Below are 67,851 nucleotides of genomic sequence, written 5' to 3'. Positions count from 1 at the left end.
TATTTCGGTATTGTGTTCATAGTTTACGTTGTCAATAAATGATTTTTATCATGGCCGCACGTGTTCAACAACGTTTGTCACTTACAATGCTTGGTCTGAGCCGAGAAAAAGTGAAACAAAATTTTATACCGATTTTTAATCGAAAATTAGGGGTGCGCGTTATACACGTGTGCGCGTTATACTCGAATAAATACGGTATCTATAATAGGAATGAGAAGGGATGGATAGTAAATATCAATAAATGACCCAAGCACTCCCAAATATTTGACTCCTCCCACAAAGGAAGCTTTTTTAATATAATAAACTACTTCTAGATCATGCTTGTTCTCCAGCAAGTGGAGGAATGTAGAATCCACGGATGGGTTTTAGAAGTCCTCTAGCCCAATCAGACCAACAATCAAAGTCGCCACGCCCCTTCAGGGTCTGACCATGCCCCAGTTTCTTTTGGTCTCAGCCCTGAAGAGACGTGGAATTTTGGCTCCCGATTTAGCTTTCAGAGTACAGGTAGTAAATTTCCATCCGTGGGATTCTTCACCTTCCTTGTGGGGGGGGGGACTAGTTCAGCTCTGCTCAGCGCTGCACTGGTTCTTCTTTTTCAATTCCCCTTTCTTTCCCAGGCAAGCCCTTGCCGATAGCTGATCGTCACGATCGCTGCCCCTTGCGCAGTGCGGCGATCGCAACCCCCCCCCCATTGGCACAGCCTCCCCAACCTTCATTTTTCCCTAATGCATTGTTTCCTACAAAAGAATAGGATTTGAGAATATCACCAGTTAGAAAATTGTTCACAGAAGTATTATAGTACTTGCCAATCTACCTTGAGTACATCATGTTTAATCTCTAAACTACCGTCAGATTATTGTAGTTCTTTAAATGTATAAATAGGGGCAAGAAGAATACATTTGGTTATGAATAAAATAAAGAATTAAAAGAGTTGTTTTAATATCTCTGGTTTTTCCTCAATATGTAACTTTTTTTAATCATTAAAAACAGTAAAATAAACCAATTGTATTTTTAAAGTTATGTCTTTTATTTTTTTAAAGTATGTATTTTATGGAACACGGGGAGTTGCTTTTGCAAATAGCATCACCGTGATTATTTTTTCCCCTCATTCTTAGAACTGTCTACTCCATGATCCAAAGTCATCAACTTATTGCTTCTCTCATTCCCACTTATTGGTTATCGCTGGTCAGAGAAGAAAGTCAGAGAAACCTCTAGCCTAACGATACTTTTATCATGGCGTGTAATTTATTGGGGGAGAGAAGGAATATTAGTTATGGAAATACCATGTAATGGAAACATTGTGCCTTCATTATTTCTCATTTTAATCTTACTTTTTAAAAAAACCAGAAGTTTATTGTATGCCTGCACAATTGCTTTCCCTAGTAGAGCCAAAAGAAAACTTTATTTTCATTGACTGCTACCTAAAATATGCTGAAATATGGTCATATCCTATATAGCTTTGCTCATGATTAGCACTGATTCCTGGTATTGCTGTGACCACTATTTCTTTGTTGATCACTGCTAATAGAGAAGTTCTCTGGAGAGGTCTGAAACCAAACAGAAAAGCAACATTGAGAAACAAGCACGTAATAAACATCTGGAGCAGAAGCCCTTGGACTCCATTTCATCCGCTTCTTCATCAAAAGAATCTCCTCCAGTCCTTGAAGCTGAGCGTCCTCTGTCAGATGAGCCTGATGTCCATTCCAGGGAACCAAGATTAGAAATGCCAGTTTTGACGTTATCTTCACCAAATGTGTTGGAATCTGTTGCCTCTGCTGCTGATTCCCATTCACAGGGAGAAGAACCAATAATGAAACCAGGTATCAAGATACATTTTCTGTGTAACTCCATTTGAAAATCTAAGTTATTATTATTATTATTTATTGAATTTATATACCGCTCTATCTCCCTTACGGGACTCAGGGCGGTGAACAGGCGATAATAAAAACCACGATAAATATACACAAGTTTCTGTTCTAAAATCAAATTAAATAACAGGCCTGCTCTAAAAGTACCCCATACAAAACCCCCACTAAAACATAATCAAACTATGCCAGGCCGGCCGCATGGAATAGATGGGCCTTCAGGGCTCGGCGAAAAAGGCGCAGGTCCGCAACTGTACGTAGGTCGGGGGGTAGGTCATTCCAGAGGGCAGGAGCTGCCACAGAGAAGGCTCTCCCCCTGGGGGTCGCCAGCCGGCATTGTCTGGCCNGAGGCGGTCTTGCAAATACCTAGGTCCATTGCCATGGAGCGCTTTAAAGGTTGTTACTAACACCTTGAAGCGCACCCGGAAGGCCACAGGCAGCCAGTGCAGCTCGCGCAGGAGAGGTGTTACATGGGAGTATCTAGAGGCCCCCAGGATCCCCCGCGTGGCCGCATTCTGAACTAGCTGGAGCCTCCAGGTGCACCTCAAGGGGAGCCCCATGTAGAGAACGTTGCAATAGTCCAGGCGGGAAACAACGAGGGCTTGCGTGACCGTGCGTAGAGCGTCACGATCCAGAAAGGGGCGCAACTGGCGTATCAGGCGAACCTGATGAAAAGCCCCCCTGGCCACGGCCGTCACATGGTCGTCTAAAGACAGCCGAGTATCCAGGACGACACCCAGGTTGCGGGCCCTCTCCGCGGGGGCTAATGACTCGCCCCGATAGCCAGGGATGGAGCCAACTGGCTATGTTGTGACGCCGGAAACCACAGCCACTCGGTCTTGGACGGGTTGAGTCGAAGCCTGTTCCTCCCCATCCAGACTCACACGGCCTGTAGTATTTATTGGGTGGATTTCATTTATACCTTGCCTTTCTACCCAGGCAAATATTGAAGTAATATCATTTAAATAAAACAAACAAACAAACACATCTCATCCCACCCCAGGTTAAAATTAACATTAAAATAGGTACTAGAAATATTTAACAACTAAAGGTTTTGAGAAAGAGAAAGCCTTTATAAATTGTGTATTCTTTTGGAAGCATTCCACTTCACAATTTTACTTGTTTAAAAATATTACTTATGTATATAATTCTGTGTGCCTCGGTGTTTATAACTCTGACAAAATGCATAAGTACAATTTTCAGACTTCTAGCTTACAAAATGTCAGTTTATAACGGGTTTTTTTTGTAATGTTTTGAGAATTACATTAATTACTATGTAAATATTGAAAAACATTTTAGTGTGAATATGGAATGTATTCTACTTTATTGTTTCCAAGCATTTCTGTTCCACTAAGCATAAGAAAATCACTGTGGTACTCTTACATTTTCTAACTTGCTAGTTAGATTAATTATGGTAAAACAACCTGTTAAGAGGAATGAATCCAGCCAGATCTGGAATTTTTCATGTTTGACATGGCTTTAGTTTTTCTTACATCTCCCTTTCCCCGAGAGCCATCAATCCACAGGTAAAGATGCTTTAGGTCAGGGGTGTCAAACTCGCAACATCACGTGACGTATCGTGATGTATTGCGACTGTTTCCCCATTGCCGGCAATGGGGTGGGCACAGTTTTGGCATGATGCATCCGGCCCACGGGCTGGCAGTTTGACATCCCTGCTTTAGGTCCATAAAACCAGTGCTTTGCAGTATATTAAGAGTATAGAGCAGGAATAGGCAACCTTGGCTCTTTTATGACTCGTGGACTTCAACTCCCAGAATTCCTGAGCCAGCTATGCTAGTCCACGAGTCATAAAAGAGCCAAGGTTGCCTACCCCTGGTATAGAGGTTTACTACTGTATAGGAGGGGTCCCTAAACTTTTTGCCATTGCACATCCCTTTTAGCATAATCTTAATGTACACAACTCCCCTAAAAATCCAAACAATACAAATTAACAATGAAAACAATACAATGAAACTTTGGCAAAAGTGAATTTATTATTTGTTTTTCCCCCCTTCAATCCTGTCCAGTTCACAGAGGCTGCCTGAACCTGCAGTTTTCTTGGCAAGATTTTTCAGAATTGGTTTGCCATTGGCTTTTCCCAAAGGCTGAGAGGGAGTGACTCTCCAAGGTCATACATGGTGGAAGAGCATTTACATCCAGTTCTCTGCAGCCCAAGGGCATTAACTGATTCATTGCTGGAACTGGACCTTGCATAGTAGCACTTTTCTCTCAAGTGGATTGTACAAGTGGAAATACTGACATTTTAACTTGTTTTAGATTTTATAATAGAGAAACAGGAAAGTATGGTGATTGGGCTTCAAGGAGTTCATTCATCAGTAGTTACAAAAGTTGCAGCTGAATAATTTGGGATATTTTAATTTATTCTTGGTTTTTTTCCCTTCTGTTAGGAAAAATGCTTAATAAATTATACCATTATTCTAGTTGTTTGAGACTGTTTTTTTAATCCAGTGAAGTTACTGCTATGTATACATTTTTCTTTAGGAAGCTTTGAGAGTAAACGGCAGCGAAAGCCAACAAAAAAGCTCTTAGAATCCAATGATTTGGATACGACATTTATACCAAAGAGAGAGTGGACCTCTATAAAGAAGGTAAGTTGATCTTTCTTTCAGTTTAAAAATAACACTTAAAATTTACTCTGAAAGTCAGTTACTTTTAAGACCTGGACTTAGGGCTTCCACGGAACCAGAGACTTTTCTAGATGGCTCCATTGTTAAGGAGATGTTTTTTATTCTCCTTCACCTATGGTTTGTCTTTTGGGTTTTTATATTTATTATTATTGTTTTTATACCTGTACTTGCTGTTTGTATATGTTCTGTTGTAAGCTATTGTGCACCACCCAGAGTTGCCTTGTGCACCTGTATAGATTTGATCAATCAATAACACTCCTTTTTTACGACCCTGTAATCCCTTAATTAGGGATAGAGTTGACTGGATGGAGCTGAGCATTAGTGGCTGGATGCCCTTCCTGATGCCATACAGAGTTTGCAGCAGATATATTTTCTTTGTGCCCTAGGAGAGAAGCATCTGCCGCTACCTAGGATTGAACTCTCAACCTTCTGAGTGAGAGCCAAGAGTCTTCATCACTAGGCCACCACACTACTCAAAACATTAATCAATAACTAAATAAATTACAGAAGTATGAAATTTTAGACAGCATATGTTTGATTAGCACATAGGAGCTGATGGGAAAAATCCATGTAATATAATTCAGAAGATGATGTATGGTATTCCCATTGCATATTCTCTTAAACACATGTGCGTACATGGACAGGGATTTCACTACTACATGGTGATCTTGACTTGTGAACTATTTGGTAAAGAAACCTGGATTGGAACTGAACTTCCTTTGTGAATTGTGCCCATTCTTAGGAGTCAGATATCACTAATTGGGCATGCTCAATGAAATCTGAGTCCAAAGGGGAGGGGTGGGAGTGGAAAAGGTATCCTAGAAAAGACCATTCCTAGTTTTCGGGTGAGTAAAACTAAGGGAGGGGAGAGATACTTTTTGTATGAAGTTGTTACTGCTCTCTGAACCTGGATGCTTCCTTGCAGAAATTTCAGTGCTGGAAGAAAGTGGAGTTTGCTCTGTTATATGTATACTGCTAGACAGTAGCTTTCCCTGTCAGTGTTGGTGGGGGTGCTGTTTTCTTTTTAGTAGTTCCTTGATTAGGCTATTGTTTACTCCTTGTTTGTCTAAGTTGCTAGTTCCTTGATTAGGGCATTGTTTATTGCTTGATTATTTGTCTGGTGTTACTCCTGATATCAATCCCTGTTTATCTGGGTATTGATTGCTAGTGTGGAGATATTCTGGTATGACTTTTCTTTTTAGTTTTTTAATTGTTTCTTTTGAATGATGTTGTTTATTTCTATGTCCCTGTTGACTGAATACCAAGCTTCCAAGAATTCTGTCATGTTTTTGGATTTAGCTTGGTCTAGAATGCTGACAGTTTCCCTGTTGAAACCAGTGTTGAGTCTGTCTATATGTTGTGAGATTAAGGAACTTTCTTCTTAATGTGTCTTCTTACTGCTAGTTGATATTCATGGATGCACTCTGCTAGTCTTCTGCCTATCGCTCCTGCATAGTGACTGTTACAGTTCTTACTTTTAAAAAAAAAAATATTTCATTGATTTTTTTGCAATAACATTCTTTAGTGCTTAGTAAACAGCGTGGTGTTTAGTGCTTAGTAAACAGCGTGGTGTCATATATTTAAAAAACAATCAATAATACTTAATTTCTATAGTTCCATAATCAATATATTAATTAATGATATATTTCTTTGATCTTCTCTTCATCGAATAGTATTCTCCTTTTGTCAACATTAAACTAATATAATTCTTAAAATTTTCGATACATATAAAGTTGGATATAAACCTTTTTTCTTATATTTGTACAAATAACAGTAACATCAACATATAGCATCTTTTCTTATAAAAGTCATCTTATTAAGTCACTATATGTCCTGTTTTCAAGATTCTTATTTAAGCTTAATTTCCCCTCTGTATTCAAACCATTCTTATCAGTCATAATTTTCTCAAAGTTAATAACCTTGAAATGGCCAAACTTTTCATTCACATACACCATCCCAATATTTTTACATTTCATAATATTATAAAAAATACTATACTACTTGTATATCTTATCCCTCTTACTGTGGGGACCCCTTTATATATCCAAACTTTTCATTCACATACCCCATCCCAATATTTTTACATTTCATATATTATAAAAAATACTATACTACTTGTATATCTTATCCCTCTTACTGTGGGGACCCCTTTATATCCATAATTTATCTATTCTTTTAACCATATTCAAACAAGTGTTTAATCATATAGTACTCCATCTGGTAAGTTGAATGAAATCTCTTGAATCTAATTCTAGCCTTCTTTTTTTGCCAGGTAGCTTTCCAAGTCAGTGTGGTCAACTTGCAAGGGGATTCTTTCTGTATTTTTGTAAATGTTGTTGGGAATAGGAAAGACAAGTTAGATAGGACATGTGTTTGTTGTCTCCCCCACTTTAATGATTCTCCTGGCTGCTCTATAGTCCATTTGTTAGATATTTCCAATCTTCAAGTTTATTTTGAAGCCCTGAAAAATAAGATATCTTTTCCATTTCCATTGTGGCAAAATCTTGCAAGTTTTCTTTTATTTGTATTAAGCTGTAGTTCTCTTCATCTGTAGCTTCCCTCTTTGAGTCACTGTCCTCTGGTTTGTGTTCTGTTATCTGGTTTGTTTGTTCATTCTTTGTCATCGTTTTCTGAGAGATTTTTACTTGTAAGTTTAGGTTAGAAATGTGCTCATTTGTGTCGTCAAAGTTTTTTTTAATCTCATCATGATTTGAAACCATTGTCATTTGAATCTGTTGCAGTATTGCATACATTTCCTTCTGGAAAGTATTTGCCTTGTCTTGAAGTATTGCTCCTGCAGATCTCTGATGTTCCAGGCTGGGGCCTTGAGAAGGAGATGTTAGGTGTGGTTTCATGCCACTTTTAGATAGGTATGCAACATCCATTTTATCTTCCCCCTCCAGATATTCTTTCACCGGTACCATAGTCTCTATTTTTAGCCTTTTAAGCCAGCCAATGTTAAAGTCCAAACAACCAAACCTTATATAGTTCTTATTTTTATATATGGTTTTTATACTCCAATACGTTTCCAATTGTCAAAGCACCACTGAAAGCAGTATTTTATAACAGTTCTTCTATTCAGGGGTCTTACAGTTTATCAGCCAGCCAAAATTGCAGTCCAGAATGTTTAACCATCCAGTAAAATTCCCCCCTAGAAGATTAGCCAAGAGTCAAGGTTTTTCTTTTTCTGCAAACAATTCTTGAGCTTAAAGATCACAGCTCAGTAAATATTTATAATCCCAGAAGGTCAGCAGTTTTTAAAACAAAAATAGTTCTCAATCTGTAATAGGTGGCTGTTGCTCTATGCTCTAATCCTCCACTAGATGTCAGTAGCTATTCATTTTCCAACTTTTAAAACAAAGAGTTATTTTTTAGTAATTTCATCAATACTCTTTCAGATGTGAAATCTTAATGACTTTCTTAATTTTCCGATTTATCCAGACTGTAGTTTATTAACTTCATTTCAATATATTTCTGCCCCCCATAAAAATTAAATTGCCGCTTCCGTCTATGGAAGGGTGGGGGTGTGGTCCCTTCCTTCTCACTTTCGGAGGATTTTTTTGCTTCTTGGGGATCTTTTCCAGTAAGTCAGTTACAAAATAGAAAAAAGAAGATCGATATTCTCACCCAGTTCCAAGCACGCTGTTCACCGTTGTTCTGGTTAGTGCTTTTGGACTTTGGCTGCTGGTAGCTTGGGTTAGTCACTTGGGTAGCTTGGGTTAGTTACGCAGCTAGCCTTTCTCCTGTTGGGTTAGAGGGCTTCCCCTGGATTAAATGGATTGACCGCCATCTTTCCGTGATCCATGGGGGGGCCCCCTTCATCATCACCTCTCCAGGGCAACTTTAGACTCATTTAGGGTTCCCTGGCAAGGCAAAACCAGTTGTGGGGTGTGGAGCGCCGCAATCCCTTGACTGCGTTGCTACGGCGCAAAACCGGAAGTCGACTGTTACAGTTCTTTCACTGTTGTATGTTGTACAGGTAGTCCTTGACTTATGACACCAACTGGGACTGGAATCTTAGTCATTGAGTATAGTGATCATTAAGCTAGATGCCCATTTGACTGAATTACTCTGACAGGCTGCACGAATAGAGCTAGGATTTTCAGGGTCTGACCTTTCAATATTTAGGAAATTAATAATACATTATGTATTATATATCCATGTCATCCCACTGTCCAGCCCCACTTCTGCATCTTTCTTATTTAAAATAATTTGTAACATATCAAATGGAACTACATTTTTAGACAAAGTAAAAAAATATATCCTTGTAGAACAATATGTTTTCATGTTCTAAATTATCAATGGTGCTTATCCACAGTGTTCTGAGGCTGGTCCTTTGGATACTGAAATGCCTGAGTTTTATTCCACATCTCGGCTTTCAAATGCTGTCGAAGGTAAGAAGTACATGCATGAGTAAATAATGCTAAACTGAGCCAGGATTTGGAATTGCATCTCAGAATCCATCAGCTATGGTGTACGTATGACCCAAGTGTAAACTGAGCTCAATAAAAAGAACTGTATTTTTATCTCATTAGACTGAACTGATTTAAAATGAAATCTTGGCTCTACCTGGAATTCCTCAGGAACATTCTGAGGAATAATTCAGGAACATTCAAAAACATGAACATATGAAGAGAAGGAGGTTGTGTGAGAATCAGAAGTCTTCTTTGACTTAACTTTTGAGAGGTTCAGCTCCAACCAGACTTTTTTTGGTTATGTTCTAAAGGATGAGACATCCACAGCCAATTGAGGTGATTCCTTAATTTTGATATGTAGTTTTCAAAGAGATTCTTAAACCACTGCATTTATCTAGAAGTAAATTGTCTGCATTAAAGATGAAATGCCCTACAAAGGAAGAATAGGTAGGAAAAATATAATTCCACATTTGCTTGATTGTTTGTTTTCATATACAGAAATGGTCAGGTATTCTCATCTTTTGCTCTCTCCTTCCAGCAAAAACAGTAAGAAGGAGGAGAAAGATGATGGAAGGGCAGTTGCATTAAGAATGGAAGCAGAGAAAAGAGACATAAAACACTATAGAGATTATGGAGGGGAAAGGTTACTAGACAGAGAAGAGAGGCCTGTTAAAAGAGTTAAATTTTCCAAGCAAATAGTGTGCACCAAGCAATGGTTGGTCTTTCAAAGTCACTTACAACTTTTCAACAACATCATTTGTAACTTCTGACTACAAGCTTATTTAAAACACTGTCCCACTATTGTTCTCTGTTTGAATGCAGTTTTTAGGTAATTACTTGGACTCTGCTAATTCACAGATAAAGTATTTATTCCACAGTGGTCCTACAGAATTGGTATGGTGTACTGTTTGTAAATTGACAGACACATTTTTCGAACTGTTAGAACCAAAATATGGAATACATATACATTGTCATTACCACTTTCTATATAGCCACCGAAGAGGAATCAAAATTTGCTGAAGTCCTTTTTGCTCAATTAAAAGAAGGTGCCCTAAATTGAATTATGGTATTCAGTTCTGAGGACCAGGGATGCCGGAATTGTCTTGTGGGGACCGGGGATGCTGGAATTGTCTTGTGGGGACCGGGGATGCTGGAATTGTCTTGTGGGGACTGGGGATGCCAAAATTGTCTAGTGGGGACTGGGGATGCCAGAATTGTCTTGTAATTCCATACAGCTCCAAATGTGTGGTCTTCCTTGCTGCAGCTCCTGAAAAAGTTCCTGGGAAACCGAGGAAGAGAAAGCGGCAGCGACGCAGTTTGGCAGCAACTCCCTGTAAAAAAGAAAAGAGTGACAGTACCCAGGAGGAAACTCCAAACACTGAGGTACTGCTAAGCTTTGTATGATGTGACTTTGCAGTTTTGATTGCTTTTCCATTGAATAAACTTTTGCTATATTTATAACAACAACATATAAGAAGGGACATTTTAATAAATACTGTTTTGCCAACAAATATTTTCCTGCTAAACTAGGCACTTGTTTTTAAAAATCCTAATTGTGTTCATTTTAAAGGATATTGTTGAAACAAGTCATATGATCAGGGTAAACTAGGGGGGGTTGGGTAATTTTGTTCTGAAATTTGAGCGGTGTCCAATAATAGTATCTGTTGTTGTTCAGTCACTGAGTTACGTCCAACTCTTTGCAACCCCGTGGATCACAGTATGCCAGGCCCCCATCTTCCACTGTCTTTTCAGTTTGCCCAAACTCAACGTTTGTTGTGTCGATGACACTACCTAACCATTTCATCCTCTGCCGTCCCCTTCTCCTTTTGCCTTCAGTCTTTCCCAACATCAGAGTCTTTTTCAATGAGTCCTCTCTTGTCCTTTGGTGGCCAAAATATTTAATCTTCAGCTTTAACACCCGTCCCTTTCAAAGAACAGTCAGTGTTGATTTTCTTTAGGATTGACTGATTTGACCTCCTTGCAGTCCAAGGGGCTCTCAAGAATCTTTACAGTGTCTCAGGTTTTTTTTACTTTATATTGATATAAAATCATATACTTTATAAAATGTCCCCCCCCCCTTTTATGCTGCGAATGGTGCTGTCATTTACTTGGGTTTTATTTTAAAAATGAAAATGTTCACATGAGTGGAAGAATTAAACTCATTTGTTAAACTTTCATGTGTGTGTAATGGCCGATGGAACATCTGGAAACCTACTAGGGATACATTAAATACGTGGTTTTGGTTGTTTTAAAATCTCTACTTTTCCTTCTTTTTAAAGGGTGATGGATCTCATGGAGTAGCTGGAAGCCCGAAGGAAACTACTGAGGAAGACAATGAACCTGGGTTGCCTTCGTCCAAAAAGATGCAGGGGGAACGAGGTGGAGGAGCTGCTCTCAAGGAGAATGTGTGTCAGGTAGGAGCCTCCAACATTTGTCCTAACGTAGCCATTGTGAAGGTGGCTTGAGACAATTAGACAACCAGAAACATCCCACGTTCCTCAATTCGTTATAGAGTGTTTGTATTGTAACTGCTTTTGTTCTCATTGCTCTTTTGCTCTGAAATGCACTTTTGCAAACAAGATTTATTTGTACTTGCAAACTGCCCAGAATTATGGGACTGGATAGATATAAATTTGAAGTCGTCATCATCATCATCATTACTGTCATCATGATCTTTTGTTCCTGAAAGTTGCTTTGTTGCTTTCAGCTTCCCTTACAAGCTTGTTCCATTTGCATGTTAGGGTTACTAATGTTCTTTCCGCCTTTGCTGATTATCTCTTTGCTTATCCCTTCTGTTTCTCCTATATCTGTTACTTTTAACTCCTAGCTGAGTTAAAAGCTCCCTATATATTCATAATGATTTCTTAAGCTTCTTGCCCCCATTTTTTTCCCTCATGGAATACTGTGCACTCTCCTTGATCTAAGGATTTCTGTCAATGAGGTCCATTTTACTGCTACTAAGTTGTTCATTACTGAGTACCTGCTTATTCCTCTTGGTCTCAATACATGGCATCATACTATTTTCTGGGATCTCTTCCCCCACTCATCCCACCTCAGTAGGTTTCAGTTTAAAGCTCTCCAGATGAGAGTTGCAAGGTGATTTCCGAACACTTTCTTCCCCATTCCTTTGTGGGTCAGCTTACCAGAATCCTTTACCTTGGAAATAGGTCTCATTATCTAAGTATCAAAATTGCTTCCATTCCACACTATCTGCATCACAGATTGCTCACTTCCAGTATTTTTTTTTTCTGACTGGGCTATGCTCTACAACAGGAAGAAGTGAAAAAAACACACCTGTTTCTTCATTTCCTTCACCCAATCTATCTGTATTTCATAGCACCTTGTAGTGTCTTCAAGGCTCTGACTGGTTGTGTTGCCTGCTCCTATGTAGATCGCTAGGAAGGGATATTTTTCAGCAGGTGTACCAGTGGTCCTCAACATACAACCATAATGGAACCTGTCCATCACAGGCATATGTCATAAGGTGGTTCACTCATACTATAAAATGCAGTCATGTGACTGCAGGATGCTGCAAACTGCTGTAAATGTGAGCTGGTTGCTGGGCACCCAAAATATGGTCATGTGACTGGGTGAGGGGATGTCACAACTTCAGAACTAGGTTGTAAGATCCCTTGGGAGCTCCCTCATAACTTTGAATGGTCACTAAATGACTTGTCATAAGTCAAGGACTACCTGTAAAAAATTTGGGGAATTGTTCCATTATTTTTGCTCTTTCAGTAAGCTGCTTCTGGGAGTCTTCTTGATGCTGCAATCCCATTGTGAATATTTCCTGTGCCTGATTTAAAAATTCTCCATCTTCCCCGATAACCCAAGTGGTAGATAATTTGGCCTTCTCTTCCAGAGGAGAGGAGTCAGCTTACACTTATAGTATGTAGTTGTCTCAAAGGGGGAAAAAAACCCAAATATGACATATCCACAGCAGGTCATGAGAGCTCCTCACTGTCGCTATGTTCCAATAAGCAACAAACAATTTAAAAAGTTTGTTTCTGACTAACTGGCTTTCCTGTATATGTCCTACAAAGATGCTCTACCCATACCCCAGCTAACAGAATTCTAGCTACACCTCAACATTACTCAGGAAACATTAAGCAAGCAAACACAGGAACACCCAGGAAGCAGCCAGCAGCAGCAATCAGTCACTGGTTTCTCCAGTTTTTCCCGCTCTTCCAATTTTTCTTTCCCTCTTTTCTGCCTTTTTCCTCTTCTCTGTTGAATTCCCCTGCCTAATAGCTGTCCACTCTTTTTATTTATTTCCTTAGTGACCTCTCTGGGAACCGGCTCCCTTATGTTTCAGTGTATAAAATGTTTTCCTATTGACTTTACGGTAGATAAGAAATGCACGTAAACACATTTGTCAGGAAAAGGAGATATGGGAATTAAGCTAAATTTCGTCTTGTGGAATGGACTTAAATTTAACTTTTGAAATCGTTTAAATTACCTATGTAATCTATCTACGTAAGAAAATGTATTGTTGAATATTTTTAAATGAAGTTTCAACTGGTGTTTTGTATATTATTGTACATACAAAAAACAACAACAGCTTATGGTGACATACTGTTCATTTACATGCAGATCTGTGAAAAGCCAGGTGAATTGTTGCTGTGTGAAGCTCAGTGCTGTGGTGCTTTCCACCTGCAGTGCCTCGGGCTCTCAGAAATGCCGAAGGGCAAGTTTATCTGCACTGAGTGTTCCACAGGTACAGTACTGGGTGGATGGAAAGAACGTACTATCAAGTGATGCTGTCTATCAGCTTGACAGCCCTTCCAAAAAGGGCTGGACTAATTAATGGAAAGCATGGGGAACAATGTCTATTAGCCTTGATGACTGTGTGACTGCCTCTGAAGGACATTCGCTGGAGGCTACTGAGCTTCCTTGTAAAGTTGGCTGGCCACTGTGAGAGTAGACCGCTGGACAAGATAGTCCAGCGGTCTAATCCAGCAGGGCATTGCTTAGGTTCTTACATTCTTAGGTAAGCGTTTGAACTTGTTGCAAACAAGTGGTTTTCCTATGGGGAACAGATGGCCTTGTGGTCAGCTGATCTAGACTAGAATATAATTAAGCTCTTTGGAGACCTTCTCTCTGGATGACTTACTTAATTATAAACGTTGGCTGTTGTTGCTTCTGTATTTGAATGACCCATCTCTTGTTCTTGATTTCTCTTAGGAGTTCACACGTGTTTTGTATGCAAGAATAGCGGGGAGAATGCAAAGCGTTGCTTGCTTCCTCTGTGTGGCAAATACTATCATGAAGAATGTGTACAGAAATACCCTCCTACAGTCATGCAGAACAAGGGCTTTCGCTGCTCACTGCATATCTGTATGACATGCCATGCTGCTAACCCAGCTAATATTTCTGCATCTAAAGGTACATCAAGTTTTACGTACAGGGGACTTCTTTGTGTAGTCAGTTCAGCAATGTCAAAATTTGGAGCAAGATGTGGGTTTTATTGGCAGACATTTAAAGAGCCAATAGACTTTTTTTTTTTAAATTGAAATTTGAGTTTGTATTATTATTTCCCCGACATACTAATTTTTAGACCTGCAATTCAATATATTTTCTTTTTAGGTCGCTTGATGCGTTGTGTGCGGTGCCCTGTTGCATACCATTCAAATGATTTCTGCCTTGCTGCTGGGACAGTGATTCTGGCTTCCAACAGCATGATCTGCCCCAATCACTTTACCCCTCGAAGGGGCTGTAGAAACCACGAGCATGTAAACGTCAGCTGGTGTTTTGTTTGCTCAGAAGGTAATGCACTGTTTGTTGGATGTGACGCTTTTGTATAATATTTTAATTATATATATTTGTTGCTGTATTGGAAGACATCTCTGAAGATAGGAGAGGGGATTTGTGGTGGGTGTATCAGAAAAATAAAGCAAAAATATCCTAGATATTATCCCCATGCAAAGTCTGATAAAACTAAATCTTAACAGAAGATGTTAGGGCTTGATTGATCAGAAGCTTCATTTATATAACTGTTAATCTTTACTCTGCATTTTTTCCTGAAAAGTATAGGGATGATTCCTCCCTGACTCCTTTATCATCTTGTGAATTATTTGTGGGTATACAGTAAGATGAAAGATGCTGGCCAGTCTAAAAGCAATCCCAATCCTGCAAGGGCATTTCTGCACAAATAGTTGTTGTGGCATTAAATACCTGCATATTACATTGCCTTTAAGGACTCTAATTATAAATCTGTTAATGATGGCGACTTGGTTCTGATGACTATGATAACCCACCTTTCGTCCTTATAGGTGGCAGCCTTTTATGCTGTGAGTCGTGCCCTGCTGCATTCCATCGGGAGTGTCTGAGCATTGACATGCCAGAGGGGAGCTGGTACTGTAATGACTGCAAGGCTGGCAAGAAGCCACACTATAAGGAAGTGGTCTGGGTGAAAGTGGGGCGTTACAGGTGAGTGAAAGAAGCAATTCACATTACACCTCAATTACTGATCTTGTTCCAGATATAATCTGAGTCTGTCCATTAGAACGGCGGTCCTCAACCTTTTGGGCAACAGGGACCGGTTCCATGGAGAGAGGTTTTTCTGCGGACTGGGTGTGTGTGTGGTTTTGTGTGCTGCCTGCATCCCGCGAATGGAGCTTTGCTTGTTTGTGCGGACCTGTTGTTGGGTTCCCCTGCATTAGAAGAAGAACTCACCATCATCTTTATATTAATGACTATTAAGCTATCTTGTTTTAGCCTCTGTTTTTGCAACTGAGGCTTTCACACTGTGAAGACAACATGTAAAGCAGGAGTGTCAAACTCAATTTCATTGAGGGCCGCATCAGCATTGCGGTTGCCCTCAGGGGGCCGGGTGGGTGTGGCCAGGGTGGATGGGGCCTACTGGGTGGGCGTGGATGGAGTGGGTGTGGCCTACTGGGTGGGTGTGGCCAGCTCTATATCGTTCGCGTCAAGGGTGCCTGTGGGGGCCTGGGCAGGAGTGGGATAGATCTGAGGGTCTCTGGCAGAAGGGGATGGGACCAGGGCAAGTGCCAAGGCATGGTCCATTGGAGGAGCCTCACTGTTCCTCTCAAGCCATGTGGAGTGGGGCTTATGGAGCTAAGACTGAATGCGTTTCAGCATAGATGGCCACCACAAAATTGTACATTGGCTTCCGGCTGGCCTGGGTCAGGGCCAAGGCAAAGGGGGCCGTTCCCTCACTGTTTCCAGAATGGTTTCACGAGCCACATAAAACCACTTCCAGCCCCCGGGCCTTGTGTTTGACATATCTGATGTAAAGCATCTGGTCTTGTCCTACTCAGTTGGGACTGAGTTAGCAAAATGATGCGTATCTTGAGAATAGAAGTTGAAGTAGATCCATCTATTCATTACTTTACCTTGCATTCATTATCATCAGGTGGTGGCCGGCTGAGATTTGCCACCCTAGGACCATTCCTATCAACATTCAGAAGATGAAACATGTCATTGGTGAATTCCCTGTCCTTTTTTTCGGATCAAATGATTACCTTTGGACTCACCAGGCTCGAGTGTTTCCTTACATGGAAGGAGACGTGAGCAGCAAGGATAAGATGGCAAAGGGAGTAGATGGCATTTACAAGAAGGGTAACTTACTTTAATTCAATCTATGGAAGTGCTTAAATATCACAAAATCAAAAAGCATTCAGCCTATACTTCTGTGTTATGTGGTATATCAATTTACTTTATTATTTGTAGTCTCAAGAGCAAAGGTAAGCGAAAATATTGACAATCTGATATTTGCATTTTTATCACAGTTAATGGATCTGCCTGTAGATCTGCCTATAATATGTGTGAATTTTGTAGATCTGCCTATAATATGTGTGAATTTTGTGCAGGAGTTCAGCATGTTATTATTATTTTTTATTTTGTTGAAATGAAGCCACCATAATAGTATGGTGCGTCTCCCTCTTGAAGGCTTGTAATTTGTCTCTAGCCACCGGCCATACAAAGCAAACTTTACATCTTCATTCAGCCTAACTTCCTCCTTGGTTCAGACAGAGCATACTTCATTTCCCAAACTGCCCTGATCTACGTATCTCATTGCTGATGCTGGAAAGATGAATTTGAGTTGAAGCTTTGCATAGCTTAGGGCAGGAGTGTCAAACTCAATTTCATTGAGGGCCGCATCAGCATTGCGGTTGCCCTCAGGGGGCCGGGTGGGTGGGGCCTACTGGATGAGCGTGGATGGAGTGGGTGTGGCCAGTTCTACATCGTTCACGTCAAGGGTGCCTGTGGGGGCCTGGGCAGGAATGGGACAGATCTGAGGGTCTCTGGCAGAAGGGAGTGGGACCAGGGCAAGTGCCAAGGCATGGTCCACTGGAGGAGCCTCACTCTTCCTCTCAGGCCATGCAAGGGGGGGGCCTATGGAGCTAAGACTGAATGCGTTTCAGCATAGATGGCCACCACAAAATTGTACATTGGCTCCCGGCTGGCCTGGGCCAGGGCCAAGGCAGCGGGGGCCGTTCCCTCGCTGTTTCCAGGATGGCTTCGCGGGCCACATGAAACCACTTTGCGGGCCACATCCGGCCCCCAGGCCTTGTGTTTGACATGTCTGCCTTAGGGTATGTCCTCCTTTTTATTTTTAGAGCCTATTGTACATTTATTCACATATGATTCTTCATACAAAAATCTTGAGAAATGATCCAGATGGCCAGAAAGGTATATAAAAGTGTCTGTTCAAGTGTAATAAAAAAAGCAATTCTCAACTTAGCTTTACAGGAAGCTGCTGTAAGATTTGAAGAATTAAAGGCACAGAAAGAACTGCGTCAGCTACAAGAAGACAAAAAGAATGATAAGAAACCGCCACCATACAAACATATTAAGGTGAGAATGCCACAACATTAAGAGGTCTGATAATACCTTAAATGTAATTGAGTGGTTAATGAGATTGATTGTATGTGACTTTTGCACGCTTTAATTGGATATTAAGCTTTAGTTTTAATCAGGAATTGCTGTCAACTAGTACATATATTTCTTGCTTGGCTTGATTTAAATTTCTACGTTTCTTAATATCCAACTGCCCTATGGAAAGTCAATACTGGATATAAATTTAAGGAAGGAAGGAAATCCTTGCAGTCTTTGCTATTGTATCCTAACACAGTTAAATGAACCACACAAGTAGATTCCCAAACTTTTTGTCCCATTCCGTCCTGTGCAAATTAGCTGTTAGCTACACTGAGCTGAATTTCGTGCTTACCAAATAACCAATAAATCTGTATAAGGGAGTCTCCTGGTTCAGCAAAGATATAAATGACTGCAGAAATAATACATATTATTTATACAACTATCTGTCTGTCTGTCTGTGATTGTAAGGCCAACCATCTGACAGCCATTATATGGTCACATGGAGGAAATGAAATATGTAATATTTCTTCTGGTAGTGGTAGTAATAAAGTAGTACAAAGTACCCTCTGCAGCTGTAAACATTTTTTTAGTAACATTGTTTCCTCATCATTTGTGCTGCCCAAAATGATCTTTCAGTGAATTTCAGCGTACTGCCAGATAGTGCATCTGAGCGGTGTTTTCAAAATGTACACTTCGTAAGACAATGGATTTACTTGGAATTGTCCATTTCTGCTTGTAGGTAAACAGGCCTGTGGGCAAAGTGCAGATCTTCACAGCAGATTTGTCTGAAATACCGCGTTGCAACTGCAAGCCTGCAGATGAAAACCCCTGTGGCTTGGATTCAGAGTGCATTAATCGCATGCTGCTCTATGAATGTCACCCTGCGGTTTGCCAAACTGGAGAACGCTGCCAAAACCAGTGTTTCACCAAGAGGCAGTATCCAGAAGTAGAAATCTTCCGTACTTTAGCACGTGGCTGGGGTTTGCAAGCTAAGAGAGACATTAAAAAGGTACTTTTGCTTTTTTAGATTTTCATTATAGTCACCAGATATCTAAAAACTGTCATGGTACTTTTTATAGCTATATAGAGGTTAGATTATGCAACAATGGAATCTTAAATTACATCCCTCAAAATCAGTGTATGTCAGCAGTTCCTGAAATTGCTTATACTGATTGCCTTTCCGTGTCAATTATTTCTTTTTTCCAGTGTCAATTATTTGTCATACAAATTCTGATTTAAAAGACACAAATTTTCTATGGCAGCTCACTGTTTCTGATACCCATGTTACTACATCAAAGTACTACTGAATATTCATAATATTCTTAAACGGTACTATAAATAACATGATCCTAAATTATTGCATTAGGAAATAACTGAACAAAATATTGTTCAGTATTTGCCAGTTTTAGTGTAACAGTTACTACAGATGCTTCAATAGTCAGGTTTTTGTAAGTGTTTACAGTTGCCTTGAAAAGAAGTGAGACACTGTAATCTTTAAGCCCATATAGGCTTCTTAGAGTTTGATGGAATATAAATATATGAATATATAATCTTCAGGTAGCCCGATTCCAAATTGTAAGAGCTCTAAAGTTCAAAAATAGGGTTCTTTTATTGATTATGTAAGTAAGTTATACTTCACTTATGTTGGTTACCTATGTCAGGGCTTTTCAACCTTTTCACCCATTGTACCACTTTTAGGATATGGCAACATCCGAGTACCACCAGTCGCCTAGCAAGGTGTCAAAAACTTGATGACCAAAAAAAAAAAAAAAGGAAAAAAGTGATAAAGTACAGGTAGTCCTCGACTTACAACAGTTCGCTTAGTGACTGTTCGAAATTACAATGGCACTGAAAAAAGTGCCCCCCAAGCCACAGCCGAGCAAGACTGCCTGCCCACCCTGCGGCGCTCTTCCTCCTGTCCGAGGTTTTCATTGTTGTGAGCATTTCTGTTAAGGATTGGCAGCGGGGGTGGGGGGGTGTTTGATTTTTATTCCCTCTGCCTGCTGGGTGGTTGCAGCAGGTTTTGGTCACTTCACATGACCCTCAGACACTGTGACCGTCATAAATATGAATCAGTTGCCAAGCATCTGAATGTAAATCACAAGACCCTGGAGATGCTGCAACATTGCAGCTGATCGGTGCTTCTTCTGGGCTCAGCAGAAGCGTCAGGGTCAGTGCTGCATTCCAGCTGATTGGTGCTTCTTCAGGGCTCAGCAGAAGCACCAGGATCAGCGCCGAGCTCCAGCTGGAGCCTGGCGCTGATCCTGGCGCTTCCACTGAGCCCTGACAGTCCTGAAGAAGCGCCGATCAGCTGGAAAGCGGCACTGATCCTGGCGCTTCCGCTGAGCCCTGACAGCCCTGCAGCTCCAGCCATCTCTTGTTCAGGCTTGTGCAGTGCTGCCACTGGTTCAGCTCATTCCCCTCCCCCGCTACCACTTTTCTAGGATGGCCGCGTACGACCTGCCAGGTGCCAATGTACCACAGGTGGTACCCGTACCACTGGTTGAAAAGCCCTGACCTATGTGACATATATATAGGCTGCTTGGGTTTCTCTAGCAGCCTCATAGCTTCTGGATGTTCAAAAGCAACCATGTGTAGGCTTATTCTTATAGTAAGAGTGAGAACATTACGAAACAGATTGGTGCCTCCTCAGACTTTTTTCAAAAAAGTAACTTGGAATATTGACATTAATGAAGAACTTTTTATTTTCCTAGTTTTGTAATCAGAGCACTTACTTGTTCTTCCATTCCTGGGAATTTCAGGGTGAGTTTGTGAATGAGTATGTGGGAGAATTGATAGATGAAGAAGAATGTCGGGCCAGAATCCGCTATGCTCAAGAACATGATATCACCAACTTTTATATGCTGACTTTGGACAAGGTGGGTAAAGACTTTTTTGTGTGCTGTACATTGAGTGACAGGTGGCTACATAAAAACAATTTTGTTTCAGCATTTGGAGTATTTAATAGAATGTTAGAAATCCTTAAAAAAAAACAAATGCTCCTTCGATAGGTTTGGGTTCTGAACTGTTCAATTTGTCCACCTTTGTATTTTTAAAAGTACTCTACCTATAAAGCTAGTCTCAGCTAAAAAAGATTAAAGCTATGTTTTTAATAGGTGTTATTCCATTTGGTGATTTTAGGATCGAATAATTGATGCTGGACCAAAGGGCAATTATGCTCGATTCATGAACCACTGTTGCCAGCCAAATTGCGAGACACAGAAATGGTCAGTGAATGGAGATACTCGTGTTGGGCTGTTTGCCCTTGTAAATATTAAAGCAGGTCAGTATTTCTCATAAAAGCTTTCTTTGAAATATTTGGGGTGTCTTAAATGCTTAGCTTTTGCTGCTGTCTGTTGATGATTATAAAGCCCATTAGAAATATATTAGTGTTTAGGAGATAAGAAGTTCAGGTGGATAGTTTGGCCCTGAGTACATGGTCAGTCTGCTAGCCAGAACTGACTCATCCTGACTCCCATCTGCAATTTTTCTTTTTTCCTTTACTTTTTCTCTGTTCATCTGCCTGGAAGATGGCAGAGGACTGTTTGCCGCAGATGCATGGTTCTTCATTTCTTTTCTCTAAATAACCCACAATGAAGGTTTTTTTGCCTCGTATCTTCTTTTTCCCCTTCTCTGCTACTTTCTTGCATAGTTTTTGATACCAGTTTTTTTTTGGTTTTTGTTTTGCTTGATTGAAAAATTCCTGCCTGCCTTGTCAGCATTAGCAAGACTGCACTTCTCCAGGAGCATATAGAAGTTTTGTAGCTGCTGAAAGAGTTCTGAAAGGAAGAAAAAAATGGTATAAAAGGAACAGTGAAGAAACACAGATGCTTTATCTAGTGGGATTAGGTTCTACAAAGGGTTAATCTCTAATAATTGCATTATTAACCCATGGATACTGCTTTGTGTGGAAGTCATCAGTTAGAAAAAAACACGTTACAGCTATACTTCAGAAACAGTACTGAGATAGGTCAGTAGATCCTGCCTAACACAATAGAAATAGATTCCCCTCAGCACTTTTAATTTTTCTTCTGATTTTATTTATTTATTTATTACATTATTGGCTGCCTATCTTACCCTAGGGTAACTCTGGATGGCTTACAATATGAAAAGATAAAACTACATGAATAAAATACTCTAAAAATATAAAATACCATAGCTAAAACAGGGGTGTCAAACTGCCGGCCCATGGGCCGGATGCGTCACCAGGAAACCGCGCCCACCCCATTGCCAGCAATGGGGAAGAAGCTCCGATATGTTGCGCGACATCACGTGACGTCGCGAGTTTGACATGTCTGAGCTAAAAGATGGGGAGGGAGGGAGCAGGATGAACAGGAGGGAAGAGGGATGGATATTAATCTATCAACCAACTTCAAAATGAAGCCCCTCCTTTAGAACCCAAACTAACTGTCAGAGCCAGATCTTTAAGCTCATGTGGAAGGTCAGGAGGGTTGAAACTGATCTCACTCCGGGGGGGGGGCAAGGCAGAGAAGGCTCTTCTGAACCCTGCCATCCAGAATACCGTGGCCAATGGGGCCCATAACATGCCTCCTCTGCTGGCATGGGTGGGGCAGGCCAATCCCAGTGGAATGAGATGATCCCTCAAGTAATCTGGACCCATGTCATGAAGGGCTTTAAAAGTGATTGCCAACACCTCAAATTGCACCCAGAAGCAAACTGGCAGCTCGCGGAGCAGTGGTGTTACATGTGCCACCCTTGGAGTCCCAAGAACTGCCTGTGCTGTGGCACTGTGCACCACTGTAGCTTCCAAATGCGTTGCAATAGTTCAACTTGAGATGACTAAAGCTTGAATGACTGAACGCAGAACTCCTGATCCAGGAGAGGCCGCAACTGAAGCACAACTAAAAGTTGCACTAACACCCTGGTTGACTTTTGATCTTTTCATTCCTTTGTTACATACTGAATCTCGTGCACAAAAAATCCTGTATGTCGTCATCCGGGTGGGTCTTACTGATTTCTTTCATTACCAGGGACCGAACTGACTTTTAACTACAACCTGGAATGTTTGGGGAATGGGAAAACAGTTTGCAAGTGTGGAGCACCAAACTGCAGTGGCTTCCTTGGAGTGCGGCCAAAGGTATAAACAGTCTATCTTTGGATACTTTTCCTTAGATGCAGCTCCCTTAACCTTAGATATACTGCATGCGCAGAAATTGTTTATACTTTTGTAGTCCTCTACTATTTGTGTAATTAGCTCCTGCTGATAAAAGTAGTATCCCTATTGTCTATTTTGCATTTTTAAACAAGCTGAGAGTACAAATTAAAAAGAAAAAGAAGAAAAGCAGTGGTGGGATTCAGCCACCAGTTCGCACCACTTCGGCCGAACCGGTAGCTAATTTTTTGTTGCCCAGAACCAGAATGGACTTCCGGAAGCGTCATCCACACAGAGAACCGGTTGTTCACATATTTGAATCCCACCACTGAAGAAAAGCAATTCTGCTCCAAGAGACTTCTGCTCCAAATCTTCTGATTTTTCACATTCTTTTTCCTGAAGCAAAAGTCCATCAAATACTAGCTCTGAAATATCTCATAAAGAGCAAAGCAAATCTAGTTTTTGTCAGGTCAATATTTTATGGTGATCTTACATTTATTTTAAATATAAGATTAGTTCCACATCACCAGATGAAGCCAACACGTTTTGTTTTCCTTGGAGGTGTACACCTACTAAAGGACTGTCCAGAATTAGACATCTCATTATGTATCTTAGTTAAACAAGTTAAACAAAATTAGTTATATGAGAACGGGGATTTTTTTCCATCCTGAATTTTTTCTGTCTTCAGAATCAGCCACCTGCTACAGAAGAGAAATCTAAGAAATGTAAGAGGCGGCACGGAAAGCGCAAGTCACAGACAGAAGTCATGAAAGAGAGGGAGGATGAATGTTTCAGTTGTGGAGATGGTGGGCAGTTGGTTTCCTGTAAGAGACCAGGATGCCCCAAAGTCTACCACGCTGACTGCCTCAATCTGACTAGGCGACCTGCAGGTCAGTAATATAGTCTCATATTTGGTTACTGCGGAAAGTATTTCCAGGATGAAAATGGTAACTCATATACCATGCATGGTAGGGAAGACAAAGGAACATATTGCTTCGTATTGGCAAAAATTTTGTTCTTTAAAATAGGTTTAACATACTTTTCCTTTAAGGTGTTCTGTGATTTTTTTTTCAGAGAAACATCTTGTGTTAATGAATCAAAATCGAGGACGGAGTTGGAAAATGAAATTCTTTCCTTCATATATTAAGTGCAGTACTAATTAAAAAAAATCTTTTCGATGAATTGGAGTCAGTTATTTCCCCTATACCTTTTTTTTCATTAAAGTATTCCACTTTAACAAGCTTTTTAAATACAGGCTGTTAAATGGTGCAGTTACAACTCCTGTCTATCCCATTTGATTCTCTTGTAAATGGTTCCTAGAGTTTGAAACAAACAATTTAAATGTTACTTGAATTTACCATTAGAGTGAACTAGAATAAAGAGCAAAGGCAGATCAGAAGAATTGAGGAAAAGAGCCCAGGGTAACCAGACATACGCTTACGAGATGTTAAACACTAGTTGAAACCCACAGGAGGTTATACCGTCTCTAACTTTTTTCTTGAGGTGGGAGAATCGGAAATCTTTATGTCTCTAGTTAAACTGTCCTCCTTAAATTCCCTTTAGCCCATCCCTAGTCCTGTAGGGTATAAACTATTTTAGTGAAAAAGCACATGTGTTCCATTGGATTGTAGCGACTGGTTGTGTGTGAATGTTGCCTTGAAACTCCAGCACTCTAGAAGCACAGGTCTGGAAAGAACCTCATCCCTGTATTTGAGAGAGAAACAATATACCTTTGCAAAGTGGCTTTTTTCAGTGTTCCCCTCCCTGTAGTACTAAGCACAAATACTTCAGGTAAAGCAGTGGTTCTCAACCTGTGGGTCGGGACCCCATTTGGGGTCGATTGACCATTTCACGGGGGTCGCCAAGCAAGGCTGTCTGCCATTTTTTTTGTCCGCCATTTTTTTTGTCCGCCATTTTTTTCCCCTTTTCCGGCGGGTGCCTTACCTCCCTTGAGCTGGGCCAGCTGGTGGTCGGCCTGCTCCGTCTCTGCCGCTTGCCAGCTATGCCTCGGCCAGCACAGGGGGCGGAACCACGCATGTGCGGCGTTCCCGGGCAGGGAAAGTCCTCGACTTACGACCGGTTGGGTAGTCCTCGACTTACGACCGGTTTAGTCCTCGACTTACGACCGGTTTAGTCCTCGATTTACGACCGGTTTAGTCCTCGATTTACGACCGGTTGGGGTCACGGCATTAAAAAGGTTGAGAACCACTGAGGTAAAGCAAATGGCATTTTATTAAGGGGGGGGTCTTGATACAGGGGACAGAAACAAACAATACATTTGATATTTATAAGGTGTCAGAAAGCAACAAATCAAACAATAAAAGACATTGATTAGATGCAAGAAAAGACAGACACCCTTACAATATGGGGCATCTTCTCCTTTCCTATCTGGGTTTGTTTCTTTGGCACTTGCTGCATTCAAGGATTTCAGAATACAGTGCTATTGTTAAGTTTCTAAATAGGCTAATTTTGCACATCAAAGGAAATGGTTTTGGGTAAAGGAAAAACAAGATTTCCTACACTTCAAAAGGAGACATAGTTGCCATGTTAAAATGCTAATATCACCTTAATTAAAAAGCTAATCATAAAGCCTAAAATTCCAGGTAACACCAAGGCCATGCTTATTTCTGATCATAGGTATCCTTTCTTGTTCTATAGATGGAGGTTCCCGCAGTTGAAGCCAGGGCAAAGTTGAAACACGATAATAAACAATGGAATGAAACCATTGTATGTAATGAATTGGCCTTTGTGTGCTATATCCTCTATGGGCAATTTAATACCAGCATCTGGATGTCTGGGAATTTGGAGCTGAATTTAGCAATTTTCCCTGAACAGTTTTCACCAGTCACGGTTTCCTTGCATCTTGATTTCAGGGATTTTCAGAAACTTGCCATCACTCATTTTACTCATGCTTTTTCCTGTGCTGCAGGAAAGTGGGAATGTCCTTGGCATCAGTGTGACGTGTGTAACAAAGATGCAGCCTCCTTCTGCGAGATGTGTCCCCGATCATTCTGCAAACAGCATAGGGAAGGCATGCTGTTCATCTCCAAACTGGATGGACGCCTGTCATGCACAGAACACGATCCTTGTGGACCTAACCCTCTAGAGCCAGGAGAGATTCGTGAGTATGCGCCTTCCACAGAATCAGCAGCTGGCTGCCAAAACACTCAGCCATCAGACCAGCAGCCTGCAGCTACAGGCCCGAAATCTCAGTCCTCAGAGAGGCTTCCTCTGACTGTGTCTCTGAGGCTGCAATCCTCAGATAAACCACCTTCCTCTTCATTGGCTCTGAGGCTACAGTCCTCAGACAAGCCACCTTCCTCGGTGGCCCTGAAGCTACAGCCCTCAGATAAAACACCCTCTACAATGGCACTGCGGCTTCAACCAGCAGACAAACTGCCCTCCACCCTGGCCCTGAGTTTAAAGCCCTCTGACAAATTGCCCTCCACCCTGGCCTTGAGGTTCAAGCCTTCAGACAAACTATCCTCTGCCCTGGCCCTTAGATTGCAGTCATCAGACAAGCCACTTTCGGCAGTGGCTCTTAGGCTACACCCCTCAGAGAAGTCAGCACCAACGGTGGCCCTCAGGCTGCGGGCCTCAGAAAAGCTAGCTTCCCCTGGGGCCCGGAAGGGGCAACGCCCCGAGAAGCTGTCCCCCACCATAGTTCGAGAGGAACAGTCCTCTGTCGGCACTGAGGAGAAGCCACCTGGATCTGAGAGAGCAGCCGACTGCTCGGCCTTAGAGGCACCCAGGAATTCAGACCCATCACCTTTGATGGGTGCTCCCCAGCCCCTACTGCTAGATAAGCCCCCCACCACCCCACCGCCTCATGGGCAGGTAGTGGACAGAGCTGCAGAACCTGACTCTCTGAGGCCTGAGCCACAGGGCAGGGCCATTTCTGTGGGGCCGCTGCCTCAGCCTTCAGGGAAGGCGGCCCCTTCACTGAGCCTGAAGCCGCAGCTGCCAGTCAGACCTGTCACCCCAGTAGCCCTGAGGTCTAAGCCGTCAGAGAAGCTAGTCGCTCCGACCGGCTCACCGCCTCAGACGCCCAGCAGGCTGCCTACCCCTGTGGACACTCGGCCTGTACCATCTGACAAACCTTCTACCACCGCGGGCCTGAGGCCTCAGCTCTCAGACAGGCTTCCTGCCCCACTAAACCCCAGGCCTTTGCTTTCAGAGAAAGCACTGCGGCCAGTCGACCAGAATGCTCAACCCAAAGAAAGAGGCTTTGTGACTGTGGAGCAGAACCCTCAGCCGAAAGAACGGACATCTGTATCTGGCGAGCAGTCTTGTCGGCCAACGGGGAAATGTCCACCCTTCCCAGGGCAAACCTCCTGTCCGCTAGAGAACTTGCAAATGCACGAAAAGACCTCTTGGCTTAGTGCAAAAGGGCTGCCATCCATGGAGCAATCTTTTTGGACAGCTGAGAAACTGCAGTCTCCTGAGCACAGTCTCTGTCCAGGCCAAGAAGCAATATCTGCACCCTCCACGGAGCAGACATTTTGGTCAACAGAGAGATTGTCTGCATTTGAACAACCCCCTTGGCCTGGAAGGGAAGCTCCACTACCTTCTGGGCAAACCTCATGGCTGACCAGAAACATTCAGACATTGGAGCAGATCTCTTGGCTCTCTGGGAAAACACAAATGCCTGTGGGGCAGGGCATCTTGCCTTTGTCTGAGCAAAATGCGGTGCTAGGACTGGACCAGGACTCTCCTGGCCACGAACCTCCTGAGTCTAAATCTAAGTGAAGCCAGTTTGAGGCCAGACGGGTCACCTATTTGTTTTGATTGATTTTTTAATTGTATGGGAAAGGATTGTTTTTGTTTGTTGTTTTCTTTTTAATTCACTTCTCCAGTTTCTTAACCTCCAGCAACATCCTGCTCAAGCTATACAGATATATTTTAACTAAATCTCTATGATGCCCAACCAAGGAGCAAAAATATAGGTGGTCTTTACCTTCATTTTGCAAACAATAATGCTGAAATAAAGGAATCCACTTGGGATAAAATATTTAATTCCATTAATCAGTTTACTAATTTTGTGAGTCTGAATAACAGACTTGCATTCCTAGATTATTCCCATGTAGCTCCAAAGTAGTAGTTTGTTATCATAACAAACTTCCACACTGGCCCGTCATATTTCCAAAACATTTTAACTAATGAACCCAGATATTGAGGGCACAAAAGGAAATGCAACAGGTTTTTAGTCCTTAATTTTCATTCCTTGCAATCGATCTGCTGTCAGGGCGGAGCTTTTCAAATGCAGGTGCTTTTTAAAAAAATACTTGAAGTTAGTTGAGGATCTCAGTTCTGCAAAACAGAACAACTTGTGCCTCAATGAACCTAGGTCTTACAGCAGGGGAGTATTCAGAAATATTGTCTGGTAGATTCTTTGGGACTTAGATCTTTAGTGCAATGGCACTAGAGCTCCCTTTTCAACAGAATTTTGACCACTAAAGTCAAGAGCAGGTTAGAAAAAATAAGTACATTACTTGTCTAGCTTTTCAGTGCAGCATTGCTGTGTTGGGTTTTGTTTCGTTTTTACAGTTTGTTCACCAAAGTTATCTTGTAGTCAAACTGATAGTCAGCGTGGACAAATGAAACTAATTTTGCTCTTTTCCATGGCAAATCTGCTTAAAAATAATGTTTGCATTATGTATGGGTGTATTTCTAAATTATGAGCTAATTCAGAAAATGAAACAGTTGATGACCTATACGAGAATAAATGTTCAAGATGAAAAGTGAATATTACTATTCTGATTAGTGTCTAGCTTAGTAAGCCTTTTGTATTGCCTCCTGCAACACTCCCACACCCCACCTACAGAAGATCGACTTGAATTTAGTGGGGCAGCCCTAAGGGGTCCTGTCATTTAAAAAGAGAGATGGCCAAGATTACAGTTCTCACACTGGAACATGAAATGCTCCAGCACTTGCCTGAAGTTCTCATTCTTTTTTCTTCATTTTCCAGTTAACGCAACATTTTAGACCTGACTAGTTGCCAGATTGGTAGTACTGTCTTTCCATTAAGGAGAAGCATTTAGAATTACGTAAACAGGCAGATATATTATCTGCACCACAGAAATATAGCTTGCTATGGTACTGATGGTGGTTTCTTTAAACTGTAGCTGGGGAATCAACTAAATTACTTCACCCTGTATATGGCGATATTATTCACTATGCAGGGTCTTCACATATCTAATACGGCTTCCATTTCGTACTATGAAATTAGCAAACTCTTTGACCATTTTTAGCTTGCCACCCTATTCTATTTGCCTGGGCATCTGAACTCTCACAGACTGTTAAGCTCCAGTTTGAAGCAAAAACTTTTTTGAATAGCTCCCATTTGGTCCTCTGTAGATGTTCACATTTTGGCACAGAGCAGAAATTCTAACTCTGTCCCAACGTAAAGCCTCTCCTCTTGGAATAGATAACTCTGGGGTATTCAGGGCCTGTAGGCAATCATCATTGTTGCAGTGGCAGTTCAAATTCAGATCCATTACTTTTTTCAATGTTGGCTTTCCACAATGACAGTATCTACTCGGCACTGCGAAATATTCCCTACCTGGTTGTGCATCTCATCCTCTTCTCTGATTCATTTCATTCTCTCCAAGTACAACTAATGACTTTGTAAAGCATTATGACTAAATGGAACCTTAGTGCTTAAAGTTGGTTTTCCTTGAACACCTGCAGGCCGAGCGCTGCTAATTGCTGAAAATGGCGAAATGCAAACATCTTTTGTTTCTGCGTGACTCCTGCACAAAAGGAAACAGGACAGTTCTTCTGAATGAGACAGATACAAGAAACCAAGGGCATTTTACCAAAACTTTTTAAAATGAAAAGACCCACCTTTTTGAACAATCAAGCAAGTCAAGCCAATCACGAGGCTCAGCATATTAAACATTTCTCATGTGGAAACAAAATAAGGCTCTAAATTTTACGTCTCTAGGCCTTCCCGTGAGCTGGACTTTATCATGTAGATTGTGTGTTTAGGGCTTCCTTTGTGCCAGCCCCTGCCCTCCCTTCACAGCTGTACTTGTAAGAAGAGAGATATCTGCACTGCTTTATCCAACTTGGTTCTTGCAATGTCATGTGTTTTAACTAGGTATTTGTTTCATGGAAAAAAAATAAACTGTGAATATTTTTGGTGGAGGCTATTTTAAATCTTTAAAACTGAGAACTTTTTATTTTGAATTCTTTTGTTCAGATTCCTAGGGATCATGTAGGTGACTGTAAGAACTGGGATTTAGCAGCACATTCTGGATCCTTGGCTAGGAATTCATGATTGAACCAATTTAAACTTTTCAAGTGGTATTTCAAAACAATCGCCCAGTGACGTTTAATATTACACCTTTCCTCTTTTCAGTCTCCTTAAACTAAATTTGTTTAAAATACAAATCTATTAACTGAACTAAGCACTGAAATAGAAAACATTGCAAAAGTATAGAGGGAGCAGTTTGAATATTTTATCAAGCACAACAGCACCTCTCCACGTCAGAGGTTAATGTCCAGTTCATTAAGCTAAAGTAACGAAGCTACAAAGTATAACTTCAGGAAAATATGAGACATAAAGAGGAATCACCACCCAGATCTTGGTTAGCATAGGGTAAGGAGTTGCGGCCTCTATAATCAGATGACCACACGAGGCGGGAAATTCTCCATTAGAAGGAACACTGGTCAAATAAAGAATGAATGGCATCAGTCCAAAAGAAAAGAGCAAATAAGGGTTGGAGAACACAGTTGATAAGAGTTGAATTTCCAGGGGCTAAAATGGTCTTGAATTTAAAGTTGTTTGGGCATATTAACTCTACTCTGCTGTTGAGTAGTGGATCTTGCTGGAATTGTGAGCAAATTGATGCACCTATATGCAAATGTTTTACTTTGCTATCATGTTTACTTTAGGCAGAAAAAGAGATGGTCTATAATTAAGAGTCTGGTGTAGATGGTGGTGCAATTTTGGTGGATGGGGGTCTGAGATCATATTTTGCTTTGAAAGATGGGCCAAGAAGGCACATTCCAAAAATTAAACAGATTGGGGAATAGGGAACAATCTAGGTTAGAGTTTAATTTACATACATACACACGTACGTAATGTGCATTATACAATTTGGGTAACTGTATAGAATTGTAAAGAATGCAATTTGTGCCTCTCCTTTTCCCAAAGGTTTTATTTAAGCTTTTGAGAAGGGAGAAGTGGAACTTAATGACTGCAGGTGCGTAGATATGTTCAAAAACTCATGAAGCTGTTAAAAGATTTATTTTTAATGTATAGGCTACTTGTGGGAAGTGTACAGTGTAAATTTAAATTGAGGGCACTCCTTGGTCAGTCTTGTAATAGTAACAGGTTAAACATAAGGTTTTTTCCCCCCAGAGGCTTGTTGGAACAATAGATATACACGGTTGTGATAATATTGAAATACATGGAGAATTCTGGCCAGTATGGTTCAATAATGTGCTGCTAACCATGCCATATTTCATGCTTCTCTGTACCACTTTTCTGCATTTTCCTGCAGATGTTAAATTGACTGCAAGTCCTTTAATTTAGGATGTGTAGTTTAAAAATGTGGGTGTATTTTTAACTGAAAATGGGAATTTAGAATTATATGTAACATTCTGCAGCATTCATATGCTTATGTTAAATTTAAAAAGTCTTTCCTCCAAATACACATAATTACTAACAAGCTACATAAAAAGAATTTATTATTCCATGTGTTGTTTATTATCCCATGTGTTGAAATATGAGGTTTTACAGTGTGGTTGAATTCCCTGGAATATAGAAAGCTGTTGAAACTAGAAATGAGGGTTGGCCATTTAAGAACATTTGCATTACAGAAACTGAGATAATGTTCACATCCAAGATCAAGCTGTATTAGAGTATTCCAATATTGACAGACAATTACACTAAATAATGGATACATTTGTGTCTCGTTTTCTAGATTTGCAGTTGTTAATATATTCAAGATGGTAGGGATCAATTTATATGTCACAGCCACTTGAATGCGATAGTCCCTTTGGTCTTCAGGTAGTTGCATGCTTTGGGCTTCTGCAGAGCAACATCTTGAAAAGTTGTAGAAAGTGGAGCTCAGATTCATCCTGCACTCTTGAATAGATAAATCTCTGAAGCTCTCCATTCTGCTGATCACCACTTAGGCCAAATTACAGAAAGCATGCTCTTTTGGTTGTAAAGTTGAACACACCCACCCCAAGCAGCAGGATATCCTAGTGGTCATGTTTTGATAATGTACTTTATGGGTGTGAAGATTTTACATTTGCTAGGTCTGTGATCATTTGAAGAGAGATACTTTTGTAAAAGCTTAAGAGCCTACCCTAGCATGGGGAGAGGCTTACATTCATTTGAAGGCTCAAAACAAAAGTAATGCTGATTGGGGGGGGATGGTGGAAGAGGATCTTGTGTTTATCTGTTGCAGCAAAAGCAACTGCCTTGCAGCATTTTAGAGACTAACAAATTTAGGGCATATGTTTGGGGATTGCAGTTCTTAAAACAGCTGCAGAACTATTGTTCATACATTTGATGGTCATTTATAAAAGTGATGTTAAACTTTAAAAAAATCGTATGTTGTCTTTATGAAACCAAAATAAAAATGACTCAGATAACGAAATTGGCACTTAGCAATGCTAACATAAGATGGAGGGGAAAAAAAATCTGTTTCTCCAAGCATTATGTATTGTTTCATTCTCAGGCATGCTGGTTGCTGATTGTGGAGAGGGCATCAGTGGGAATTATGGCTAAGCAGGGCTGTTTGCGGGAGGTCTAAACAGTATATGCTGCCACATCCCTCCAGTGCTTAATTTTATCTGCATGGATGATGAAAAGGAGTCAACAAAGCATATACCGCGTTATTAGTGGGAAAAAAAACAGTCCAATATGGCTATGCAGAGCTGCCCAAATCTACAGAGAGCTGGCTGCCAGAAGAAGTTTTTGGAATAGCTACATTGGAAGAAGAGGAAGTGTCTTTGGATTAATTTAATTTTGCTTCCCATACCCAGTTGACTGTATGTGAAATTTATAATTGGGGGAGGGGGGAAGGTTGCCCTACCCAGGCATTCCCAAAATATGTACTGTAATTCTTTGTATATAAAAGAACGTAATTACTGTAAAGTAAAGTTTAACTTTACTCTTATCTGTGTGCATTGTCTCATTAAGGCCTGGCAGAGCATTAAAATCTACCTTAAAGGAAAGCTACTCTACAGCACAGGTAGTGTCCCCCATCCAAACAGTAAATGGGCCCAACGGTGCTTAGCTTCCAAGAGAAGCACAAAACTCTCTGCCACTCAGACAAGTGAAGCCATGCTTATTTCTGGTGATTTACTAAAACCAAATTATTTTAAACTGTTCAAAGTGTGCTGCAAAATTAAAATGTGCTTTTTATTGGATCCTTAACGTGGCATTTTAACTCTACCTTACTATAGCTGGAAACTTAGATAATGGTTTCTTGGGATTGTTGTGAGCTGATTAGTTGGTAGCGAAATACGAAAAATGTTTTCTACCTTCCCAAATGAAAAGCAAAACAATCATATGGACAAGATTTAGCCGTTGATAGCCTCAATACTTTTGAGAAGCTGAGGGCTATGCAGTAATTGCCTCATGTACAGAACATAGCAGGCTTCTGTGGGAGGTAGTAAAATGAATGGTTTGGGGCATTTTAACTGTAATTTACGGTTTCGTGACGCACTTAATTTTCTTGAATTTTTCATAAAAACAATGGATAGAGTTTCCTTGGAAAAATCATGCTTGGCGAATAATTAGGCCAGAAAGCAAAATTCATAGGTTGCATTTGTCAGCATTTTAAAAGAAACTGGGGTAGCAGCTAAAAAGTGATGGCTCCTCTGTCATGTTGCTTGTTGGCGGGTACATCGATATAAAGAATGATCCAAAACCTTGTTCCAGCTAAGCAAGAATATGGGAAAACTCCCACTTGCTTATTCACCATCCTGAATTGATGGGAACCTCTTTCTATTCATCATTGACCAGAACAACGTGTAGCCTTTTTAGTGCCCTAGTAAAAGGTCGTCGTATTTTTAAAAGTCCAAAAGTAGAAAAACCATTTTGCAGTGGCAAATTAACATGGCATAAATATATTGTACACCTTGCTATTGCTAGTGTTTATAAAAGAAAACATTACCACCCATCCCTGTCAGGAAAGGCAAGCATTTTCATTACATCTGTGATCTTCTCGCTCTACAGCCTTCTGGCGTTCTCTAGCGCCCATATTACACCAGTCTGTAACTGCACTGGAACTCCAGTATCATAATGCTATCTATGTAGTTCTACTCAATGTCCAAGATTTAGAAACTATTTAGAAACTAAGTTCTTTCATAGTATTGGGCCTTATTATCTTGTATGCATTCTTGTATTAAATTAGTTTGGTCAACTGTGATTAAGCTATCTCAACAGAGACCTATATCTGAAAGAAAGGTGGTTTCTGTTGCTACATTGACAGCCACTGATTGGCAGAAACTGACAGACATCCCTAGAACCACTCAGGTGGCTTACAGGTAAGAAAGTTTCCTCATATGGCCCTGAGATAGTTCTCTCTTAACTGAGAACTGAGGCCAGAATTTCTATCACTAAGCAATGCAGTTGTAAAGAGTGAGGTCATGTAACCATGTCACTTTGTGACAAAAATTCCTGCATTTCCAGTTGCCATCATTAAACAATATCACACCACCACTATTTGCAACCTATACATTTCCCTGTTGACTTTACTTATAGGAAGTCGACAAAGGAGGTCACACATGGTAATCATGTGGCCGCAGGTATGCTGTGACCATCCTAAGTATCAGGACAGGTTGTAAGTACCACTTCAGCTCCATCATAAGTAGGGTCACTGAACAAGTGGGTTATTAAGTGAGGACCACCTTTGTATGACGTGCGGGAAAAGCAGGACACAGATTCTTTTTCTAACTTTCTGCAGTTCTGGACACACTGTAATTGCAGATAAATTCTCATCCCCAGGTGCTTCTCCAAACAATCTGAAGAATTTTCAGCAGAAACAGAAAGCTGACCATATCCCTCAACAGCACAAGACCACACTGCCTTTTATTTACATGTAGATAACTTATTGAAAGCCATTTAAATAAGAATCAGGCAACATCTTCAAAATAGCAGAAACAACCCGTCAGCATAAGGTCTCTTGTGCATAGTGATGAAAAATAACAATTCGTGACACAGTTCAATAATTTAGTCAATCTCTGCTGGGAAGGGAGCACAAGGCAATCAAGTCTTCCACTCAACAAGGCAGCACATTTTGCAGCATATTCATATCTTTGATCTACTTCTCTCCTGTTTCCTTGGATAGCAGCCAACAAATAATGTTCTACATATCCAAAGGGCAAGGCATTCCAACTAGCAAGTAGAAGATGTGACCCACCAGAAAAAGCATGAATTGCTGTCTCTGGTGAAGAATGTTACTTTTGGCAAAATAAAAAATTCAGTGATGACAACAGCTGTAAAAATAGGTGGTAGTGCTCTTTTGATTCAGATCAACTCCTTTTTCCTCTGAAAATAAAGCACACGCATAGGTTACAAAAGTTGTACAGATTTGAAACAAATTAAGGTTAAGGCTCCATTAAAATTTCTGTGGAAGAATTTGGCAGTCACAATTCACTTAAATGTGTGTAAGGAATAATAAGAGCTAACACCTTTCCTCTGGTCATCATTCCCAATCCTCCCTGTTACTGATAAGACAGGAGTGTGTATTTGGAAAAGATACTCATCGATTCTTCTGCCTTCCATACTTCTCGGGACACATTCATAACTATTCTCCTAATTCAGTTAAGTGTCTCCAAGTCTCAGTTTTACAGGGAATAATATGCTGGATATGTCTTAATCCAGGAATACAACAAATTATTTTAGAAGTGGATATAGGTGCTCAGTACACACCTGGTTCAGCAACTCACCTGTTAACTCAAAGGCAGCAAACTGTACATAATCTTCAGCCACCTTCTGGAAAAGCTCATCTTAAAAAGTAGAGATATTAAAGTCACAAAGAGCAATGAATCACTCAAAATACAAAAAAGAATGAAAATACCTTTGATAAACTGCTGAGGCAGCCAAAAATGTTACCCTTTTAGTCTGTCTACTTGTATACTCTCAGTGGGATAATTAATTCTTTAGCTAAGTACAACTTGTCTCTGGACTGATCTGCCTAGAATTATATTGTGGTTCTAGCTAAAGAGAAGGTAAAAATAATTGCTTTGACTTTTCTCATTAAGAAAAGATAAAATAAGTCCATTCACACTATCCTATCTCCAACACTAGGAGAAAAAAATAGGGGAAAGAACATGATTCAACACTCCACCTATTCTGGAATTAGGTTATGCCAGACATGTTTAGCATACATACCGAGATACATACAAGATACATACCAACATTCTGTCCAGTCTTACTTGAGGTTTCAAACAGCTCAGCTTTGATCTCTGGAATGATGTGTCAGAAGGAAAGAATAAATGTTTTGCTTAGTACTAGAACTTTCCTCAAACGTTAGTAACTGATAATATATCAGCTATTCCAACCCTCAAACTCTCCATACAACTTACAACCATTTTGCAATCAGATCATTTTCCCTCCTCCCCCACCCCCACTTCAACAAACATGAATATTCCAGCCAATGACATTGCTCCATAAAGGTGGAGGCAAATTATTTTCCCTAAAGGACAACACCTCACATAATTGCAAACCTTAAACTTCTGTTTTAGAAGACAGTAGAACTGTTTGCCCACTTCTCAAGACTAAGAAATTGTAAGCAATGTCACTTTCACGAGGAATTTCAACCAATGAATAAACACGGTTTGCCTTTCCAAGGACACAGCCAATGGAACATTTGCACCTCCTCCGAATGACTTACAGCTACAAGAAGAACCCTGATATATGATAGAAGAAGACAAAAACACACCGTCTGCATAGTCCTGTACATCATGGAAGTCAATTTCCCGTCTTCTCTTATCCTCTTCCAGCAAATCACTTTTGGTGCCACACAAATAGATCCTGCAGTTCTACAAAGAAAGAAAACAAGGCAAATGTTTTCAACATATGAGGTGTCCATTGACGCTTTGCTCCTCATAGGAATCACTAGCGAGCTCCTATTTATACTGTGAAAGCTAATTAATCTTCATTCTGTTTAGTATTTTGACTAGAAACATCTCAGATGATCTCCAAAAGCAATTTTGAACTTAGCAAACACCGGGAGATAAATTAGATAAACATAATGACCAAGCCAAGCTTCCCAAAATATACTTCCAGTGTCTCAATTGCCTACATCAGTGCCTACATCAGCATCTTGTATGGGGTGAGGGAGTTTATTCTCTTTAAAAACTAACAGTATTTTTACATGCTATCCCATTCCAGAAGAACTCTACAAGGGTTATTAATTTAAGCAGAAAAACAATAAACAGAAAATCTGAACCATTCAAACAACCATAATCCAAATATTATAAAAAGGATCCCATAAATATCCTCCCACAATTTTTTGATGTTGTCCCGGAAAAGCCAAGTACACCATTTTCTCTGCCTATAAATAGACATCAACGTACTTCCTCAAAGTTCTGTAGTTCATTCACCCAGAATTTTGCTCTCTGGAAACTGCTTCTGTCAGTGAGATCTGTGGAAAGAGGAAGAGTCAGGACACCCTGGAATTAAATAAAGCAGTTCCATTCATCCCTACATAAGCAAACTATGTCAAGAAACTAGAAAGAGCAATTCAGTTGAGAAAGTACAAATATCTTCTTCAAGGTCTCTTAATAAAACTAATGTTGCCCTGACACTACAGTCATTTGGGCTACTTTATGTGCATATTAAGCAAGGTTTTCGGATACCTGTCATTTTCATTGGTTCAATCTCCCAAAGAGATCCAATTCATTAAATCACAACAGAACCTGAGTACCAAAGTAGAATTCCAATGCTGTACACAGTGGTGCTTAAAAATTTGTGGTTCTTTTTGAATTTTCAGTATTTCTGCAAAGGTATGACCTAAAATGTGGTATGTTCTCCACACATCATAATAGAGAGAACCCAAATGAATGAATGAATGAATGAATGAATAAATAAATAAATAAATATTTTACCTTATTGAGAAAAACTGAATTAAAGGAATATACTTAAGTCAACCTTTGTTTTCGGTAACTAGTGTTCTGTCCCAGCCTACGTGAGTCCTTGTTATGCTCACAAGGAGAAACTCTTCTTCCAAGAAACATGCAGGAACCGCAAGAAAAAACTAACCCCTTTTATTCTCACAGACCTGAGTCAATGTCCAGGGCAAAAAAACACAGTCCACAGAAACTCGATCCTCAACACGAACGGTTGCCTTTGGCAACCAGCACCTCCCACACCTTCCCTTTTATAATTCAGCCAAGGCGTGGCTTCCTAATGCCTTCTCCTTTGCCTTTGACCTATTCCTCTGACCTACTTGCTTCTCTTTCCTGCGCATTTGTGCATCCGGGATTTGTCCCAACTGTTCTTCATCACTGTTCAACTCAGGCTCCCAGTACAGCTGTGTCTCAGCCTGCACGCAAGTAGAGGGGCCAGGCTCCTCGTCCGACTGTAAGTCTTGGAGCTCCTCAGAGCCTTCCTCTGACTCTAATGTCACTCCAGGCCCCTCCTCCTCATCTTATTCCTCAGACTCAGCTGCCGGATCCACTGGCTGGCGAGGAACCACAACAACTAATGAGCTCTCCTTGAGCAGCAGTAACTGCAACTAAATATTTCCAATAACTATTGATCGGTCCTGCACATGACCTTAAAGGAATTTTAGCCCTTACAGAACAGCTTCCTCCTTACAGAACAGCTTTCAGAAGTTTTCAGAAATCTCTATTTGTCAAACCATGACAGACTTCCTCATTCCTATAATGTGAAGATCAGACTTTGAGAGTGAATATCCAAATTCTGTTCTTTAAATAAGGTAGGACCTCCCACATTCACACCAAATTACCAGCCCACTGATTGAACCATCTGACTCTTAAGTTCCCTAAACTGATAATCCTAAAGGTTCACATAGTTGTACAAAACAGAAATATGTAGCTTTCGATAATTTTCTTTAATAAATCAATGAGCTAGTACAGATTGTCCTTACTTCACAACTGTAATTGGGACCAGCAACTCTGGTGCTAAGCAATGCAATCAAGTGAAACATCATGTGACCAGACTCAAGACTCATGTCAATTCTGCTGCAGTCATTAAGCAAATCATCTGCAGTCACTGATGTCACTTGTGGCTCATACCAGCTTCCCCACTGAGTTGTTGGAAGCCAGCATCGAAGCTCACAAATAGGGATCATGTGACCCTGAGACTGTTCTGACCCAGGTTGCCTAGGCCAGAGCTCCCCAACCTTTCCGGGTTGGCGGCCTGGAGGGAAAGGAGGAGCAGGGAAATGTGCGCACGTGCACCCATGCGCAAACAGGCATGCACATGGCAGGGGCACCAGTGCCTGCAGGCATGCGCAAGTGGGCCATGTGCACCCGCAGTGCCTGCACTGGCACCTGCACAAATGGCCACTAGCGCCTGAGCAGTGGCACTAGCATGAGTGAGGGGTGTGCGCACATGTGTGCACACTCATCAGCCATTCCCAGGGCCCGATGGCCAATAGGCCACAGCCCAGTAAAGGTCCGTAGCCCATAGGTTGGAGACTCCCGGACTAGGCAGAGACAGGCTTCCATAGAGTCCTTTATTGCTCTGCTAATTCCACAACAAATGTCCCTGCAACGGCCAGTAAAGCTCCACCCCAAACTTCCCTGAAGGCAGCCATCCACAGTTCCACAAATAAAGCAAATAATCACCAGAGCCAAATCGCAAAGACAGAAAGGAAGTCCAAAAACAAGGTACCAGTCCCCCAAGCATGGTCCCTAAGTCGTACACAAGATTCCAGCTCCGCAGGGCAAGGGCGAGTCCACAAGCAAGGGTCGAATTCCACAGGCAGAAACATGGTACAAGGAAGTGTTTTTCCAAAGCCAGGGAAGTGCATATCAAAGCAAAACAATTGTTCCTGACAAAGACAACCTCCCCCAACCTCTGCTTAAGTCAACCCAAGGCAGGTATTCCTTGTGAGGAGGGACAGGGAGACCTTCTCGGGAGTGGCCTCACATACCTCCTCTGAGCTTGCCTCCGCTCTACTCTCCATGCCCTCAGATTGAGTGGGGGAGGCAGCTGTTCCTCATCAGAGGGGATCTGCTGCCTCTCAACACCACCACATGTCTGCAGCAGATCCTCCCTTGTGTCTGTGAGGGCAGGCAGCTCCCCATCTGGTTGAGGGGCCTAGGACAGCATGATGGATGGAAACTAATCAAGGAGAGATGCAATCTAGAACTAAGGAGAAACTTCCTGACAGTTAGAACAATTAACCAGTGGAACAACTTGTCTCCAGAAGCGGTGAATGCTCCAACACTGGAAGTTTTTAAGAAGAGATTGGATAACCATTTGTCTGAAATGGTATAGGGTTTCCTGCCTGAGCAGGGGGCTGGACTAGAAGACCTCCAAGGTCCCTTCCAACTGTTATTCTGTCCTCAGCCGCTGACCTCTCTGAACATTCCAGGGGAGCTGTGCCATCCCTGTCGGACAGTCCTGATTCCAACTCCTCCTCCTCCTCCTCCGAATCGGGATCCAATGGGGCCATGACAGAGGCAATACCCACCAGTTATGAAGTGTCCAAATCTTAACTGCATGACTGTGAGGATGCTGCAGACATTGCAATGGCCATAAGTTTGAAGACCAGTCATAAATTTACTTTTTCAGTGCCATAAGTTTGGTTGCTGAACAAAGCAGTCATTAAGTGACGACTACCTGTATAACTTATTTAATTCGGCTCTCTTTATCTAGTTTGAGGACTTTTGCGGATAACAGGTATTTTAGGTCCTACTTATGCGGAAATATTGAAAATTCAAAACGTTTCACAAACTTTTAAGCAATACTGTATATGAAATTGTTTGATTAGAAAAAAAATAAGATTTTCCCCACTGATAATATTTCCTGACCAGGACAAGTCTCACAATGCTGTATTAGCTTTAAGTATATAACATTTGCTGTCAAGCAGCTCAATTATGATTGCTGGGTGATTGAACAGCAAAATAGCCCTCAAACCCAGCTGTATTATAAATGTAGCTCTTCCTTCTTTTCTAGCCTTTGTAGCAATAGATTTTAGCTAGAGGTGATTACAAGATATTTCAGGGTAAAATGACTTCAAGTGGCAACATGGGATGTGGGAGCTAGATGAAAGTAGCAGTCAGTGTCTGAGCAATACAACAAAACTGCCTTTTCCAACTTGACACCTTCTAATTGCACCTTCCCACTATTCCAAGCTAAGATGGTCAGCTTAGTTTGAGAAATCTGCCCGAACCAACATGCAAATGAATGCTTACCATAACATACAATGGCAGCTTTTGCTCCACGATAGTATATTCGACTCATAGCTTCATACCTCTCTGAGCCAGCTGTATCCTAGAGAAAGGTAATGGAGAAAATGGATTTCCACTTAGTGGGAAAGTATGGCTCTACTTTACATAGTACTATGCATAATGCAATGCAAATATTGATTAAATATACCTACTGTCAGTGTTGTGACAGTATAAACTTTCTCTTTATACAAAATGTCCTTCATCACCTTGTATAACATCAGTTCCATAAGTGCTCTTCTGTTTTATTGTTTACTGTGCATAGCCCATATATCTTTTATTTCAACTGTGACTTACCCAGATACCCAAAGTTACTGTGCGGCCGCCCACTGGCATCACTTTAGCCACGAATGCAGCACCTATTGTCTAAAATAACAAAGGTAGATGTGAACACAGCTATAGTATCCCCATTTGCTTTTGGAAAGCAACTGTACAGGTAGTCCTCAAGTTACAACTGTAATTGACCCCAGAATTACAGCTGTTAATTGTTGCGATCATAAGTTAAGGCATCGTGTGAATGGATCCATTTTTTAAATACATTTTTTTTTGTGGTGGTTGCCAAGCAAATCTATTTCACCCAATGGGCTTTTTTGTCTTGGAAACCAGAAGTAAACACCAGAAGCCAGAAAAATGTTGTAATTGCAGTCACGTGACTGTGGGATGTTGCAAAGGCCATAAAGGTGAGCTGCTTGCCAAGCACCCAAAATGTGATCATATTGATGGGAGGTGGGGTGGGAAAGCCACCTCCTAAGTAGCTCTGGGGAAGTCTATCTTAACTTCAAATAGTCATTAAACCACTGGTCATAAATCAAAGACTACTTTTAGAGGCACATCATATCCAAGAGACTGACAGAAATGATTTATAAACAAGAAAAACAACTGTTTTAACATTTTCTCTACTAAGTGTGCGCTACTAAGTAAAACACACGCTGGCAGACAAGACACTATATTTTTGAGAATCAGTAACTTCTCAGAAATCATTTGCAAAGCTCCCTTAAACTGAAAGTAGACTTCTCTGCCGCCAATTAAAATGGCTCCTTTTTGAAATAGTTTCACTTCAGTTTATCAACCACTCCCCATTTCACAATTAGTAACGTAAAAACCCTTTCAAATTCAAATTCTGATGACTAGACCCACGGGGCTGTCATTTATCTATTTATTCACTCTCTACTTCTGAAATCCAATAAAACTATAATAGTAGTTCTATAATAGAATAGAAGAATAGAAAAAAGATCACCAGGAACAATAATGTCCAGGCCCAACCCAGAGTGGAACTTTCAACTTGTACCAGATCCCCTTTCTCAGGACTTTCTTTAAAAACTATGTTTTATAGCTCTCAACACTCAGCAACAGAGGGGCTAGTCTGATCTTAAGAAATAAACTATTTCAATTAAGTGACTGCACCAAGGAAACTCAACTCTGTAAATAAAAAAGGAGCTCTTGGCAGCATTTAGCAAAATGACTTTCCTCCTGGATGTTTGGGGACTTCCCAATCTAGCCAATGGCCCTGAGATTCCAAGTGGCAATTTCTTACCTGAATGTCAATCAAGACCAACCCTGCTTAGCTATTAATATTAGATTATTAGCAATCTAATATTAGCAATCAGCTAATATTGATTAGATGTTGCTTATAATGTTAAAATAAAATCAGGCCTGAGAATCCAAATGGAGTGAAATTTGGGGGAAGAAATGGCTGGAATTGTGAAGGACTCAGTCCAATTGAACGGAAAAAACTTTCAACACACACACAAAAAAAGACAAAACTCACATTTTGATAAGGTCCTACAAGGAAACGGTTGTGAACATATCGCTCCACCAAGCTGGTCTTGCCCACATACTCTTTGCCCAGCATCACAACTTTGGCATCCACGCGTTGCCCGCTCATTCTCCTGCCCTCGCAGCCGAGTGTTGCCCTTCAGAGAGCTCCCCCAACTCAAGTCAGGTGGAGCAGCCAAAGAGGTGCAGCTCAGCTGGGCAAGTTCACCTGAAGCAAGGAGAGGAGAAAGTGCAGTGATTGGGGAGCAGCATCAAGATCTCCTCTCCCTCCCCGCCACATGCCTTAAAATGGTCAAGGTTGAGAAACACTGAGCTAGGGCATCCTTCTCTTCTGCTCCTTCTGCAAGCCGCATTTGGCCGCCAAGAGTGACGGAGCCTTGGATCAAGAGACCCATCGCCCCCTTTCGCACCCCAACAGCACGCTATTTAACACTCCTACCGGTACCTGTGAGAAGACAAGTCACCAGACCCAGAAGCACAAGCTTTTTTAGCCTTCCAATTCAGAGACTTCGCCTAATATTAGTCGCTAACATCAGCAGCTCGAGAGGCAGGGATCGACTCGGGGAAGCAGCGGCGCGAGCAGGAAGATCTTAACTTGGATTCGAGGATGGGTTGCCCGCTGCGTTCAGCGTTTCGTCGGAGCGCCGGGTCCGCACCACTTTCCCAAGGACCCGAGCATGGGCAGCAGCGCTGAACGAGGCCGGCAACTACCGAGGGAGACGCTGCACGATACTCACCCCGGCCTCATGTCGCTGGAAGCGGCCGGCCACCCTCTACTGGAGACGAAGCGAGGAGAAGCGACCCAGCGGCTTCCTTCCGGGCCGCCTCGGCCGAGCAGTTTCCCCGGACATACCCGGGGAAAGGGGAGGAGCTTCCCGCCGGGAGCGGAAGCGCGCTCTGAGCGAGGGCGGGGCTTGGGCTGAAAGCAGGCGGGGAGGAGGCCGCGGCGGAAGAAGCGCTGGCGTCGCCCCACGGAAGTCGTTGCGGCGCTCCTGTTTCTGCATGGCGGCGGCGGCGGCGGTGCGCCTGCAGCTGCTGCTCCTGCCGCCATCTTTAGCGCTGCCCGCGTTGCGGGGACGGGACGGCGGGAGACCGTGAGCCGGGTCGGAGCAAGGCGAGCCGGGTGACCGCCCGCCCCCCCCCCCACTCCCGCGCCGGCTCCTTCCTCCTCTGCGTCTCCCGCAGGATCGGTGACCGCGGAGCTGATGGGGAAGTACTTCCTGACCCTGAGCGTCCTGAAAGGGCCTTGGGACCAAGTCTTCACCGCCTTTTGGCAGCGCTACCCGAACCCTTACAGGTCAGGGGAGCGCGCGCGCGGGAATGGACTCTTCGCCGCTTCGCACTCGGTGGCGGGGCGGCTCCCTCCGTGTCTCCTGGCGGGGGGCTCAAGAGAGATTGTGGGGGGGGGGGAGGAGGGAACTCTAGTTACGCGGAGCAATATGGAAAGAGGCAATATGGAAAGGGCTGCCGTTTGGAAACCTCGTCTTAATTCATCCCACTTGCTATTGAAAAACCGCCCAGCTGCTTTGTGATTACTTCCTGAGTAAGTACGTGGGGCCCCGGCTGCGGTCGAGATCTGGGGAGCTCTGCGCCGCCCTGGAATTCCGCCCAGGGCTAAACCTGAAGCCCCGGGCAGCTGATGGATGAAGTGGAGGGAGTGATTGTAAAAGCCGAAGCCTCCTTTTTCCTAGTGGCGAAGGCCGGTGTGCGACCCTCTCAACCCACTAGAGGGAGGAAGGGAGCGAGCGGTGCTGAGCTGGTTTGTTGGCTGCTCGAGCGTCGTCTTCCGGGGATTAAAGAGAGCTTTGCTACTGCGATTGGAAGCTTGAAATAATAGGAAGTTGGGGGGGTGGTTCTTAGCTGCTGTGCTTAGAAATCCAAAAATTCCTGTGGGAAAAGAATGATCAATAATAATGGTTTAACTTGGATTAACTAGCGCTAGAAGAAACCGTTTTCAAAATGAGCCCCTCTCGGGAAATGCTCCAATAATGTAGAATAATACTCCTGAGGAAAGTTAACAACTGCTTATCTTCTCAAGCCAGTAGGAAAAGCCTCTTTTATCCTGATCTCATTAACTAAAAGGTTAATCTTGGTCATTGTACTTAACTTACTTCCCCCCCACATACACACACTTTAACATATATATTTGGCTGAAATAATTAAAAGGTGATCTACCTAGTAGTTAAACATGAGATCACTTCTCTTGCCCATTGCATTCCGAAATAACAAAATAAATGCATGCTGGTAGAATTATAATTCTGTCAAAAGTAAACCTGAAAGTGATGCTGCTCCATTTCTCTCTCCTTCCCAATTAGGACAGGTGTGCTTTTGACAATAGATTCTAGATGTGGAAATAGGGTAGCAAAGTTAGAAATAGTATTATCTGACTCTACTGAATTGTGTCACTAGATAAGTAGGGAGTGTTCTGCTGCTATTTAATTACAGTTGCATAACATAGGGTAGTGTCTTAAATTCTTTTTTGTCTTTTTGTTTTGCCCAGCAAGCATGTCCTAACGGAAGATATCTTGCACCGAGAGGTGACTGATGATCAGAAACTGCTTTCCAGGAGGCTCCTAACCAAAACCAACCGGATGCCCCGCTGGGCAGAGCACTTCTTTCCATCTAATGTTGGCCGCCATGTCTATATCCTAGAAGATTCCATTGTGGACCTACAGAATCGAACCATGACCACATTCACCTGGAATATTAATCATGCACGTCTTATGGTAAGAGTAAAATGTTTTATATTTATCTGCAGCCACTACGGCAAGATAAAATGATTCAAAAGGCTTGGGGAAGTGATTGTTATTTTGGAATGTTGTCTTTCCTGCAGGTAGTGGAGGAGCGATGTGTTTACAAAGAGAACCCAGAAAACAGTAGCTGGACAGAAGTCAAACGGGAAGCCTGGGTCTCTTCCCGTCTCTTTGGCGTTTCTCGTGCTATCCAGGTAAGGGAGCTACAGATCTGTATATGCATGATAGAGACAACCTGTAAGAAGCAATCTGGGACTACTGGTATGTAGCTGAAAAAACAGGATGATTACTCAATGTTTAATCTCTCCTAATAAATAGATTATTTTTATCTCTTTGTTTCTTGCTCAACTGGCTGTTCTCTTGTTTTAGGAATTTGGCTTGGCTAGATTCAAGAGCAATGTGACCAAGACTACCAAAGGTTTTGAATATGTGCTGGCCAAAATGCAAGGTGGGTACACCTTTAATAGCAACTAATAAAAATGCAGTATATAAAATGTAGATTGTAGAATTAGCACTCTTAATTGCTTTCTTGGACTTGTTCTAGGTACCACAGGTAGTCCTCAACTTATAACTACAATTGAGCCCAGAATTTCTGTTGCTAAGTGAGACAGTTATATCCCATTTTACAACTTTGCTTGCCACCGTTAAGTGACTCACTGCAGTTATAAAGTTATTAACACAGTTATAAGTGAATGTGGTTTCCCCCATTGAGTTTGCTTGTCAGAAGGTTGCAAAAAAAATATCACGACACCAGGATATTACAACTGTCATAAATATGAGCCAGTTGCCAAGCATCTGGATTTTGATCACATGATCATCGGGATGCTGCAACAATCATAAAGTGTGAAAAACTGTCATAAGTCACTCTTTTCAGGGCCATTGTAACTTTGTTCACTAAATAAATGGTTGTAAGTTGAGGACTACGAGTATTAAAAATATAAAATCATTCCTCATAGGTAATGACTATTAAAAATTTTATACAATATTTTCCAAAATAAGAACTAGAGTTTTACAGGTACAGTGGATATATTTACTTACTCCTGGACTTTTGGCTTATTGATTTTACAGGTGACGCACCATCTAAGACACTAGTGGAAACTGCCAAGGAGACCGCTTTGGCAGTTACTGAGAAGGCAAAAGACTTTGCTGGCAAGGCAGCTACTACAAAAAAGCAACAGTATGTGTGAGAAAAGTTTTCCCACTGAACGGAACTAGAATGCCACTGGCACAGGGTGGTATAATAATACTGGAAGGTTCACTTTAACTTAAGCTTCCCTTCCTTTGGGACTTGACCAGAATGTCTGTAGATTTTATGTTTTTTTTTATTGAGACTGTACAAATCTGACAATCATCTTCTTTCTTAAAGGTGTAATTATCATTAAAACCATAGACTTCAATTTATTTCAGTATCAGGATCTGTTTTTCATCAATGATTTCATCTTCCTGTTTACATTTGCCTCTTATGCAACTCAAAAGCAAGCCTTTGTATATGAGACTTCAGAGAATTGGTAGCTATTGGTGAATAAATGTTACAGATTACTGTGCTTAGGTTACAACTTATCAAAAACCCACTAAATAATACTTAAAGTGGGTCACTTAATAGGTCAGCAAAAGCTAGATTTGCAATGGCAAAAAGTCTCTTGAAGCAAAGCTTTACTATTATTCCACAATCCATTCAACAACAGCAAGACCCATTTCATATAAAAGAACTGAGCATAGCATTTGCCTGTTGTGATAATGGATTTTTTAGACCCCTTTAGATAAAAGCTAAGTGTATCTTTTGTTTAAAATGCCAGCGGGGTGTGTGTGTGTGGGTGTCTTACCAGCCAAAGTCTCTGCAAAATGGACTTGCCTGCTCCACAAACCTTAACTAGGACGGGGTGTAAGATGCAGCTACTCATACCAATTGCATGTCAAGTGTTTTAAAATCTCACTCTTCTTCCTCCTGCCATCACATGTTACCATGTAAAGTTAGCCAGCTTCAGTATGTAACTCTCTTAACAATTGCCCTAGTTGGTTTTGTGAAAAAGGTGGAGATGCAAAACTTGGTTTCATGAGGAGGTGCATAGTCCCTTTTTTATAAGAAAGGGGGTTCCTCTTTACTTACAGAAAACAGTCTTATAAACCATGTATCAGTTATCCTGCCACGAAGCAATTTTTGAAAAGCTTGAAGCTTGTCTAGATGAATGCTGTCCTCTTAACTGAACTTCTGTCCATAACCAGAAGTTGCTGACAGTGGAATAGCTGCGCTCCTGCTGAGTACTGAAAGCAGCCATGACATCTCCAATGCTGGCAGATGCCACGCCTTCTATGTCCACTTCATCTTCTGCAACAGAAAAAAAAACTTAGCATAATAATGCTTTATTCAAATGGAATGCAGTATCTTTTATACAAGCTTCCTTTTCAACATAGGCATAACCAACTTTCCTAGGAACTGCTTATTTCCTGTTGTCTCTCCCTGTCCAGTTCAGTCCAGCAGGAAGGTATATTCTGGATCCTGTCAATTATAGTCATCTTGCAGGACCCAGGAAGCACACATACTGTTGCAATTCTTGCCCTCTAGAATGATCTCCCCTGCTCTGAGATTTCATAAGCCTCCATCCTTGTGGGAAGCCTCCCTCCCTTTTTTTTTGTTTTAATGTTGTTTTTTAGTTGTAGGCTGGCCAGAATTGCTTGGGAGCCATGTGGCCTATATAGACCTGGCTCAGTCATCCTCACTCTAGGTAATCTCCAAATTTACCATAACTTTTATCATTAACACTGTAGCCAGTGACTTTCTGCTTATCAGACCCTGCATTTTTTGCTGCACAACTTGTTGGCATCATGAAGATGTAGCACTAGAATTAATTACCGGGCATTGCCCACCTGAGTCAGAATGCTCAGAGGAGAACTGAGAAGAATCCAGGCTATCTGCTTCTGCCAGTTCCATATTCAGATGGGCTTGCAATTCTTCTAAGCGCTGGTGCAGATTCTGCTGCTCACAACGTAGCCTCTCTTTCTCTTGCTGAGCTTTCTGTTCCTGGTGTTCCAGCTTCTGGGAGTGAAAGAAGGATCGAGAATAATATTCGGAGTTACAATTGAGATGTTTTTATTTCATATCTCTTAGTAACATCACACTGGCCACTGTTGGAAACAAAATAATACCACCACTTTCTCAAATTCAGCTGGAAGCATTTGCTAAGTAGTCCATCCTAAACACAAAACTGAAAAAATTATAAAAAGTTATTCTTGGCTGGATTTAGATTTCTCCCTTTATTTTCCTTGGTTCTTAAACTTACTTGAAGGCTGTCAGAAATTTTTCTCTTTTTATTCAAATTTTATTAAAAGTTTAAGTTTAAAAGAGATAATAAAAACTAATGCAAAATAAAGGAAACAAAAGGGTGCAGAAAAAAAGCTTGATTTTCTTTGCAGCAGAAATGTAATGTAACAATTATCTTACTCACTTTTCCTATTCATTTCCCCCCCAAATCATTAAAACTATGTCATAGGTACATTTTTTTTCCATTTCAAAGTCTGGAGGGGTTTCCAGTTGGTCATAAATATAGATATCTTTAATCAAGGAAGTCAATTTAGCCATCTCTGCAAGTCCCGTCATCTTCACCAACCATTCCTTTACTGTGGGTAGTATCAAATTTTTCCTCTTTTGAATTTTTTTTTAACACACTGCAGTTGTCATACATAAAAGCACAAGTTCTATGGGGTTTTTTTCTAGCTACCCATTAATCCCAAACCAGAAAGTTTGATTTCAGTTGTACACTTGTCTTTAAAATCTTTTGAATTAATTTATTTGTACCCATTTTTTACACGTCCACTATATGATAAAATGCCCCTTCGTATTGTTCACATTTCCAACAAAGATTCGAAGTTCCTTTATACATTCTACAATTTCTCTGATGACAAATTAGTTTTTTCTTCTATATTCATTTCCACTTATTGACTTGATGTTTAAACTTTTTTTCTATGTTCAGTTTTAAAGACCATGAGTTATTTCTAATAAATAAAATATTAAAATTTGAAACCTTAATACCATTTGCAAATTACCAACAACTAAACCAGTTAAGAAAGGCAGTCTTTAGCTATCCCCAATATAACAGCCTCCTGGAAGAAGTGAGATACATTACTTACTTTAATGTGCAATCTGGCTCGATGCAGGAGACTAAGCATTGTGTAATGAGAATGCTCTGTATTTGTGGGGATTTGCTGCTTCAACTGTTCTAAACACTGCCGTAGCTGGGCCCTTCTGCTGGGAAGAAACGCAGATTGTGGACAATCACATTTTAGGTAAAGCCTTAATTGAATTCTAGACCCCAGACCAAGGCCAGAACCACATTTTCCAAAGAGTGAATAATTAATATATGGCTGGCCTCAATCATTTAATTCAGGGATTTGCATATTGACTCACCACTTTTTGGGTAGAATCAACTCAGAGGAGATAGGGTTTTTTTTTAACTAATTGGACCTGAAAGTGATGGCATTGTCAAGTCTCATTCACACTTTGCATGTGCAAGCCCACAGCAGGCTTGCTCAGGCATGTAAGAAACTAAACCAATGGGTTTAGCCATCTGCTAATCACAGTAATTTCATTGGGTGGATAGATTACCTACATTAATTTATCATTTTATAGAATTACAGTATTGAAAATCTAAGAATCGCTGTCTTACTAGGCATAATAGTGTATACCATGGAATCTGAATCTTTTATGCTCCCTTGCTAATAAGAACATAAGTAACTCAGGTCACTGAGATGTTGTGTATGAAAGAGACAAACAAACAGCTAATGATCTTGGACTGCATTTCAGCTTGAAAATACATACATAGAAAATGCTATCTACCATCAGCTATATTCCCAGTTCAGTTTCATTGACCTGAAATGAGAACAGCAGTACTAACGGGCTAATAGAGAACCAGCTATCTGCACTTAAGGAAGCCTGAAATGTATACATACTTAAAAATATTTAGGAAAAATAAATAAATGGGGGAAAATTACAAAGAGCATGAATTCATTGGGCTGAATTCATTAAAATATCTCTACCAGGGCAAGATAAAGACCAAGAAGATGCATATTCTCAAAACTAAGTTTGACCAATGCTAAGTAGTCTCATACACTTGTTGGTTCTCTGTTTGTTATGCAAATTCAGCCTGTTTAATTTATGGTATGATGTGTAAGCTAGAAAATTATTAACTTGGTAAACAGCTTAAATGTACATATGAATAGTATGAAATATTGAGAAATGGGTAAGGGAAGTCCTTGCACATAAATGGAAGAAAGAACACCGAAAGGTCATTTCCTGGTTCAGAAAAAGAAAAACATTTTTAAATGATGACCCTGGAGCCTAAACTAACTCTCAAAATTGATGGAGGAATTGGGGCTCCTAGTTATTAATATAACTAGGACCAGGCAGAAATTAGTCCATCCTTCCTCCCCAGCCAATAAAATGTGGGAGAGAGGAGCCTAAAAAAAAAAAAAAAACCAATTACAACAATATTCCTCAAGTGTACCTGTGTTTCTCCAGCTCATTGTGTACAGACCTGAAAGGAAATAGAAACACAAAACAAAAATAATGAGATATAGTTAGAATTCCAAAAACTGAATTTCTTCCATTCACATCATTCAATGAAGCAAACTAAGCACACATTCAGTCACACCGAAATGTTCTATTTCAACCTTCCTCTTTTGTGCAAAGAAGTAAGATGGGCCAGTAATCTTTTCCATTCAAAAGAAAAACAAAAACTTGCTGGATTTGCTAGAAGACAAAATCTTGTGCTTATGCAATAGTGGCAAAATCAGATAAAAATATGAATACCAGTAACGTAAATATTAAGGAGTAACATCATTCACTGCACAACTTTAAAAGAAATAAACAAATATGAACTATACATCTTTCAATGTTTTGGTATGATATAATGAAGTCTATAAGACTCAAAGTCAAGTCAAAGATTTAAACCCAAGTCTATATATACTTCAGTACAAAATGGAAAAGTATTATGACACATCATTCGAAACACTAAAGGAATAACTAGTCAATCTAATTGCTATTAAAAAAAATACGTCCTAATATTCCAACAGCCATCCTTTCAGTTAAATCCTGCTTAAATTTCACTCAACCTCCCCTTCCTTTTGATTGTATCTTGTTCTTTCAATTGAAAAGGCATTATGAAGCACCTAAGTCAGTGATGCCGAACCTTTTAGAGAACGAGTGCCCCAAAACTGGGCCCGCCCCTGCTCTGCCCCCCCATCCTCCGCCCAGCCCGTCCACAGGATCACTCACCGCCTCCAGGGCCCGCCAGATTGTCCAGGCAGCCCAGCAGCGCTATGGCGGCCACACCCTCTGCCCGCACCCTACAGCATCAACTGCATGATGGGGTGTGAGGGCAGAGTCTTGTCTACACTGCCTGGCTGCCATGTTCTTGGCTGTGCTGCTCCGTGTGGGCCACACTCAAGGGCGAGTCTCCTTCAGGGGGGCAGCTGGAGAGGATGGGGTCGTGGGGGGAGGCAAGCCTGGGGCAACAGCACGTATGCCCAGAGAGGGCCCCGAATGCCGCCTCTAGCACCTGTGCCATAGGTTCACCACCACTGACCTTAGTCATTCAGAAGCTCTAAAGGAATTTGTCTTGTTTTCCTAAATTAGTCAATATAATTACTACTAATAAAATACTTCCCAATATTTATCCATTCAGTTAAATCCTGCTTAAATTGTACACCCAGCCTCTACTTCCTTTTGACTATATCTTTTTCTTTCAATTGGAAAGGCTTGGTTATTACACTCCTGTGTAATTGTACCTTCCTTTTATGTGAGTGCTCTTCCAAGTACTTATAGTGAAAGAAATGAAACTAAAACTTATAAAGACAAAAACTTGGTCTAGAATTAGTGGCTCTCAAATTCTGGTCTCCGGACTCCATTACATTGTTCAAAATGTTTGAGGACCCAAAGAGCTTTGGTTTCTGTGGGTAATGTATAATCAATATTTACTGTATTAGAAATTAAAACTAAGAACTTTTAAAAGTATTTGACTTCCCCCTAGAAGAGTCCCCAGACTACACTTTTAAGAACCGCTTGCCTAAAGGAAATGCAACCTTTTCACAAGACTTAGTTTTCCAGATCCGGGCAGGCTCCTCCTCGTGTAAGAAAAGGGGTAAAATAAAACTGCTCAAAGTCTCTAACTGAAGAAGGCTTACCGGAAGTTTTTGAGGGCCTTTTGCGTTTTCGGCCTCCTCTGCGATTGTAACGTATCTTGTCCGCAGTAAGGCGAGAGAGAAGCATAGCCATGTTCGGCTTCTGGTATAGATAGATAATGATAGATGATAGATAATGATTAGATAGATAGATAGATAGATAGATAGATAGATAGATAGATAGATAGATAGATAGATAGGTAGGTAGGTAGGTAGGTAGGTAGGTAGGTAGGTAGATAGACAGATAGACAGACAGATTGATAGAGATTGATAGATGGATAGATAGATAGACAGACAGACAGATTGATAGATAGATAGACAGACAGATTGATAGACAGATAGACAGACAGAGACAGACAGATTGATAGAGATTGATAGATGGATAGATAGACAGATTGATAGATAGATAGACAGACAGACAGATAGATAGACAGACAGAGACAGACAGACAGATTGATAGAGATTGATAGATGGATAGATAGATAGATAGACAGACAGATTGATAGATAGACAGACAGAGACAGATTGATAGACAGATAGATAGATAGATAGATAGACAGACAGACAGACAGATAGAGACGTGTTTTAGAGGTTCCAATCTGCCCCCGCTTTTCCTAACCCTAAGCCCGCCCGCCCGCCCACTCGCTCTCTTCCTCCCTAAGGAGACCCAATTCGGCCGCCCTCCAGTAAAAGCCGTAGTAGACGCGTCGCCCCTGGAGAAGAATGAATACCTCTCTCTTTGCGCTCCAAATAGTCGGCCGCTTGAAGCAAAACCTGAATGTTGCTGGTAATGAGCTCCATGACAACCGGGGACCCGCGCAAATAAGGACTTGGTAACCCTGATAACGCAACCGGCCCACCGCCTTCGGCAACCAACGCTGGCCGTAATCCCGCCCCTTCGAACACTCCCGAGGTTCCGATTCCGCCCCTTCTTATCCACGCGGCAGCTATTCCTTCGTGGGCCTCCTCCAGAGAGCGCAAACCAAGAAGGATGAAACTAAGCGGGCTTTTTCGTGTCGGAACCGAGATGCTCAGCCCCCTCCTCGCTTTTTAAGGCTCAGGGCGTTCCCGCTGCCTTGTTTTGAATCTTAAACTGTGCTGGGCGTGGCTAGGGAAACCGGCGCTCTCATTGGTTGGAAGATGTGAGCAGACGTTTATCCATCCCTGCCCTTTCCAAAACAAATTCGGGCGGGTAATGATGAAGTCTTTATGTTTGAACGGAAGGCGGGGCCTGCGCTCTCCTTATTGGTTGGAGGCAATATCACAAGACGCGTTTTAATACTACTTTGGAACAGCTCGGTTTTATAAATGAGAGACTTGTGCTTTTGTAAGTTACAGACTTTATGTGTGTACATAGTAAATGAAACAAAAAAGAGCGTGGTAAAATATCCCTTGATCGGTTTGGTCTTGAGTAATTTTGCTCCACGTTAACAATGGCCGCCGATATGCTCATCCGCGGATGTACGTGCTCGCTATTCTGTTCCAAGTTAGAAAAAAATGATCAACGTATACCTTACTACTTTTACGGAGAAAAAAAATATTTAGCAGGGAAGAATCATACACATGAGACAACCTGCTCTCCTTTAAGCAATACACATTTATAATCTATTCTATGGAATAATTCAGACAACATTGGGCTGGTGATACATCAGTAATAGAAACAAACTTCATTTGTCCTTAACAAGGCTGGGTGTTGCTATAAAACGGGTCTTCAAACTTGGCCCTTTTATGACTTGTGGACTTCCAACTCCCAGAATTCCTCAGCCAGGCACGCTGGCTGAGGAATTCTGGGAGTTGAAGTCCACAAGTCATAAAAGGGCCAAGTTTGAAGACCCCTGCTATAAAAGATCCAGAAGCCATATGATTCTACTTGATCTCCAGCAATGCTTGATTATAATTCTCAAATTGCACTATTAATAGGTGCTGAGAAGAAAAAAAACCCTGCTACAAATTCACAACATAATCTTACCTTCAGATGTAACCCTTAAACTTTCTCATGTATAGGATTGCAACCTTAGTTTAAATTTCAGGCATTCCACGGATCATGAGAGTTGCAAGAAGTCAGACAGTATATAAATTTAATAAATTATTATCATCATCCATAAACACAGCTTCCTGTACAGAAGTGTTTTTATTTTTAAAAATAATTGTAGCATGGAGTTGTATTTACCTTTTGTAGAAAAAGCACACCATTCCAATTTATACTCATAGACCGAATGATAGGCAGAATGAGGAATCACTTTAGGCAACTCATGGTAGGAATCATGAAAGGCTACATCTATTGCTAGCTATTTATTATTTTTGTATCCTTGTTGCTTGCAAGGAGATGTTCTGAAGATATTCTGTCTCAGCTGCCATGGTTCTGTATTTGGGAATGTGTGGGTGGAGGAATATTATTTGTTACAGAACAAAACTGAGTTGGTCCTGGCATAGCTGGCAAGATATGAGGGAAACAAAGCAGCAATCCAGAAGCAACTTTATTCAGCAGAGAGGCAAAACTCTGATGATTAAATCTAGTGCATGTCCTGAACAGCTGGTAAGGCAGCCCCATGAGACTCTCCAAAATAAAGGAAGTTTGTTCTTTGTATACATTAATTATATATTTTATATGTGGCCTAAGACAATTCCTCCTTGCTCAATGTGGCCCAGGCAAACCAAAAAGGTTGGATATTGTTGATTTAGTGTAAATATATTTTAGAAGCCAAACTGATTGTATTTAATTAATGGTAGAGGGCAGGTTGCACTCCCTAACACATCTTTGAAACATAAAACTGTAAACATAGGGTGTGCAATGAAATGTGCAATCATGTATCTTCTTTCTTCTCATTGGACATTGTTTTAAAAAAATTGAATGGGATGAGTTTGCTTGTAATATGTCATATTTTTCAGTGAAAAAACAAGTTCTCATGCAGCTGCAATATGGGAAATGGCAAATCTGAAATAAGACGGTATCTTAATGGATATGTATTTGCATGTCTATACACTGGGTGCATATTAAAGTTTATACTCTGTTCCAATGCTGTTTTTCTCTTATTGGTTTAAACATAGCCATTGTCTGGCCCAAGCCCAAATGTAACACAGCAAAATCTAATCCAGTCCAATATTTTAATTGTTTACACCTAATGGACAAAATCTTGTCAGATTAAAGCCATAACTTTTTACCCTACTAGATATATCCTGAGAGATTCTAGAGAGGGTCTACACTGAACTTCCCCCATCCAGGGGGGAATGGGGCCTCTCTCTGATAAGATTTATTGCCCTCTTCCTGGGAAAGCTCTGTTGCCCAAACTCCTATTCACCGATTCTCCAGATCAGACCTAGACATTTTACTGCTCCGGGCCACATCCGGCCCTTTGGCTGTCTCTGTCTGGCCTGCATGAGGTCAATTGGAAATTAGAAAATAAAATGTAAATAAGCGAGCCGCAGGGGACAGGAGAAGCAGCAGACTGCACTCCTTTAATTGGCTGGGGAGAGAAAAGCTAAGCAAGGTGAAGCTCTGCACTCCCTTCTCCCTTAACAAATGGGCGCCAGCAGCAGAATTAAGTTCAATCTCTTGATTTGGCCCTCGACAATAGTCTCAGTTTCTCATGTGGCCCCATGCCCACCCCTGTTCCAGGTGCACATTCCATCATAGCCTTGCACTCATCTCAATACATTTCTGAATTGCAAATGAATATGTAGATCAGTGGTTCTCAACCTTTTTAATGCCGCGACCCCCCCAACCGGTCATATGTCGAGGACTAAACCGGTCGTAAGTCGAGGACTAAACCGGTCGTAAGTCGAGGACTAACCAACCGGTCGTAAGTCGAGGACTTTCCCTGCCTGGGAGCGCAGCGCATGCGTGGTTCCGCCCCCTGCGCCGGCTGAGGCGTAGCTGGCAAGCGGCAGAGACGGAGCACGCCGACCACCAGCTGGCCCAGCCCAAAGGAGGTAAGGCACCCACCGGAAAAGGGGAAAAAAATGGCAGACAGCCTTGCTTGGCGACCCCCGTGAAATGGTCGATCGACCCCAAATGGGGTTGCGACTCATAGGTTGAGAACCGCTGCTGTAGATGAATATGGCTTGGATATTTTTAAAGAATTATTTGGACCTCAGTTATAAATTCCATTTTTTAAAACCAGAGTGACACTACTTCTTTGTTGCATATCAGCAATGCAGTCAGCGGTAAATCATCAGAAAATAGGGAATTTCTCTATTATGAACAAATTGTGCAGATCTTAGGTAAGAAAAACAACGAGCAAGGGAAAGATTATTGAAAAGCTGGTTTCCACGTTACTGTTAATAGAGATCTATGTACTACTTCAGTCAACAATATAATATAGCGTTCTTATAATATTCAAGTATGAAAATGTCAAAATCTCTTCCCATGCTAGGCAGGTGGTTTAAGCTCCCCTTTAAGTTTCTCTTGCATGACTGATGGGCTGGAAGGCAAGCATACAACTGTGTGCAGTTAATAAATACTGGTACTTGCTATTCAACTGACATCAAAGAGATTATCTAGCACATAAGGCACTAGAGCCAAAACCAGTCACCCACATTTACACAAGCTGACAAATACACAAAATCCTCTGGTTGAAATGAGATGGGAAAAGAAAAACAGCACAGTAACAAGATTTGTAGAGTCCGTGTTTGCAGCAGCAGATTCTGTCTGTCAACAACCCAACAATAACCCAATAGCTAAATCCAGTAAAAGCATTTATTTTGAACTCAGAGTACACAAGATGGCAATAGCAACAGACAGCATTTTTCAAGTAAAAAGTTAGTTTATTCATGTCAGACTTGATTTTATGCAGTTTTCTTGGCAGCATTATGGAAATGATTTGCATTGCCTTCTTCTGGGATGGATGGATGGATGGATGAATGGATGGATGGATGGATGGATAGAGATAGATAGATATCTTCTAGTCTAGGCAAGTTTTCAGGATAACCAGCTCATAATGATTTCAGAAAGAGTTGTATGAATCCCAGATAGGTTTCCACAATGTGGCATAAGAGTTTACAAATATACATTGCATATGAACAGTGTTGCAGCTTTTAGGTACATCAAGAGCTGAAAAGCAAAAACTCATGGCTGTCCTCCACAAACTATTGTTGGAAATCCAGGTCCTGCCTTTCAGTTCCAACCAAAAGTATCCTCAAGCCCTTATTGCACATTCATCCAAATCTGGTAACACAATATCACTTTTTTTGGTTAACAGCTAACCTTAGGACAATAAATTATTCTTAGGTTCTACCAGAAGTCAGGTAAATAGCACCAAGTAATTTCTACATGGGCCATCATTCCATTATAGAAAAAGCCAGCTTTATTAGCACATAGAAGAGTTTGTTCAGACTTCTTTAATGATAGAGTGCAGTTCCAACCCCACAAATCCCAAGAGTTCTTCAATATAAAAATGCAAGAGTTCATTCCCTCTTTTAAGAACATAGTGCTTCCGCCTCCAACCCAACTCTTGCCTGACAACAAAAAGCCCTTTGCTTCACCCCCTGGAGAATCCTAGTAAGACAGGTGTGATTGCTCCCATAACCCTTTGCTGGTGAGGCAAGCTGCAATTGTCTTCCAGTTCTTGGAGGTTCCTCAGGCACAGATGGCATTCAACAAAGCCCTCATCCAGAGACTGATGCTCACAGGCAACTGGCGTTCTTATTCGTGGAAGGCAAGTGGGTAGTGTAGCAGTGTGTACAGATGCGGACTGGCTTCAGATGCCTAAAGTGGGGCAGTGCTGCCAAGTGGGATGAGCAACGGGAGCAGAAGATCTGGAAAAAAAATATGTCCACCAAAAGCAACTTGAGAACAAGCCTCATTTCCTTTGCATGAAAGAAAGTAATAATGAACCTATGTATGAACTTGAATGTAATGAATGTATGTATAACTAGAACAGCCAATGAAGCAGACTGAGGTAAAAAAGGACAATAACCCTGGTCTAACACCCAATCATAATTCAATTTAAGGCCCAACACAGGAATACCCAACAAGCTGCAATTTAATCCTTTCTTTTACATGATAGGCTGCTCCATTGCTTCTCTCTTACTGCTCTTGACTGCCTGGTAGCTCAGTCACCAACCCCTGAATAGACTGTCTCTTTCAGTTTGTCTCACCTGGAGATCTGCATTTCCAATCCCCCTTCCGGACACAGGAAGGATCTTTTTGGAAAGTAATGATTCAAGAACTGAATACCTTTGGCCCCCCAGATGTTGAACTACAGCTCCCAGCATTCTTGACTCCTGGTTCATGCTGTTTGGATCTACTCCAAAGTAGCCCTGGTCTCTTACCTTCCCACAACTCCGGCAGTGGTGCCGTCGCCGAAGAAAAGTGAAAGGCACATGACAAGCCATACAATGGCTAGAAGTGCTGTCTGGTACCCAGTCTGGGGGCACCAAAGTATCTGTAAAGGAACAGAAGAGCTGTTGGCAAGATAATTGTATATCTATAGTTGTATATCAATCTTCTAAAGCCAGACAGTATCATAAACCTCCCTTTCCCCATTTTCCAAATGCTAAGTTTCGTTCCATACAGTATAAACCTTGTGAATTCTCAAGCTTCCTCCTTCAGTTATATATTCAAGATGGACAGTGTTTAATATTCATATGTTATGTATATGTAGGGGTGTAGGTCTATACATATGTTGTATATAGTATGTTTAGGTGTGTGTCATGTATATGTTCACTTTGAGAGTGGTCAACTAAATTTCATTTTGATGTGTGTCATGCCCACAGCAAAAATGACAATAAATCTTATCTTATCTTATCTTATCTTATCTTATCTTATCTTATCTCTCTAAATATCCCAGAATGGTCAGGAACAGAGCTCATTAAATGGAGAAGAACCTAGATTAAGGAAGCAAAAACCTAGGGAAATCCAGGGAGTTCCAGAACAGGAAAAACTAATACAGCTCAGGACATCAGACTGAAATGCCTCTGTAAGATTTCAATGGACTATGAACTATTGACAAGCGAAGCTTCATTTATCAGATAATATATTTCAGTTTGTGTGTACACGTGCACACCTTCGAGTCAGTCTTGACTCCTGGTTACTGCCTGGACAACTCCCTGCAATTTTCATGGCAATATTTTTCAGAAGTGGTTTGCCATTGCCTGCTCCCTAGGGCTGAGAGAGAGAGAGAGAGAGAGAGGCAGAGAGAGAAAGAAAGATTGGCCCCAGGTCACCTAACTGGCTTTGGGTCTCAGGTGGGACTAGAACTGCCAGTTTCTAGCCTGGTACTTTAACCACAACCCCAAACTGAGTCTCAGTAGTGACCCTAGATTATTCCTAAACATAGCAACATTTTCTCTTGCAAATATTGGTTACAACCGCTTTGTGAACAAGGTCATCAGAGGCAGAACCCTTGCTTATTACGGGCTTTCAGAGGAGTCATCCCATGCTTGGAACCCTTACCTTCTCTCCTCACACCTTGCCTGGTGCTGGAGCAGAGAGCACAATCTGTCAAGAAAGGCGCTGTTGGTACCACACAGACATCCAACTCTGAAAGGGGAAAAGATATTAGCGTACAGGGCTGCTGCCAGTTAACGGAAACATATCTGTTCCAAATAATGAGCAAGTAAAACAGTAATAGCCATCCCCAGAACTTATACTCTCATGTAGGTTTGCCCGTTATTTTTTTAAAGAAGGGAAGGAGGTCAACCTACATATAAAAGGAAAGATTCATAAAGCAGCCTTGCACATGCCTTGGAGGAGTCAATTTCATCCTTGATATTGAGAAAGAGGTTTTTAAATCATTTTTAAAAATAGTTTTCTGAACCTGCTAGTTAGGAAAACTGACTGAAATGGTCTAATAATTCATTTAAAAGGCAAAGGAAGCTTCCTCCATTATTAGGCAAAACTATTAAATTTGGTTCACACCGACTTTTTAAAAAGACTAGGATGTGTATGTGTATATATATATATATACGTACTAATTAAAGTAAAATATGTAGAGAGAGGAAAAGACATAAGAAATAGTAAACTGAATAAATTAAAGGCAAGAAATGAAAAAGAAACATAACTAAAACTATTTTATGTATACTATTCACTATACTTTTCCATATCCTTTTATCTTTGCAAACCACCCTCAGTTCTGTACATTCATACATTCTTTTATAATTGCTCTTTGTTTTTCTCAACTCTTTTCTCATCAACCCCCTCTGACTATGACTCTCTCGGCCTTCCCCTTCCTCTCAACCTATTCACTTTTCCTTCATGTATTTGTTTTGCAATCTCATCTTCATTAATTCTATGTGACCAAACCAACTCAATGTATTTCCTTTCCGCTGGTGGTTCATGATTGTATACATCCACATTTGTTTAGGGTTTTTTTGCCCTATCTCTGGTTTTACTATGCATACTTACATTCAGGCAGTCCTCACTTAACTGAGCACTCATTCAGTGACCATTTGAAGATACAACAACACTGAACAAATGGTAGTTATTGTATGACTATCCTTGAAGTTATGGGCATAGTAGCACCCTCACAGCCACATAGACAAAATTTGGGTGCTTGGCAGTCTGCCTGCATTGATGAGCACAGCATGTGCTTCAACTCATGGGGCCTTGTGAAGGGCTATTGGGCACCCCTTGTCAGCAACGGAGGAAGACCATAAAGATCAGCTGTGGCCAGCAGTGGTAGGTGGTGGTGGAGTGCAAAGGGGCCAAAAGGGCATAGATGGGAGGGAGATAAATGGGTAGGGGAAGCTGAAGGTGAGGTGAGCACACAGGGCAGGAGAAACATGAAGTCTTTGCCAAATGACTGTTGGTCCTCATCTAATAACCACAACCAGGACTCCTGGAACTGATGTCACTGCATGGTGCAGTCACATGATGTTTCACTTAAGAAATGCTTTGCTTACTAATGGAAATTTTGGTCCTGATTAGAGTTGTTGAATGAGGATACTTATACTCCATTTTTACTGCATACATTTTTTCTTAACATTCCTAGCTCTTCCCTCCATATAACAAATATGAGAAATAAGTTTCCTTGTTTGAACCTTTTAGGGGATTTTATTCTGGCATTATTATTTTTTAGAATCTCTGATATTTTTACTTTGCTCATGCACATGCTTCCCAACTGAATGCTCATGCACATGCTTCCCAACTGAAAGAAAGCAACAAGGGAAGATGATTAATGAATTGCCTGGAGCAAGGAATCCTATTAACTACAGGTATCCTGCTAATTAAATGAAACTGATCTAAGTGTTACAGAATCCCGAATCCTGATGCATCACTAACCTACCTCAGAACCTGGTAATTTTGTGGAACAGCACTGTATGCCCTCATTATAACATGCCATCTTCTTCCCATGCTGCTTTGCACAAGGTGAGAAGGTTATGGAGCTATAGATTAGTAAAGGAGATTCACTCACGTCCAGTGTCTGTCACCTCCAATTCTTCCACTTGGGATGTCACAATTTTAAAGACACTCCTCAGAATGCTGCGCAGGTCACTTGCAAAATTAGTTTGGAGCTGGTCTGCCACTCCTGCCAAAACACAGCATTTTGAGCATTTCACTTGCACATGGGGAGGGGATAATGGCAGACTTTGGTACAAAACACTCCTTTCATAATAAAACAAAATACACAATAAGCAAATACTTTTATTTGAATGTAATCAATACAAAATGCCCTGTTTTTATTAAATTATTTAAAACAAAGCAAACATTTGAACCTCTAAATAGATCAGCATGTTAGAAAAGACAAATGGTATACAATGGTTTAAATAAATACATTTAAACATTATTTGGGGACAAACTAGAAAATCAGTGCAATGCTAAAATGAGCTGAGATGTACCCAATTCAAACATATTAAGCAATCTATTCTCAACCCCAGTTTTGCCGTTTACGGGTAGTACTAGCCATTCTTACAAGATGATTGTAAAAGATTTCTAAACTAAAGAAAAAAGCAAAATGTAAGTACTAGTACAACAAATAATTAATATTTTTGAAACAAATCCCTTTTATTTTATTTATTTATTTATTTATTTATTTATTTATTTATTTTTTAAATTTATATCCCGCCCTTCTCCTTACGGACTCAGGGCGGCTAACAACCAGATAAAAAATACAAATATCAGACTACAAATTTAAAAGTTAATTAAAAGGCAAATATTAATAATTGGTCTAATTAAAATTATAATTAAAACCCCCTCTAAAAATTTCCCCTAGGCCAGTCCCGCAAGCTGGAATAACCATGTCTTAAGGGCGCGGCGGAAGGAAGGGAGATCAGGGATCACCCTGATCTCTGGGGGTAGTTCATTCCAGAGGGTGGGAACTCCCACAGAGAAGGCCCTCCCCCTTGGGGTCGCCAGCCGGCACTGTCTGGCCGACGGTACCCTGAGGAGACCCACTCTGTGGGAGCGTACAGGCCGATGGGGGGTAATCTGCGGCAGGAGGCGGTCTCGGAGATATAAGCAGGAAGTAACTGAGCGCATTGTTCTAACATACCTCATATGGATCTGCCCAATTTTATTTTCCTAACATGGATAAGGTTAACTGTAGGTTAAGCCAGGGATCCCCAACCCCTGGTCTGTGGACCAGTACAGGCCCACAGCATGCCAGAAACCGGTCTGCGCAAAGCCCCATCTGCAGGATGCAGGCAACATGTGAAACCATGCCCCCTCCGGTCTGCGAAAAAAAACATCTCTCCACAGAACCAGTCCCTGGTGCCCAAAAGGTTGGGGACCACTGGGCTAAGCCTTGGTTATTTGGAACTTTGCTTCATTTTAGTAAGACTTTCATTCAGTTCTTTTCTTCTCTCCATTAATTCTTACAAAAAAGCTACAAACAATTCATCAGATTTGAGGGCATTTATTTGATACACTGAACTTGTTATACTGTATATTTATTTCCAAAAGGAAATACCTCATCACTTTAATAGGCTTTATACTTGTTCCTAGCATAAATAGTTCTCAGTCACTGATCTTATCAGTAAAAGTTGACCGTGGTAGTGATGGATGGCTTGAAGAGAACCATATCCTTAATTAGTCCTGACATTTCTGTGTTGCTCCACTCTAAATGACTGTGGGAGGCTTAAAGCAAAATACCCTTGTTTAATCATTAGTTTGCAAAGTGCTCCACACAAGCTAATAGCCGTCATATTATAGAATACAAGCAATGAAGCACTCACCAGAAATACAGACAAATAATGTGTGAATCATGTCCTCTGTATTGCGGTAACGGCCCCGTAATTCCAACCATCGAGAATTCAGTGGAACATCTGTGAACATTCTTCTTTGAGCACTATCAGATTCCTGCACCAAAGGCCTGTTAAGAGGAGAACAAGCCTTTAGAAAAAATGTAAAGATATTATTTTTACTATTGCTTGTCAACCATACCCTCCTTTAAAAATCTGTATGCCAATCAAGGAACTACCGGAATAAAGTTTTGCACACATTGTGTCTCTTCTTTAGCTTGGGGGCAGATGAAAATAACTCTTTACATATTTGTTTAGGAAAGAGAGACATTACCAGATTAGACTGCAAGGGATAAGATTGTGGATCAAATGGGCTTCAGCCTGTAACTTCCCTTTATTTGACAGCTCCTATTATCCACTCACCCCCTTCATCTCAAGTAGTTAATACTGGACAAAAACTTCCCATTTAACTGCATACTACAAAGTATTTCCTGGTCCTGGTCTTTTGATGGCCACAAAAGACAACTTCTTTCTCAGCAAGCTGTATATGAATAGTACTCCCAATTTATAAGCTGAAGTTAGGCAACACACATTCAAATGGGTTGGTGGAGACTGCAGGGGAGGAGAAGGTTCTTAGTCACACCTTGGGACAGATGGGCAGGTACACTGAGATGCAAAATTCTGGAGATCTGGAGAGTCCCTATTACTGCAGGGCTGTGAATCTGCAGTGCACTCATTCAGCACACGTTTCTCCAGCTTGTACAACTCCTCCTTGGACAGCACACGAAGCAAATCCCTGTAAGAGGAAGGGTCCATGAAGGAAACATAAGTGGCAAAAAAATTAAGTGATCCTAATCTACAGGATGGACAGGTGTGTTCCAACAATACATTGGAAGGAATGGCTGCTCCGAATGGTCCATATAGTATAATGTGAAAAGAAATGCAAAGCTAAGCATGAAGAAAAACAGGGTGGGGGCTCATAACCAGTGGTGGGGTTCAAATATGTGAACAACTGGTTCTCTGTGTGGATGCTGCTTCCGGAAGTCCATTCTGGGCCTGGGCAACAAAAAATTAGCTACCAGTTCTGCCGAAGTGGTGCGAACCAGCTGAATCCTACCACTGCTCATGACATACATAACATATTGGTCCTGCAGCCCACTGAAGCAGTAAAGTACTGCATTTCTCCATGATATGATCACACTTCATTTTCGGAATGCCTCACCTCATCTTCTGCTAACTCTTATCTAGAGAAGAAAGTCACTTTTACAGACATTGCCTCCTACTTCTAAGGACTACCTTAAAGTGGATAACTTTGATGGCAAATTTTTATCTGTTAAAATGTATTTGGGGTTGCATCATTTCATCAGACAGCAACACAACAAGAACTGAAGTTTAAAAAAAAATACTGCCCCCCCCTTTTTAAACGCATGTTTATGTTAAACGATTCAACCAGTGAAAACAGATATACAAGAAACTACATTTCTCTCTTGTACTTAATTACTAGATATGGAGAATGTTATCCTAAGTGAAAGAATTTAGGCTGTAATCTGAAGTGCTTTGGTCCAGGAAAAACATACCTGGAGTTCTGTGGAATATACAATTTGGAAGCATGCAAAATCTTCTACTAATCCCCATCCTTAATGTTAACTGTATTTCTACACAGCAATGCTATAATCACATACCTGATTTTTCTAAGTAAGACATAAAAAGGGCTGAAGACTCGAGAAATCTCCTCTGGCCTCCTTTCCAAATTGAGGGGTCCATCTGGATAGATCAGAAGGCCACTGCAAAGAAGGCAATAAAATAAAATGCCAATTAGGGGTACTCAACGTTGTCCATTAGAATAGAAGTACTTGACATATGCACACAGAGTCTCATGGGAAGCAACATCTAAATAAAACCAGACTGCTCCTTTTTTAATTTCTTTTAGCAATCATTTTTGAGCATGTTAAGAATAGCATCATAAGTGTCTCCTTGCTTTCTGGAAGTCCTTGAAGAGCTGGTACTTCCCTCAAGCATTGGTGTAGAATGAACCCAAAAAGATGATATGTGGATGTGTGGGAGAGTGTTGCCCCAGGGGTACCAGAGTTTTTATTACGATTGTTTGGTTGTTTTGCTATTTTTATTGTGATTTGTCCAGGATTGTGGTTATAATCCATAGCTATATAAGTTTTTAAAATAAAATAAGAAAAGCTGTACAGTACACCAAGTTGTCTAAGCCTTTCATAAATAAACTTTCAGAATTACTTTTCTTAAGCCCTTCCATTTCTTACAGAGTTTGTTGTTGACTATAATGCATCTTATAGAAGTAGCATTACTGCTTTTTGCCAAGATAGGAGACACCATTTAATTGGAATTCCGCAGAACCAGAAATGAATACATTTGCCATCAGCAAATACTATCTTAGTAAGGATCCATAGTAAAATAAAATTTGTTTTTGAAAAACCAACCCAATTAAACATTTGCCATTTCTTCCATCCTTAGCCCCTCAGGAAAGGTAGGCAAGAGGGCTGTTTGAAAAGAGAGCTATCCAGAAAATTTGAATTAACAATCTCAGTTCATGTTCTACACCAGCTACCAAGAATAACTCAATGGCAGTGTTAAGAGATCAGTGGGGTCCTTGCTATATCAGGAACAAATCCGATATGCAGACTCCTCTGCTTTAAAAAGCAGAAACAAGTTCATATGCATGATGAAGATTACAAAAACATGAAATGTGATTTTCAGATGAAGAGCTATGCCAGGGGAATAATATATCACAAGAAAATTTCAAGTGAGTTTAAAGAAAAGTTGGACCCTTTACTATATAAATTTTAAACCAGGAAACAGATTCCCAAAGTTTTATATGAAATGACAATTTTTAGATATAAATCAGGTGATTAATGTCAACAATGCAGAAAAGCACAAGGAAACACCCAAATCTGAACCCAGCGTAATAACTTAATTTACTGAGTAAGTGTTATGTCAAATTACTTGTTCCAAATTCTTCTGCTAGGTAGGAATATATGCATGATGCTACTTTTGATCATTAGAACTACCAACATTTTAGGAATTCCAACCTACAGAAGTCTGCTTCTATAATTTCCATATTGTAGGTGCCTGACTGGGTAGTCAAACACCAGCTGATAACTAAACACTTACCTAATAATAGCTAGGCGGGGAATGGTGAACATCAGCTGGGGTTCATATCCATCAATCATCTCCTGAGTCAAGTAGCCAAGTTTCAAAGCTCTAGGTAGGCAAGAGAATGAAGAGGCAGAGAATTAGAAATAAATATGTGGATATGTCTAAATCCCAACTGATTATTCTGAATGTACATTGTGCCAAGATAGTTATCCAAAGGAATGCTTAAAGATTTGCTTACAAAGACTAGTATTGTTGTATTACATATGTGCTGGCCCAGACTACAGAGACTGAAGAAGCTGGGTCAAAATGCTCACCTAGCCACGGTTTCACAGAAGAGCACCACAATCTCCTGCTGCCTATAGATCTCTTCGGGGGATTTAACAGAAACCAAAGATGACACATAGCTGGAAAAGAGACACACTTTGAAGTTCAAAGGAACACACAACGCAACCCCTCTGCATTCAAATACCAAAATATTTTCCCTCTTTTTGTTTCTTTATCAAATACCATTTTGTTACCACTCCTTAATGTAGGTAGCCCTCAACTTACAACCATTCATTTAGTGACTGTTCAAAGTTACAAAGGCACCGAAGAAAAGTGACTTATAGTTATTTTTTCACGCTTATG

General features: G+C 41.0%; 5 protein-coding genes across 6 annotated transcripts in view; 2 read left to right on the top strand and 3 right to left on the bottom strand.

Annotated features, from left to right (window-relative positions):
- Positions 1 to 27,631, top strand: part of NSD1 (nuclear receptor binding SET domain protein 1) — a 71,190-nt gene extending 43,559 nt beyond the window's left edge. Inside the window, exons 6-22 of the mRNA XM_029285900.1 lie at positions 1,529 to 1,820; positions 4,368 to 4,474; positions 8,832 to 8,907; positions 10,193 to 10,311; positions 11,208 to 11,342; positions 13,522 to 13,645; positions 14,113 to 14,313; positions 14,515 to 14,694; positions 15,201 to 15,357; positions 16,304 to 16,509; positions 17,636 to 17,748; positions 18,509 to 18,778; positions 20,532 to 20,648; positions 20,911 to 21,052; positions 22,761 to 22,867; positions 23,571 to 23,772; positions 25,812 to 27,631. Coding sequence (XP_029141733.1) covers positions 1,529 to 1,820; positions 4,368 to 4,474; positions 8,832 to 8,907; positions 10,193 to 10,311; positions 11,208 to 11,342; positions 13,522 to 13,645; positions 14,113 to 14,313; positions 14,515 to 14,694; positions 15,201 to 15,357; positions 16,304 to 16,509; positions 17,636 to 17,748; positions 18,509 to 18,778; positions 20,532 to 20,648; positions 20,911 to 21,052; positions 22,761 to 22,867; positions 23,571 to 23,772; positions 25,812 to 27,631 — 4,368 coding nt within the window. The remainder of the gene's footprint in view (positions 1 to 1,528; positions 1,821 to 4,367; positions 4,475 to 8,831; positions 8,908 to 10,192; positions 10,312 to 11,207; positions 11,343 to 13,521; positions 13,646 to 14,112; positions 14,314 to 14,514; positions 14,695 to 15,200; positions 15,358 to 16,303; positions 16,510 to 17,635; positions 17,749 to 18,508; positions 18,779 to 20,531; positions 20,649 to 20,910; positions 21,053 to 22,760; positions 22,868 to 23,570; positions 23,773 to 25,811) is intronic.
- Positions 27,632 to 34,915: 7,284 nt separating this feature from the next.
- On the bottom strand, positions 34,916 to 43,922 carry RAB24 (RAB24, member RAS oncogene family). Of its 2 annotated transcripts, none has more exons than XM_015824994.1 (9): positions 43,792 to 43,922; positions 43,047 to 43,262; positions 41,576 to 41,644; positions 41,246 to 41,324; positions 37,433 to 37,500; positions 36,796 to 36,895; positions 36,269 to 36,319; positions 35,801 to 35,860; positions 34,916 to 35,399 (listed from the first exon to the last, which is right to left on the bottom strand). In XM_015824994.1, exons 2-9 carry the CDS (start codon positions 43,161 to 43,163, stop codon positions 35,332 to 35,334), a joined length of 612 nt encoding a protein of 203 aa, XP_015680480.1. In that variant the 5' UTR covers positions 43,164 to 43,262; positions 43,792 to 43,922; the 3' UTR covers positions 34,916 to 35,331. The 2 variants fall into 2 exon arrangements, with proteins under 2 accessions (XP_015680480.1, XP_015680481.1); XM_015824995.1 differs by lacking the exon at positions 43,792 to 43,922 and adding an exon at positions 43,500 to 43,710.
- Positions 43,923 to 44,217: 295 nt separating this feature from the next.
- PRELID1 (PRELI domain containing 1) lies at positions 44,218 to 47,207 on the top strand. The gene is made up of 5 exons (XM_015824993.1): positions 44,218 to 44,351; positions 45,555 to 45,780; positions 45,888 to 46,001; positions 46,177 to 46,255; positions 46,876 to 47,207. The coding sequence occupies exons 1-5, from the start codon at positions 44,260 to 44,262 to the stop codon at positions 46,992 to 46,994; spliced, it is 630 nt and encodes a 209-aa protein (XP_015680479.1). The 5' UTR covers positions 44,218 to 44,259; the 3' UTR covers positions 46,995 to 47,207.
- A 135-nt stretch (positions 47,208 to 47,342) lies between these two features.
- Positions 47,343 to 53,844, bottom strand: MXD3 (MAX dimerization protein 3). The gene is made up of 6 exons (XM_015824992.1): positions 53,712 to 53,844; positions 52,984 to 53,083; positions 51,306 to 51,335; positions 49,933 to 50,047; positions 48,673 to 48,841; positions 47,343 to 48,133 (listed from the first exon to the last, which is right to left on the bottom strand). The coding sequence occupies exons 1-6, from the start codon at positions 53,779 to 53,781 to the stop codon at positions 47,940 to 47,942; spliced, it is 678 nt and encodes a 225-aa protein (XP_015680478.1). The 5' UTR covers positions 53,782 to 53,844; the 3' UTR covers positions 47,343 to 47,939.
- Positions 53,845 to 57,678: 3,834 nt separating this feature from the next.
- On the bottom strand, positions 57,679 to 67,628 carry LOC107295671 (lateral signaling target protein 2 homolog; the record flags this gene model as incomplete). Its single annotated transcript, XM_015824991.1, has 9 exons — positions 57,679 to 58,734; positions 59,251 to 59,363; positions 60,374 to 60,460; positions 62,334 to 62,447; positions 64,093 to 64,229; positions 64,742 to 64,894; positions 65,781 to 65,882; positions 67,240 to 67,329; positions 67,539 to 67,628. Coding segments are annotated over 9 exons (1,018 nt in total), but the record flags the coding sequence as incomplete, so codon positions are not given.
- Between the last annotated feature and the right edge of the window lie 223 nt (positions 67,629 to 67,851).

The sequence above is a fragment of the Protobothrops mucrosquamatus genome, unplaced genomic scaffold (genome assembly GCF_001527695.2).
Source record: "Protobothrops mucrosquamatus isolate PMUCROS unplaced genomic scaffold, P.Mucros_1.0 scaffold2443, whole genome shotgun sequence".
NCBI classification, from domain to species: Eukaryota; Metazoa; Chordata; class Lepidosauria; order Squamata; family Viperidae; genus Protobothrops; species Protobothrops mucrosquamatus.
This window is presented reverse-complemented; position numbering and strand designations above follow the sequence as displayed.

What these genes read in the sequence shown, in the direction of transcription:
- RAB24 (XM_015824994.1), bottom strand. Translation starts at nt 43,163, where the DNA reads ATGAGCGGGCAACGCGTGGATGCCAAAGTTGTGATGCTGGGCAAAGAG. An exon ending in TTGTAGGACCTTATCAAAAT is followed by an intron (nt 41,645 to 43,046) that starts GTGAGTTTTGTC and finishes TTGTTATTTTAG; the next exon opens with ACAATAGGTGCTGCATTCGT. An exon ending in TGTACAGGACTATGCAGACG is followed by an intron (nt 36,320 to 36,795) that starts GTGTGTTTTTGT and finishes ACATCATTCCAG; the next exon opens with AGATCAAAGCTGAGCTGTTT.
- PRELID1 (XM_015824993.1), top strand. Translation starts at nt 44,260, where the DNA reads ATGGGGAAGTACTTCCTGACCCTGAGCGTCCTGAAAGGGCCTTGGGAC. An exon ending in TTAATCATGCACGTCTTATG is followed by an intron (nt 45,781 to 45,887) that starts GTAAGAGTAAAA and finishes TCTTTCCTGCAG; the next exon opens with GTAGTGGAGGAGCGATGTGT. An exon ending in GCGTTTCTCGTGCTATCCAG is followed by an intron (nt 46,002 to 46,176) that starts GTAAGGGAGCTA and finishes CTCTTGTTTTAG; the next exon opens with GAATTTGGCTTGGCTAGATT.
- MXD3 (XM_015824992.1), bottom strand. Translation starts at nt 53,781, where the DNA reads ATGGAGCTCATTACCAGCAACATTCAGGTTTTGCTTCAAGCGGCCGAC. An exon ending in AAGGCCCTCAAAAACTTCCG is followed by an intron (nt 51,336 to 52,983) that starts GTAAGCCTTCTT and finishes ATTTCCTTTCAG; the next exon opens with GTCTGTACACAATGAGCTGG. An exon ending in CTCTGAGCATTCTGACTCAG is followed by an intron (nt 48,134 to 48,672) that starts GTGGGCAATGCC and finishes TTTCTGTTGCAG; the next exon opens with AAGATGAAGTGGACATAGAA.